The following is a 72,089-nucleotide window of genomic DNA, read 5'->3' on the forward strand; positions in this document are numbered from 1 at the left end:
TATTCAAAAATTGTACAATCATACGAGTCCAAGTGAAGTACGTTTGTGTGGCTATAAGTTAATATTTTTTTCCCTTATGATTTAAGTACGATATTAGAGTTTGATTAATTTAAATTTATATCGTGTACAGTTCATATATTTTAAAGAAACGTTTCTGATTAAAAAAAAGTTCATAGCAAAGGTTTAAAAGCATAATAAAATTAAGAAACAATCAATTTCACCAGCAGTATTTACCAACTTTCTAGGCTTTGACGGAGATCCCAGTTTGAATATATTAATACATGACATGTATGTGGATTGAAAATTCGGAGTACAAATTTAAAAAAAAATGGACTTCACTAGATGTTACAAAGACCAAGGATTAAAAAATCTCCTTCCGTCGCATTTTATTTGTGGTACTTTTTAAATTTCGAAATTCAAACAAATTTATTTTTGATCGTAAGATTTTTCATAGATCATATATACATTTTGAATTAAGTGTCAATTATTGTGACTTATAGTACCTTTTACGTAGTTTATAAATATATAAATTTCATTTTAAAAAATTAACAATTACATGCGCAAATTTTCAGTCAAATTTAAATTATTTTACTTATGAAAATGAAAAAATACCACACAAATGGAGAGGGGGGAGTAATTTTCTTGTTCTCCTTATAACTTATCTCCTCAATTATTCTTTAACCATTTAATTAGGAATTGTGTGCATTCTATAATTATTTCGACAAGACACTTATTCTCTTCACCACCCTTAGGAACATATAAATTGGTTTCAAGAGACTTGACACTTTCATTTATTAAATAAACAATATTATGGGTTCAATTATTATGTTATTAGTTAAATTTGACTACTTGTATATAGTAGCTTTATTCTTCGATCTTTCAAGTTATTATATGAGGCATTTTATAAAGATTTATCTAGTGTACAAAAATTAAAAGAGCGTTCGATACGGATAAAAACTTTTTTGAGAAAATATTTTATAATTTTTTTCTGTTTGATTGGTTAAAAATTTGGAAAATATTTTTCTCGAGAAACAAGTTTCTTAAAAAAAAAAAAACTTCTCTAATTGGAAATACGAAAAACAGGTTACACAAGTGACATTCTACAGTCCTCCACATCTTTTTACTCTCATACTCCATAGCCTCGATCCCTTACCCTCCACCTTCACCTCGCCTAAAGTATTAATTTGTCTAAATATAAGTCAATATTTTTAATTTACATATCAAACACATACACAAAGGAATGCACTTATTTTTTCTGAAAAAATATTTTCTATCGTACCGAACACATTGTAATGAAATATTCTTCTTAAATCCTTGTTTGCTACTCCTATTTGTCTATTAATTTGGTTAAACATGAGTAGAATGATGGATCCTGCATGATTTACTTGGTCACATAACTTGTTGTGGGGGTCTTTATCAAGACACTTAATGGGGTGGCCTTGGCACATGGCTTGGATATATATATAGAAAAGGATCTCTTTGATGTGATTACATTTCTCATAACAAATTTTTAGGGTTGACACTTTTGTAGTCACCCTCTACCTTGCCAAATTTCCACTAATCCAATGCATTGAAAGAGATTATTTTTTCTATTTATATAATATAGTTTGAATAGGCACTGAAATTTAAGAAAGAAAGATTTTTGAAATTTTGGACCTCAAATAAAATATAAATTTATATATAATTAAATAAATATTTTAAAATTAAATTATTACTTAATACTATAAAAAATACATTATTTTACTTTTAACAGACTAAAAAGAAAATTATATCGTATAGATTGAAACCAAAAAAAAAAAATTCATTGACGAGACTTTTTTTAAAAAGAGATGAGGATATTCCTATTTTTTGGATGGCCATAACAAAAACGACTCTTTGAATATATAAATATATTCACTAGTCAAGAATAAATTACTTTAGTCTAACATCAAATTCATTGAATGTATTCTATTTCAACACCAATAAAAAAAAAGAGGATCAATTTGTTATCTCATCATTTTTAGAATCCCATGTTGTGAAACATATTTTATTAGTTGGGTGAGAAAAATGAAAGAAAGATAGGGATCAATTAATAATATTTTTCTGTTGGGAAACAACAATTTTGTAATCTAAACAAGGAAAAAGAATTGAAATTTTAATAAAAATGAATAAATAAATTAGCATTTTTGTAAAATATAAATGTAAATATATACTGTAATTTCTTATAATATATAAATAATATAAGTGTCTAACTTGCCATGTATATCCGACTTTTTTTTTATACCATGCATTTGTCACCATAATCTTTTAAATAATTAGTTTTTTTTTTTAATATAAATTTAGAGTTGAACATTCTTTTATATATTTCCAAGACGTAAACTCATCTTTCACGTCTCACATCATATTTTCTTGTGGTCTAGCACATGCATGCATGTTCACCCTATATATTATAATTCAAAGTCTAATAAAAAAAAAATTCTTAGACTATTTTAATTTCTTCTTATAATTTATTTTTTTTTTAAAAAAAAAGAGAAACACTACAATTCTAACTCCTATAGCTAATCCATCGTTTCTTCTATTGGGAATTCGTTTTATACTGTCCACGCGTCAGATGTTATGTCCTAATTTCATATCGATGAAAATATAATCATTTAATATGGTCTCAGACAATTCTTCCCTCGTAAACTAGTTCGGATTAAGTTAGACCCAAAATTGATCATTTAGCTTTCTGGTGGTATCATAGTCAGGCACAGTCTAGCTAATTTATTATTTCCATTGTTTAGCCCCCATCATCTTATATTGTCCACAATCCAAATATTCAGTCGTGCAGGTTCCATATAGATTGGCATTTTAAGAGAATTTAGTCGTCTGAATATGATCTTCACTAACCATTCCATCATAAACTAACTTTTGAGATTAAATTACGTTCAAAATTTAAATCCATTTCTTTTGTCATAATAATTCAATCCATTTCTTTTGTCATAATAATTCAAAAACTAAGTTTTAGAAAAGTTAGAAGTGTCACTATCTTAGTGCCCTTGAGAGAATGCCAGGAGTCACAGAATCATATTCACAAGACGGGGTTATATATATATATATGCACATAGATTTGATGATTTTCTAGTCTTGCTTTTTGAAAATTGATGCATTTGACTATTGTCTTATTCTGTGTTTTTGGACCACCAAAAATACTGCATAATTTTCTATATTACAAAATAATACATGAAAATGCCGTTACACTGCACAAAATACATGCAATATAATTCAAAGATAAATATACATATATATACATATGAGAACCTTCTCACACCCTATATATATATCATGAAAGGATTTAATTATGATTTGTAAAATATAGTACAAAGTTAACAACATGCCGTAGTCATTTTATTTTTTAGATTATCGTATCAGACTTTGATATACAAAGTAAAAGTAGAAAAATTAAGGGGAAAAGGTCTTAATTATATCTGTACTTTGATCAAAATTGTTGTAATAATTTCAAACTTTGAGAAGAATTTATGTCCCTGCACTATTTAATAGTATATTTTAGAGATATATAAGTTTCTACCTGGACAAGTTATTATTTATAATAATGCAATATTTATGATGTCCACGTAGGCACCTATATATAAAATAGACTATTAAATAGTGTGAGAATAATAAATCATGTCATGTCCAAAGTATGGAATTATCACAATAATTTCAATTAAAATTTGAATCTATTTCAAACTATTTTCCCTAAATTTTATATGATAGACATAATACGAGTGTGGAGTTAAAAGGGTAAAAAAGATTGTCAAAAATTTCAAAAGGGCATATTAATTTTTTTTTAAAACCAAAACGGTAAAATCGCTCACGATGTAGCGACTTGTACCTTTTGAAAAAGCGAAATCGCTGCAATAGCAGCGATTTCTTAAATTTGCATTTTCTTTTTTTTAAAAAAAAGAAAATGCAAATTTAAGAAATCGCTGCTATTGCAGCGATTTCGCTTTTTCAGAAGGTATAAGTCGCTAGCGTTTTTACCGTTTTGATTTTAAAAGAAATTGATATGCCCTTTTGGAATTTTTGACAATTTTTTTTACCCTTTTAACTCCACACTCGACATAATACATTGATATTGAAAAGCTCTTGGCAAAAATGTTGAGAGCAACAAGCACAATAAATGGTGGAGAGTTTTGGATGTGACAAAAGACAATAACTTATTATTATTATTATTATTATTATTAGGCATTATAGTGTTGTTCTCTCTATCCCTTTTTCTGATTTTCTTTCTTTAGGATATTAGATCTCTAGCTCTACAAACACATATTTTCCTCTTAATTATCAAGAAAAAAAATCTTATTTTGGCTTTATCTCATTGAGAACAAATCCAAAGAGTGTGTGTATATATATATATAACTAAGAAAACAATTGTGAATGATTTGTACATCTTGTAGTAGAATCATTCATTGATAGGTATTAAAAAAATATTTAAAAAAAAAAAAAAAGAGATGTGGTCAAAGATAATTTGGTGGAATTCAACTTTATTATATTGAAAATACAAATGCCCATAATAATAATAATTTCTTCAATAATAGGAGCTTCACGTAGAATTTGGATCATAGCACACCCAAAATTGAGGCATTTTCATATGGATAATCATCCACCAATTTTGATGTAGTGATTTGTTCTCTACGGGTGGAATAGTAATATCGAAATAACTCATCTTATGTATATTTTTTTATAGTAACTCATAAGTATCTCTCAAACCTTCTGTTATACGTCACATTTGCATTCATATATATTCACATAATTTTTAATATTATTAGTAATAATATTCACAGCCTCGACTACTCGTTATTTTTATGATAATATATTTTTCTATTAAAAAATTATATTATATAAATATATTTCTTATTTGTCAATATATCATAAATTTAATTTATTTGTGTAAATTTTATATTTATTTCTATTTTGATTTCTCATAAAGAGCTGATTCCACTGCTGAATTACATATTTTTAATTAAATCATCCTCCCAAATCATAAACTCCTCAAATAAAGTTAGGAAGAGTGAAAACATTTTTTTTAGACAAAAATGATAAAAATAAAAAAAGGGTTGTTACACCTTAGGGTAAATCCTATTCTCTATTTTACTCTTTAAATATAGAGTTTTTTATTTTATTTTTTCAGACAATCAACTTCAACTCAATTCTCTATTTACTTTTTAAAATTGAATCTTTTTTCTCTTTTCTCAATATTGTATTATTATTTCTATTTCATTTTTATTTTCTTATTTCATAATATAAATCATTTCTTCTTTTTAAAAATAATCACTCTATAATCTTTATGTAATACAAAATTTTATTTTTTCAATTTTTCGTTTAATACAAAATTATATTTTATTCTAAATAACATAAGTTGCGGCAAATATTATGTATACTGTAATACATATTAACGAACAATTTCAAATAAAAGTGAAATCATTAATGAAATATAATTGCATCATAAATATTGTATTATTATAAAATTTATTTTAAATCTTATATAAATGCTCAACTTTCAAGACTATTACGTTACTCTCATGAATGTTCTATTAATGTATTATGGAATTCAAAATAAGCATTTTTTGTCCTATTTTTTATGTGTAGCTAAAAATTGTATAAATTAACAGTTTCATCTTGTATCCAATTATTTTGTGTACTAATTTACTTCCATATTCCATTATGAACTATTGAATCAAATATTTTCATGCTATTTAAAAAGTGTAGTTTAATAATTTATCACTATAACTTAAAAAGTAGATTGTTTGAATTATCATGTAAATTTTGTGCATACTTCATAATGAAAAATAATTATAATCTAAATTACATATTTAAAACGACCAAAAAAAATTATAAATCAATAATATATTTTTAGATGTTATTTTACTTAGAAAATAATTACAAATATTTGAGACTTAATTAATAACCTTATATAATATATATAATATTAAAATAACTTTAAGTTACATATTTAAAGTGACAATTTTTTAAAAAGATGATTAATTTGGCAAAATGATAACTTGTTAAATGTTATATTGCATTATAATTACAAATGATAAAGATTAAATTAGTAGTAATATAATAGAAATAATATTATAATAATTAAAAAGTAAAATACAGAGAATAATAGTTCTCGAAATTTGGAGAACTGCTATTCACCTCTCTATAATTGAAAAATAGAGTTAAATAGAAAGCAGTTGGAAAGGGCATTCTCTATTTTACTCTCCAAATATAGAGATTTGAGAGTAAAAATAGAGATGAGTTGGAGATGGGCTTACGCTACGCAACTTCTCATCCTCAACTATTGCGCCACGATTTTTTTCCCTATCTAATTTATCATTTTTGAAGTCTATATATTTTAATTATTTCTACTTAGACACATAAATTTATTTCGATTTCAATAAAAGTCATCAAAGAATTGATGTTATTATCAATGATAACTCGTTTGGCTATCAAAATATTTCAATTTATCAATATATATACATATATTATTTGAAAATCGAAAATCAGCATTTGACCATGAATTTATATTTTAGAATTTCGAAAATATCCAAAATTTGTTTTACTTTTATTATATTTTTCTTTTAGTTACAAAAAAATTATTTTACTATAATAACCTTATCCAAATTATATTTCTTTTTTTTTTTACAAAAAGTACAATTATAACACACTATTATTTGCAAGAATTATAACCAAACACAACTAGGCCTTCGACTTCAATCTCAAAAAGTCCAAATAAAGTGAAAGCATTTTTAACAACATGTAGTACAAATAATTTGAGATCTAATCTATGACATTATATAATTATCTATTTGAGATATTACTTTTTAGCACAATTTTTGATTATTTATTTCAGGTAAATTAAACATATTGATTATTTGCTAGTTTTTAGAAATTAGGGGTATATACTATTCCATATTAGAAAAAGTACATATAAATTCTAATTATTTTTTTTTAAAAAAAGTATGATCAATTACAACTTTTAACTTCAATTTATTTCAAATACAACTGAAACGTATTAAACTTTTCATTACGAAGCACCTACGGGAAACTAAGCGCCAATAAAAATCGTGGTAGAGTGCTAAATAGTTTTTTATCCTTAACTACAAGTGTCAGGTTGAAGTTTCGAATTTCCTTAAATATGAAAACTCACTTTTATTTTATAAAAAAAAACACCTAGGATAATGCACAAGTATCCCCTCAACCTATACCCGAAATCTCAGAGACACATTTATACTATACTACGGTCCTATTATCATCCTGAACTTATTTTATTAATAATTTTCAACTCTTTTTCGGCACGTAGCACTATCTTGTGGGTCTGGTTGACTTTTTTTTCAAGCTAATGCCACATAGACCGAAAAGGGGTAGAAAATTAATTATAAAATAAGTTTAAGGGGTAATAGAACATTAGTATAGTATAAGTGTATCTCTGGAATTTCAGGCATAGGTTGAGGGGGTACTGGAGTACTTGTGCATTTTCCCCCTTACACCTCAATGTGCAATTTTTCAACATAAAATTAAATTTAACTGAACTTTTATACAAATATAAATTATCAAAAGACAATAATATTAAGGTGTTTCATTACGCATCTTTTACTTGACTTGCCTTGTTAGGATTATGATTTAGGAGCTTATCCCAATACATTTTATTTTATTTTATTTATATTTAAATTAGTAGGGTCTCAGATATTGTAACTGTTGAAAATGACAACAACAAAAGCAACATCTACAAATATGAGGCTCTTATATAAGTCTCCTAATTTTTGGCATTACTACTTTTGTATATTACTATCTTCAAATTATACTTTATGAACAAATATCTTCTTTTTTAAAAAAAAAAAATCCATCCTATTATAATGGAGTAGTAATATTTGTATAGTTTATAATTAAGAAAAAAAAGGTACAAGAAAATACTATTTAACTAGGTCAATTTTATCATCTATTTATTTAGAAAAGTTTTGCCCTTTGTCCGGAATGTAAAATAAAAGAAAACTTGCCTCATTTGAATAGTTGAAAGGAAAATCTGTTGAGCTATTTCGAATAGTTGAAAATGATTTATTTTTTTGTATGAAATTTTTTGAAAAGGTAATACTACTTACGTCTCAATTTATCTGACTTGTTGTTTTTTTTGTCTGTCTCAGAATGAATGACGCATTCTATATTAAGTAACAATTTAACTATAAAATATTTAATTTATTCTTAATGAAATGATTTACAACTATACAAATTTCATTTCTATCATTCATTTTGCACCACAAGTTTTAAGATTTTTATTTGTTTTTTAGACTCCATATCGAGTCAAACTACCTCTTATAAAATGAAACGAAACGGCGAAAGTAATAGAAAAGTTTGTGTTTAGTGATGTAATGAAGAAATAGAAGGAGGTTGGGTGTAAAATAGCAAAGTCAGATAAGAGTGTTGACAGAGATGGTGAAGTAAGAGACACAGCAAAAGTATAAATAAAAGAACACAACACACAGTAAAAGAGAAACCCTGACTTTGACTCCTACACGATTTCCAACCAAATGCCTTTACAAATCATCAATCAACAATGTTGCCATTTCCATATATTGCTTTAACCGTCTCGACGGCCTTAAAAATATTATTTTGCTCGATTAATTGAACTTAAATATCTTGCGATATGAGTGAAATATATATTTCTCTCAATTAAGAATTTATATTCCTATAAAAATTTGAGACTACTTCATAAGTAATGTGACAGAGCAGAGATGTACCTAAATTTAAGGCTATCAAGAATGAAGCTAATAATTTGTACGAAGTTCAAATATGTTTTCAATATCCCTCTCGAAATCAAAAAGAAAAATAACCTATTATTTCACCTTTCATTTTTTACCCTATGTTTTTATGATAACAAAAGAATTACTACTACCCTAATGACTTGTGTAGACACAAATATATGCTTCAAAGACAAGAGAGAGTTACTCGGATAAAGAAAGTAAAGAGGTCCTAAGAAGAAAGCTGTATTGAAACAGAGAAATTCTTTCCCAAACTAGTGGTACATAAAGGACAAGTCTAAGAAATAGAGTTGAGTGAAGGAACAATTTTGACAAAACCATGCCAACTCCAAAACAGTAAAAAGTGAAGAAAGACAGACAAGTTAGGACCAGCAACAGAGCATCTATCTGCTTTCTCCTCTTTTCATATTAAAACTCTTTCAATGTAATGCCACTTTCTTTCACTCATATCAAAACAAAACAAAAGCACATGACACATTCAGTCAACTTTATTATAAACAAAAAAAAATAACATGATCATACATAACAAGAATTTACTACATTTTTTTATATATATATAGATGTATTTTTTAATAAATATATTCAAACTCCTGATCCTATGAGCTGTACACTTTTGATTATTCAAAGTCCTTTCCTCTCCCCACCACTCCAATCTTTTTTGAATCTCACTGAGAAAGAAGACTTGCTCAGTTTTCTATGCTCAAATAATCACTAAAACTAAAAACACAAAAAGAACTCATTTACCCCCCCAACCCAACCCTATGGGAATATACAGAAGACTTACACTCAACTCAACCAGTGGCTGATCCATAAAATTCAGCCACTAACAAACCCCAACCATGAATGAGGCCAAAAATGTCTTCAGGTCGTGTACCACTGCAGCCAAAATGAATAATTTCTTTGATTATGATCACCGCGTGCTGCTGCTGCTGCTGCTGCCGCTCATTCCAGGCACTGTGCTTTACCAGTTGGGATTTTCCAGATTCAGTGAAGAATCTCTATAATGTAAGATCCTTTTTTGTTTTCTTGCCCTATCACCTGTCTTCAACAAAAATTCTGCCTATGAAATTCCGAAACCTCTTTGAATAGAGCTTTGGATCGACAGCTGAGATTGAGGCGGGGTCAACTTGCAACGATTTGTAAGCATGCTCAAGCTTCTTACTAATATCATAATCCTGCAGAATGTCAATGATACCAAAGTACAGGACTACTTCATAGACTTCCCCACGGGAAGGGGGTACATTACAGAAACCACCGGGGGTGTACTGATCAAAATCACTCCTTCGTGCCACTCGTTCTGCCCGTGCAGGCATGTTAGCTCCCAACTGAATCAAGGGTTTCCTGTAAAGATATAATTCAAGTAACTTCAAAGTCAGAAAAGGTTTTTAGACACGATACAAATTTAAAACACCCAAAAGTACTATGGGAACAAGGATAAATCAATGTTAATCAGCAAGCAATTAACTATGTCAAGAAAAAAACAATTTTGTCTTTGTGGCTGCAAAATCTTATTTTGTGATGTCAAAAGGGGATCTGCAAGAAATTGCTTTCTGAATTAACTTAATAGTGATCAAATAAATATTAGCTTCACTACTAAAATCAGTAGCACGCATCTATTCTGCCAAAAGAAAAAACTAGTAATTTTATTTACAACCGGGAAATAATAGCAGTTGGAAGAGCAATATAATCGGACCGGCTTTAATCATCCACGGTCATTAATAAGACCTTGCTCCAGTTGTTCCCATCACAAATGTTGTTTAATAAACTCCATCAAAAAGTTGCAGCGATAGACCAAGTGAAATCACTGCTTCCAACTACCAACCTCAAATTCATGGAGAATCGATTTACTTCCCAATGGTATACAAGCACAGATCTTAGGGAGCAATGGACTACTATTTTCCTTCAAGGTGTCTTTAAAGTAAGGTCTTATCGCATTACTTGGCACTCTTTTTTAGTTTTACTGTAGTTGTAAACCTCAACCAAAAAGGTGAAAGTCAAAGGATGTAAAAAGAACAGTTCTTACCGGCCAGCAAGAATCCTATCCATGTCTTGTAGCTCAGCTTCAAGGAAACGACAGCCACGCATGAACTTCTCATTTTGGAATGAATCACTCTTTCCTGAAAGCAAGCAAAGCTTCCTTTTATATTTTTCTGGACCCTTCTACATTGTTATCCAGCTAAGAATGAAGTTGTTACAAATGTGTAACCTACCATTACGCAAGAGGAATGGCGATAAACCCATCTTTTCACCCGTATTATCCTCTCGGAAGTGAAGACCAACCAAGAGACTGTAATCCATGATTCGCTCAGCTTCCAGAAATTCACAATCACGATCAATTTGTCTGCAAAGAAGTTAAATCAATTTAGTAATGCAAAAATATATTGTGTGACAACTCTTGATTAGGAAAATAAACTAATGTTACAACAAATGAATTCATATACTTACTTGATCAGTTCTTCATACCAGTTCCGCTGGAGACGGAACACAAAGTTCAGATCAAGGTCCTTGAGGGTAGTAGTTTCATCAATTTCTCCTTCGGGTTTATCTGTTGTGCGGCCATGTGAGGAACCTTTCAGGTCAAACCGTCTGTGAATACGATATTCTGAGCAGAACATGTTGCCCATAACAATGAACCGCGTCTGCATCCAATGAAAGAAAATAATATCAGACATGTTAAGCCTTGCGTCAAATCTAAAATTCTAAGTTTGAAGTCAGACATACCTTGACACCACCAACCGGTTTGACGCAATGGACACCATAGAACTTTGTGACCAGGGTATTTTCATAACGACAAACATGTTGATAGTAACTTGGAAGCATCTTAATAAGCACCTGATTAACAGATTGCAAAAATTCAAACTCATTAGAAAATTAAACATGTCATCACTTTCTAATTGAAGAAAATATCTTATCTACCCAGGTCTGCAGTTAAACCAACAACAGTAAAATAACCATTTTAGGAAATCAATTCAAGTGCAAGTCAAAGGTGAGGCAACTAACCTTGACTTCTGATTTTTTCACAGTTTTGATCATAAACCTATCATCCTGAGTCAAATAGAAAAAGCTTCCACTCTTCCCCGGAGAAGAAAGCTCTCTCAGAGCATCATTTCCACAAATTGCCAACATGTAATCCGCAGGATCAACTTGGAACAATTCTCTCAAATGTCTGGATAACCCAACAAACAACCAAACACTTTTAGAGTCTTTCATGGTGTGTAAAACAAAGATCGAGTTAATCAATATCAAATTAAACACTCAATCTCAACAGACAATTTATCATCTACATGTTATAGGAAATCAATACCTAAACACCACCGGACAATAATCCTTCCAACGGAAATCAGTAGATTGATGAGGGGGTGTAAGCTTAGACCCTTCTGGTGGAAACCTGGTCCAGAACTTCTCGTTAGGATCAAAATCACTGGTTTTAAGATCCCGTAATATCGAAGCATGCTTCCCAACCGAATACCTATAAAAACCATCATTGATTCAGCTATACAAACAATTGTAACTAAAAAAAAAAGTAATATACTCAAACTGAAATAGAACATCCAGTATACTGGCGTAAAACAATTTCATTCTATTATATTACCTAATGCCCAACTGGAGATTGAGCATCAAATCGTAATTTTTATGCCCTTTGGATATAGTATGGCCTGGCTTCTTTTCTTCTTTGCTAAAGCAACAAGGATTTCTCCTGAACTGCTTAAGTCCATCTCGACCAAACCCAAAGCCATCCCTGTAAATCATGGATGCCTCTACATTATCAATAATATCACAAGTAATGTCACCGGCTTCACCATCCGACTCCCAAATGCAAATTCTGGGAAAATTTCTTTCTGTCATACTTCCCCTTGATCCATCCACGGATGACCTCTTCTTCCCCATATTCATCACTAGCAACCCACAATCTTCATCAGCCATTAAAGGTGCAGCTAACTTGTGTCCAAAAAATCCCCCCAAAACATCTTCTTTAGCACTGAAATCAACACTTTCTTTCTTAACAGAGCCATGGCTGTTAGTTCTACTGTTTGCTGGATAAAAAGTACCATTAAGAATTTGGTTTTGATGTTGCTGATTCTTAGCATCTTTACTCCAACACCCAATATAACAACTCCCATCAGGCCAAGTGAAAACTCCATGGCCTTTAGGACCACCAGCTTCCCAATTTCCATCATATCTATTTCCATTTGCCCAAATCAAAACACCTCTACCATGAATATCCCCAGTTTTCCATTCACCAACATACTCGTTTCCATTCTTCCAAACATATCTACCTTGTCCATCTTGTAAATTCCTTTTCCATAGCCCTTCATAGTAATCCCCGTTGCTATAGTGTTTCTGCCCATACCCATGTTTCCGATCCCCGGACCATGAACCTTTGTACATATCCCCATCGGATCCAATAAAGGTACCTGAACCCTCCATACGCCCCGACTTAAATTCACCTTCAAATGTAGCTCCAGATGGCCACGAAAACTTACCCTTACCAGATGCTTTACCTCTTTTCCACTCCCCTTCATACATACACCCATCTTTCCACAAATACTTTCCGGATCCGTGAGGCGAACTACCGGAGAAGCTACCTATGTACAGATCTCCATTCGGAAGGTGCTTTTCCACTACCCCAACGTTTGAGCTAGTACTAGTTGTACCAGACGCTGCACAAATTGTACCATCCGTCGGAATAACTCTCCTTGATGTTGCTTGTGATTTGCTCCGAGGAATGATGATAACTGACCTCGGGGTCGTCGTCGTCGTCGTCGTAGCTGATTCTAGAATCTTCTCTTTCTCCTCCTCATCCACTTCCTTCGTATTCTCCTTCCTTCTAGTCGATATTTCAGGAATCTGACTCGACAACAAAAGGGTTTCCGGCATTTCACTTTTTTCACTCAATGATATCAAAAATGTTCTTCTTTTACAAACAAACTCGTCCTGTTCCTTTGAATTATACCTGAAAATGGCTACACCGGAGCATATTCTCCGGCCAACTCCATTCTGGGTGTTTATGTTTCTCTCTCTAGACTAGAAAAAATGGAAAGAAGATAGAAGAGAGAGAGAAAGAGTCACAATTTGGCTTTGCTGTATTGGAAGAGAGTAAAGAGAAGTATGAATACAAACAAGAGTTTTGAGAGAAACACAAAGGAAGAGAGAGAAACAAAGATGAAAGGCATTTAATTGAAATGGAAAATAAATTAAAGTAAAAAAAATATGAAAAAAAGCTTAAAAGAAAAAGTAGACACAGAGCCCTAAGAAAAATGTGAAACTATAGTATAAGATATAATTAATTAATTAATTTAATTAAGTTTTTCAATGGGAAGGTTTGTTTTTGGTTATAATTTGATTGAATGTCAATTACACTTTCCCACCCTACTTCCTTGTGATCTTAAATGTCATTTCATGTGCTCAACTAATTTTTGATCATATGGTATGAAATTAGTGGCAAATAAATATTGTTGTTTTCATAATAATTTCTTGGCAAAAAGACACAAAATTATATGTATATATATATATACATATTTTTTTCTATCTCAAACTTAATAAAATTGGAAATTTTCTATTTAAAGGTTTTAAGACAAATCAGTATAATAGGAATATTTCCATAAAATTTGGATCGAGTAAGATTTAGGCAGAGTTTACTTTTGTCTTTGTGTAATAGAAAAATTGTTCGTGATAGATCATCGAGTCAAAAGGCAAAGTTATAGCAAAATGATAGATAAATATCAAGATGTACGCAGATTATACATTTTATTTTTTTGTTTTAATTTATTTTTATTTCTATTATTTTAAATCCTAAATTCTTTTTAAAATTTTTATAATTGTGAAAATTTTCTAAAACTTTATTCTTTATTTTATATTATTGATATTTCATCTTCTTCTCATTCTCGATTTTTACTTCATGTGATTTTATACAATTTTTCTTATTATTTATTTTTTTATGTCAAATTTATTTTTTATCATTAGCATAATTTTTGTAAATAATCTATTTTTTTTTTTTAAGTAAAGTAGAATTCATTGTTGAGTGATGTTATAAGACTTACATTTTTCTTTTTTTGAAAAAACATATTTATCAATGTTGTGTTAAAATTTGACATAAAAGTATTATGTTAAATTTTTTGTTTTGAATTTAGAACTTAGTTTAATATTATTGACTTGAGACTTCACACTGCAAGTCATTTATTTTTATGTTTTATAGTATTTTATTAATTTATGATATTTTATTTATAATATTAATTTTTTTGTCAAACATATGTTTCATGATGTTTCATAAAAATCTTGTACTTTTAGTTTTTATGGTTAATTCAATTGAAACATACTATTTTCAAAAAATATAAATCAATAATTTTTCATAATTTTAGTTAATAACATATATTTATTAATAATATATTTTCAAAAATTAGTATATGTCTTAGATATTGAATTTAGTATTATCATATATAAAATTATTTATTTGTTTAATATAAATTTTAATTAATTAACTTTTATCCTAAAATTTAACATAGTCTTATGATTGCAGTTCTGCAACCAAATAATACATGTGTAACTATATTGTGTCAAACAAACTGGTCAGTGTAATTACTACCTTAGTAATTACACCAGTTATAAACAGACCCTATATAAACTTTTTAAAGTTGTGAGTCAGGTTTTACTATTCTAACATCATATTATACTTTTTCATTGAAAAATTTCATTATTTACATTAACGTCTGTGTATATCCTACCTTTTTTACATGTAGGATTATATTGAGTATGTTATAGTTATTCAATTTATATATGATAACTAAAAAAAAAACTTCCCTGTAAAATTTGGTTTTAGGGCCCCAAATCTGATCATGCCTTGTCTGATCACCTCCCTAGTTCTTCTTTGGTCTATCTCTACCTTTTTAAAACTCTTGTTGTAGTCAACCTCTTAAGCCTTCTAATTAGTGTATCTGTGCACCTCCTATTTACACGTCCGGGTTATTTCAGACTCTCTTCCCTCATCTTACCCACTACAGATGTCACAATTACCTTATATAGCTTTGTTCATGATCATGTCTCTTCTAACGTGTCCACACATCTATGTAAGTACTCTCATCTCAACACTACATTCATATGTTGAACGTGGACGTTCTTAATAGCCAAAACTCTGCTCTATATAACAATGTTGATCTAATAATCACTCTATAAAATTTATCATTAAGTCTTGATCATGTTCTTATCGCACATTATCCTGAATGTGAGCCTTCATTTAGTCCACACAATTACAATACAATGTGTGACATCATCATTAATCCCTCAATCTTCTTGAGTTATGCATCCAAGATACTTGAAGATTTCGATAGACAAACATAGTGTTTATAGTTGTTTTATCTGCCTAAAGTTGTTTAAACCAGAAATAAATTAATAAATATGAAGTAAGACATACTCCCTCCCATTCGAGGAATAATTGAAAAGAGTTATTTCTAGTCACCCATTGGCATAAAAAAAAAACCCTGTTTTTTTTTTGTTTGTTTCATGGTATCCGAAGCCCACATTAAAGCTCCGACTAAATCCGGATCGTGCTCTATAGGGCCCATTCGAGGGTAACGCTCCCAACAGGGATTTTCTCCATACCCAGATTTTCTCCCTTGTTTGTTATTTGCGTCAAAGATTGATACAATTAATTTATGAAAAATGACTGCCTCCTACTATTTACGTCACATAATTTGCATGAACATAAAATTCAAGAAAACGTATTTAAAAATTTATAGCCTCATTTATATCATAAGATTTTTGTAATCATAAAAACATGATACTAAGAAATTTAAATCTATGTTATTTTTAAAATGTAAAAAAAAATGCATCTCATATTGCTAACAACTTAGTAAGAAAATCATGTTATGTAAAATGAAATGAAAGGGGAAGAGTAGTAACTATGATAAACAAGTTTGAAATTAGAAATAATGCTATTCCATGTAGTAAACCCTCACTAATCCTGGCCTTGTACTTGTAAATCTACCCTAGAGACCCCATATATATTTTGGAATTGCAAAAAACCAAAAGCAAAAAAGCTTCCATGGTTGGTTGTTAGTATTGCCTCATTCAATGACCTGTATAGTTTTGTATGGTTTAGCCTAGACTATCTAATCATATCATTTTTTTCCTAAATTACAACTTTCTTCCCAAACTTGATATAGGAAGAATCAAATATGCTCAAAATAATAAAACTCAAGGAAATGCCAGGTTTGTTTTCTAATTAAAATATTGTTCTTTATTGTATCATTACTCCTTTATAATTCAAAAAATAATAGAGAAACTTGATCACAGAAAATGGAAAACAACTATTAAAGTATGCTCGTTTGGAAATTACATCAAAATTACTTTCACTTTGTCTTAAATAGTTTGTTGATATTACAAATCTAGTCACGATAGAAGATCCAATTATATATTACTAAATTATATTTGGGATTCTGATTAAAGGAATAGCATGTGCAATAAAGATGCCTATATAAACTAGGCTCTTAATCATAGCCTAACCAATTTAGCTTCTAGAAGGGTCGACAAATACAACTATAAGCACTCTGACTAGCTACTTACGATATACCTTTACTTTTTCACCATATTACCCAGCCCTTGTCACATGGTACATTATATCAAATTTTCTTACTACCAATCACGAATCTCTTTCTCCAAGGTGGAATTTACCTAAGTATTCACATCACGTACACTACTTTCACGTTTCACCCTTGCAACATACAGACAACCCTTATCTCTCAACATTAACACTCTTGAACCCTTGGCCCTTCCAATTTAATTCAACAGCGAGATATATAACATGTTAAATCAACACAGTAAAACAAACATAAATAGGTGGTCATAATCATTTACAATTTCGGGAAAACAACATCAAATATCACTTACTAACAACGCGCAACTTCACCATTACAAGATATACAATTAAGTCAAGTCATTGGTCCTCTCAAGGGACCCAAACCCTAATAGTTAGCATACCGAAACGTCATACCCGATCCAGTGTTTATGCCATAACGTAGCAATTGATTCCATATTTATGTCGAAACGTGGACCAATACCCGATCCATTCAAACAGCCACAATCACAATCGCAAGTATATTCTCAAAATCATATAATCAAGTCATGATTCATGACCTCCATCATTTATCTCTCTCATTTACAAATAGTGTGATCAATAATGCAAATTCGCATAATATTATAATGAAACAAGAACAAATATATATATCACACAATCATGAAATCACAACTATCACCTATGTAGTATTCGTCAACATATATCACTAAGACAGTATCTCGACCATACTTAGCCCTAGTTCATCATCTAAGGATTCTTCATATGATTTAAATAATCTTTTGTTCGGTGTGCAAATGTCTTCACATAAATCCTACCATTGATTTATATTATATTACGCAGTGACTACAAAGTTATAACTACTCAATTAATAAACCTAACCTATTTGGGCGCTAAACAGTTGCACAGAGTTTTGGGCTCGATTCTTGTTTTCGGACTTCGTGACGGTGATCTTGACCGGGAATTTGTAATCCATCGTGCTCCTTACGCCGAAATCTCTTTCTCCTTCATTCCCAAGCTTAGAGCAACTTTTTCTAGGCTTTCTAGGATGTTTTACGTCTAATTTAAGTAATTTAGGAAGAAAAATAGAATAAGATTTCACATTATTAACGTTCTGTTTTGCCTATTTCGCTTTGGCTCCAACTTACCCCGCTGTGGTGCCCGCCATCCTAGTGGCATCTAGCCCGCCTGGACTGGACAGTGACCCAGTAATTTTCTTAAATTTTTGTTTTTCCTAAATAACGACTGTTCAAATCGTTACAGAATATGACTCTAAATAGAAAACATAGAGATTTGAGGATTACGATAGAAAGTTAACATAACTGAGAAAGATTTTTTTTTGCAGGATTGATAATTCTAGCTTGGAGCAACTTATTTGCTCCCACTTTTCCTTTTTAGTATTATTAATCATTTTAGTATCTTATTTTTAAATTTTTATTACTATTTTCGCAGTCAATATTTTTCTATTTTATTATTTCATGAGAGCTTCTTTCACTTATATTTTTTTTTCAAATTTATTTAAAAGATATACATTACAACTTCTATAAATTAATATTCGATAAATTAATAACCTTTCTAAAATAATATTTTCCTCAGGTCCCGCTTGGGACAATGGAAAAAATAATTAATTTCGATAAGATAATAAGATAATATATTTTCAGAAGACCACTATATATATATATATATGGTCCCATTAATATCATAAATTAATAATTCTTTAATGTACAAATATATCTAAGACAATTTAGTGAAATGTGATTATATTGTGTTCTTTTTTTTCTTAAAATTTAAATAAAGTTGAAGGTCATCTGTAACTTTTCTTATTGCATCCAAGAGTTATGGTGTTGTCTTTTTGAAATGCACCATAAAATTGTGAAGAGTTCTAGATGTGATAAGTGTTTCCTTACGCGTATCTGGTTCCAAAGGTACAATATCATCTTCAATTTCATCATCAACGTTGTTTTTTTCGATGGTATTGCAATTTCTTCTAAACTCTAAACCTCTGAACAAGTATCACTTTCACTCAGATAATGCAACAGGTTATTGACATTCATTTTACTATGGAACTGAGATCATTAATCATGACCTCAAGTTCATGAATGACGTTTTCACAAGTAGGATCATTCAGATTCTCTGAGATTTCTTCTCCTGAACGATTTTTACCGTATCGAAAACAATTTGCTATTGTCTCTTGCTGAACATTTGTTGTTCAAACAGGAATTGCATAATTGATAGCATCCAAAACATTAATCTTTGTTGGATCATTTTATCCACTCCATAGCCTTCTAATATCCTACGATAAATTATATTCGATAATACATCTTAAAAGCTCTTATTATCACAATGTTGAAATTAATAAAATACAATGATTTTGATGTATTTGTTGTACTTTATGTATGATATGTTTTTATGTGAAATCGATAAATATGGTACATAAATTAGTAAGATACAATGATTTTGAGATAATTAAAATTAACCTTCATCAAATCTCAAACTATTCTTTAAATTAATAAATATTAATTTATCGATTAAATAATATCTCTATAAAATAATAAAATTTCACGGTCCCACCTATATTATTATATAGAGGTTTTATTGTATGTTTTTTAAATCAAGAGTCTATTATAAATAATCTATCTGTCCACTTTTGATGTCATGGTTTTCTGTTTTAAAGTTAGATGATAAGAATTTTAACTAATATTTTATGATATATTTTTATTATATTATTGTATAAAGAATTACAATTTATTATATTTTTCATATAGTATAAAATATTAATGTAATTTTATTTTATTTTAAAAAATAATTAAATTAATTTTCTAAAAACATAACATGATAATTAAAAATGGATAGACAAAATATATTTTTTTGGAGTTGTGTAGTTTGTAGAATATAGTGATGTTTAAAATGTAGAGTAGGAAAACACTACTAGCAAGTTGCCTTGGGATTTCACCTTTTCTTCTCCTTTTTTATTTCCCCAAGTCCCAAGTGAGAGAAAAATGTACACAAAATTATGAGCTTTTTGTTCAGATAATATAGCTAACCTATAATAGTATAATATAGGCTGAATAATAGGTAACCTATAATTTTAAATTATTTAACATAAAAAATAGTAAACCATTACTGTAATAATGTTGGGAATAACAACAGTAGTGATTTATTTTATATTTGGAAAAATATTCCATAAATTATATGAGTAGAATTACTTGTTTCCAATATTTAATTTGTCTTTGTATATTTTACTTTTTGTTTTATGGAAATTATGTTCCCAATAATTTGTTTTATCAGTTGATAATCACAAGGATTATTCTTTATTGGCCATATAATTCAAAAATTTTAAATTTTTGTTTAACATTATCTTATGTTGCAATTATTGTGTGAATAATTGTACTTGTTGGCATTTAAGAAAAGCAAGAAGGAATTTTGCTACTTTTTTAGTTGTAAATATGCTAATTTTATTATTGGGATTAATTCATTAAAAGACTAAATTTTATTCAAACGATTCGTAATATAAAAAGTTTTTGATGGTATAATATCAAATAAGAATATCAAAAGTATTAAATAATACATGAATTCATAATTAAAAATAATAGAAGTTTCTTTTGATTCTTCAAATTTATATCTCTTTTTTATTTTAATTTTTCTAATATAAATAATAATAAAATTATTATTAATTTCTTCATTATTGTAGGACTTATCTAGGAGGCTGTTTGGTAGGAGGTTGATAAAAACTCCCACATCAATGAAAGGGGGTCCTTGGGTTTCCTTAAGCTAATTTTGAGATTTCAATTAAGTCTAAATTCAATTTAATATTGTATCAGAGTCGAATATGATATAATTTTAGACCCCTCAAAAAAATCTAATAATAGTGGGATGGAAATATCATACAACAAATCGAACAATGTAATTCTCTATAAAAAGGAAGAAAGATTTCTTAGATCTCTTTATANTATATATATATATATATATATATACATATATATATATATGAACTTTGATAGAGTTTTTGGCTAAAAACATCCTTCAAATATACCCCAAACTTAAATTACATCCTTAAAGTATCATTTTTAGCAGAAAACATCCTTTAATTATACTCCAACTTAAACTACATCCTTAAAATATCATTTTTAGCAGAAAACATCTTTCAAGTATTTTAAAGCAAACAATTTTCATCCTTCTACTTGAATTTATCAGAAAACTAATCGATATATCATCCCACAAAAATTAAGTCGCCCATTCCTAATTATTATTCTTAAATATGCCAAGAATATGAACCTGGACTTTTTCGTACTTGAGTTAAGAATTATGCAAAATCTTTTAATTTGACCGTTTTTTTCATTCATTTTTCATGTAATTTTAATTAAAAATATTATTAGTTTAAATATGTTTCTTCTCAATTGATTATGCTAGAAACGACATTTGTTGGAGACTTCCGCTAATAATAATGTAGAATGAAACTCAAATACGAGACATAATCAATATTTTGGTCATTTTGATATTAGATTGACCCAAAAATCTATTCGTTTAATTGGTTAAGAAAAAGGGAAAAATAATTAATCTCCAACTTTTTTTCTTTACGAAAAAGGTAAATCATGTGCACTCACACCTTCCAATCGTTTTTAGTTTCCATGAGCAACAATGTCTAACATTTATTTTTAAAGAACTTCTTGTAGAAAATATTGAAATTTTCCAGAATAACTTTTCTTGATAGTCACGTTAACTATCCATTTTTTCGTAAGATTCCTTAATTTTTTGACAATATCTAACAAAAGAATGAAAGTTGTTCATTTACAAATATTTAAAGGATTTTTCTGCTAAAAATGATACTTTAAGGATGTAGTTTATTTTTGAGATATAATTAAAATATATTTTTGACCCAAAAACTAAACTTTGATACGTACATTATTTATTTTCTTATTTGTAGTATTTTTAATACGTTACATAAAGACGAATATGCCCTCAAACTTTTAGCTAGGGTACTTTTTTTTGTTACCAAAGAGGAGAGGAGAATCTAGTTTATCCTTCTGGTTTATATCGTTACATGACGGCATCACCTAGGGAGTGTAAGGGTCTATTGACTAAAATACCCTCCCTTTTTCATGTTAATTACCACTGATGCTTTTGCCTAATTAATCAACATGTATAGCTAATACTATTTCTATTCAAATAATTATTGTCGTTCTTACTAAAAATATTTTATTCTTAGTATTAGTAATCCTCGAAGATTACAACTTTCTCAATGCATAAATATTTACTTCATTCGTCTTATGTTATTTGTTCATTTTGCTTTTTACTCATAAATATTGAAGGTTATTTTTATTATTTTATTTTTTATTCTCTCTGATTTCATATTAGTTTATCACTTTCATTTTTATGCGCATACTAAGAAATCATAAATAAGAAGATAATTTTTCTCTTACAAAAATTCTTGAAAATTTTATAAATAAATATGAATACTTTAAAAAAATAATTAATTGTAATGGTAATATAATTTTTTAAAATTAAAATAAACAATAGATATAAAAAAATTATTTTTAGTAGGATGATTAACTAATATGAGACGATTATAATGGTGGAGACAGAATTTTTAATAAAGGGGTTCAAAATTCATAGAAATAGAGACACGGAATAATCAAAGGAATTTCAACATCTACTATATATACATAAAATATTATATTAACTATATATAAGTAAAATAATTTTCCATCAAAGTGAATTTGAATGAACCCCCTTTTTTAACACATTTGATTTATGTACCTTATTCATCATTCTGAAGATTAATAATGGAGGAACTTCACGATATTAATATGTTTTAAGAGAATAATAACTTTAGGATGTCATGTTTTTCAAAATTTAATTTCTCAAAGATATGATTTATTATATTCAAAAGATAATATAGTAAACTTATCATTTAATTAATTACTCGCTTCATCCGATAGTAATTGTCCACTATACTATTTTTGGATGTCCAACAATACTTGTCTAGTTGTCTTTTTATGAAATTGATGAATAATTTTTACATTTAATTCCTAATTTACCTTTATTACTATTAATTATAGTCATTTCCTTAATATTGTTCAAGACATTATATTTATTATGTTCAATAAGTGGTATAGTCAAATTATCCTTCTATATATAGTTTCTTAAGAAGTGTACATAGTCAACAAAGGATAACTATTATTGCACGGAGAGAGTACTTCTTAAATGACTTACTAAGTCAAATATAAACAAATATAAGTAGAAAAGATATATTTATTAAGAAACGCATAAATAAAAATACAACAAATATTTCAAGGCGAAAGACTTAACGTCTCAATCTCAAGGAGAAAAAAAAAGAGAACAATGCAAAAATTGTAGCTTTACTCTTTGTTCAAATACACTAAACTTTGATATTATGATATAATCTGGTGTGTTAGTGACTTATTATCTATTTAAATTAATTTATTTTAAGTAATCGCAATAGCTTTAAAAATATTATTTTTTATTGTAATAGTAATTAGTAAAATTAATTAAAAAGTATTCAATTTAAAAAGACAAAAGTAAACCAAAAATCATACATCAATTTTATTTTTTATAACTCAGGCCAAAATCCATAAATTTGAAAATAATACAAATGTTAAATCAGAGATAATGACTGTCAACGATAAATGAACCTAATTAAAATTTTGACACCTAAAATTATGCCATTTGGCAAAGCTCCATTAAGGACACCTAATTATCATTAAAAACCTTGCTTTTATGATAAGTAATAAGGGAAACTTTACGTAAATATGCTATAATAAAAAAATATTTATCATTTATAGTAATAACATTTTTTTTACTTGATTATTTTTAATTTATTTAAGTACAATTTTAATACATATTACAAAGAACAATTTATTATTCACATATAATACAAGTTTTGATGATGGATAATGCATTTATCATACATTTTAATACACTTATAATACAATATGACACTTTTTTACCAAACAAATGTAAGATATTTTAAAAACAATTATAATTCAAATATATTGCATATATAATTTACTTTTAATGCATATTACAGATTTATCACAATATTGCTATAAATGATAATAAACAAAAATTATCGCTAAAATCAGTAATTATTTTTAAATATATTAATTCATGTAATTTTTCCAAACAATATTGTATTTTACTTAAATCTTTATTTATGAGTATATAAATGTTCTGTTTAATTTTATTTTTTTTTAAAAAAGGGATAGAGAAAAGATAAATTTTATACTATTCAATAACTTAAATATGAAAGTAGGATTTTCTCAACAACCAAAATAATAAAAATAATAATAAATAAAAATATGATTTTTATTTCACTAGTTGGTAACGAAATAATATTCTCATCAAATTACTTCCTGGCTATAAAAATCATTTTTCATCTTGTTTTTTTCCCAACAATTTTTTAGTGGCGGAGCTAATTTTGTCAAAGAGATATTAATTAATATTTTTTAATTAATAAATTATATAAATAAATAGTTTCTATTCATATATATTATATATTTTAACTCCATCTTTATACTTATAATTATTAGATTGTTGATCTTTTATACTAATGAATTTTTGTAATAATATCTAAATTAATAAAATGTAACAGCATGTATATAGAATTCACCATTATTTTAAGAGTTTGTTTCACAATAATGGTTTGTACTTTGTAGTTTACAAGTAAAAGTGGAGTAATAAATTATATCATACAATAAGTTTTTAAATTTTTTTATATTGTTGTTTTTTCTCTATTATTATCATTATTATTATTATTATTATTGCTTACAACTCAATCATTATTCAATTACATTTTCGGTGGGTCTCAATACAGGACTACATTATATTGTTTTTTTTTCCTTAAAAATAATAACTAATCAATCTGAAAATTGTATCCAATTGCCATAAATTTATAATCTTCTTGCAAAATATATAGTTAAACAAACATTAATAATCAACAAATAATTGAATAGGATATATATACTTTTTCTAATATATTTGAGTAATAATAATTATCATTATGAAATATAAACATTATAAAATGAATTTGGTGGGTCGCTGGAGCCAAGAAAAACTGTGCCTAATTCTTGCCAATAATTGTCTTTATGTACACCTGTTTTCATTTATTTATTATTTAATTTACCCATATACAAATAAATAAAACCAATATATATTGTGGTGCACTGGTAGAGGTGGCGGAGCTATCATACAATTAGGGGTTCATCAGAATTCACTTCGACGAAAAATTATATGATTTATGCATGGTTAAAACAATTTTTAGATATATATAATAGATGTCGAACCCCTTCGACTATTTCGTGTGTTTATTTTTTTAGATTTTGAACCCCCTCGTTTCTTCGTCCCTGGTGGAGTGATTCACTCTTAACCAGAGGTTTTGGGTTTGAGCTTTAGGGTATGGAGATAATACAATTGGGAGCATCACTCCTCGAATTGATCCTACACACATTTCGAATTTAATTGAGGCTTTAATGTAAATTTCAGATAACGAGTTGAAAAAAAATAAAAGAATATTTTATAATATTGATATGATTCTCTTAGAACGTTGACATATTTTTTTTTGATAATGTATGGCACTTTCTTAATCCAGCCGTTCCTTCATATCATTGGGATTCGATTTCTTAAAATTGTTCATTAATTATTTAATTAAATCTCTAACTCAATCTTACTCAATAAGCTTAACTATTTCATATACCAATAAAAATAAACAAACAATTACAACTTGTTTAAACTTTTTTGACATTATATTATTAGGATAATTAGATGTGTGGGAAGACATTTGGTCAAATATTTCAAAACGTATTTCTTGATAAGAGTTATAAAATAATAAAGTTACAAAAGCATTGTACTATAGTCTAAATTTAGTTATTTTATCAAGTGACTTTCTTGAACTCTTTTAAATTAGGCATATGATTTTTTGAACTTAAAAATGTTAATAAAATTTAAATATGAGAAGACCATATGGGTAATTGCTATTCTCCACGAGTAAATTACATGTTTGATCTGTATGATAAAATAATTATATTCATAGTCATAAATATATATAAAAAATTAAACAGTGTAATATATAAATATTTGAATAGAAGGATATATAACGTAAAAATATGTATTGATATAAATTATAGATTGTTGTCGGCTATTATTTGCATATATATATATATATATATATATATATATATATATAAAAATCTCAATTTTGAAAATTTACTTCCTTCTTTAAAAAAATAATGTTATTTTTTTTATAGTTAGAAATAATTTAATTTTAATTTTTTAATTATTAAATAATTTATAAGCATATAAATGTCTAAGGTTTTCTTTAAACCATAAATTTTATTTTTGTCATAATACATTTTTCAATTGATATCATATCATTCAACTTTAGGTGTGCACAAGTAGACATTTCAATCTGTATAAAATTAAACAAATAGACACACGCGTCCTATGTAACATAATACACGTAGAACGCCACATAAGAGCATAAAATTGTCATCTGAAATGCCGTGTAAGATGAATATGTCTATTTGTTCAAATTTATACACGTTTAATATTCTATTTGTACACACTAAAATTAAAGGACCACACGTCAGCTGAAACCAAATTGGATGACATACTTATACATTATGCCTTCAATTTAAGTCTTACTTAAATTGGGAAGGAGCAGTGAAATAAATAGTGATGAGATAAAAAAAAGTGATGGTATAAAAATTTTGTTTCTTGTTTAGTTGACATGTTTGCCATAACTTGTCCCACATTATATATAATAGTGGTGAAATAAGTTATTTCATATATGTAGTGGTACAAGTTATCACATTATAATTAATCTCAAAATAACTAATCTTACGATAACTTGTTATCAACCAAACGACCCTAAATACTTGTAACACCACTAAAAGCATTGGAAATGGTGGTGCATCATGAATCACATAAAGGCAATCAATGAATGGACCTATCATTTTTGTGGGGAACTTTGTCCTTGTTTCTTTGAGTAGTAAGGACCCATTTTGGGTCCTACTTGAACCCCTTCATACAAGAAGTGGGTTGTCCAATATGGAAAAATAATTGCAATATTAGAACACAAGAAGCTCTAGTCTAACAATTTGTCATTTTCTAATATTTGATCATCATCATCACTTTTAAGTATAATGTCATTATCCTAGACTGTTTTTTTTCATGGAATTGGTTGAGTATAAGGCAGGATACTATGAACCATCCACATTTACATAGCCTTATTGGTAAATTAAGCACTTCACTTTCCTATTTTTAACCCCCCCCCCTCATGTTTTTATTTAAAATCATTTTTATCAACTAATATCATATGCGCAATGAGTCAATGACATGAATCGAATTAAAATCCGTAAGTCCCAAAGGAAAAAGGTTTTTCCATTTGATATACTAAATAACACAATCCAAATCTGATCTAGGTTGCGACATAGTACGTACATGATAAATTACTATTAATAAGGTGAAACCTCTAAGCTGTTATATGAGATATTAACGAAGAATATATATATATATATATATATATATATATAGAGAGAGAGAGAGAGAGAGAGAGAGAGAGAGAGAGAGAGAGAGTATGAGTGCGAAAATGTCTAACATAGAATTAAAATTTGCCCATACAACCGAAAAATGAATAAGTCATGGAGCTATTAAATTAGGATACAAAATACAACACAAAACTCGAAAGAAAGATACTAATTATAAGTTTTTTTAGTGAATCTAATCTAAAAACTTAACAAGATCAATGACAAGTCAATCTTGTCCAGTCCTAAAAATGTCATTAGAAGTAATCGAAAATCATACATCATAAATAAAATAGTGCTAGCATAAAAATAATATACAAAGTAAAGCAATTTATCTAGAGTCAAGAATACAAATAGTACATGTAGACATAACATGCCATTTGCTACAATAACTATGCAATATATATGATCTAAACTAGATACTTCAACCTATCCAACTATGCTTTACCACTTGCACTAATTATATGTTTCAAATACATATAAACCACACATATAACATGCTTTTATGAAAAAATAAGTTAACTAAGAGCTAAAGCCTCACTTGCTTAGAATTTGACAGTGCAAACTTTACTTAAATCGCAAAAACTAATTCAACCAAACTTTGATAATCTTGCTATATATATTAATAACCAATCCAAAATTAGTCTAGGTAACACATGAATCCTATAATTTTAGGATGCATCACGGTCAAAGTCAACTCTTAGTCACCTAAAACTAGCCCCTCCGGTCAACTAATTAAAAACACAAAATTAATTATGTGGACGCATTACCAATAAGATAATGAATTCAATACTATAGACAAAACGCTATTATAATATCAAAATCTAAGCCAAATCGATGATTTTCATTTCTTGGATCGATTTAGTTAGGGAAAATATTTCATACAAGAAATAGTTCATACCCTTTTTCAAAACATGCCAAATGATCTAGTCTAGAAGAAAATAGGTATAATGATCCATAAACCTTCTACCAATTTAAAGTGCAAAACAATATGTCTTGATTTTGTGTAACAATTTTAATTGAATTGATATGTGCCATCTAAGATAATATCTAATTGGCTCTTTCTAATTGGACAGTATAAATAATTGACAACAATAAGTTGATAGCCAAGGAGAAAATGTCATTTTCCTATGTTTGTTAGGTTTGGGTAGAAAATTATGAAATGCAACACTAGGACTAAGTCAATAGTATTTGTGTCTTTAGACAAAGTATGAAATTATTATTTTTGCTTTTATTTTGTCTTCTCATCTTTGACAAATTGAACCTCCAAATAACTAAAAGTTCACTTGCAAGCTGGTTGAATTAATATTTGATTTATATTTAAGTTTCTATGATTCTCCCAGATAGCCACAACAAACATAGAACATCACAATAACTTTGGCAATCTTGACAAAAAAAACAGCAAAATTAGGTTACCTTGTGACTCGTTTGTACCTTTTTTTCCTATCATCTTCCTTGTGCAACATACTTTCTCACTATGTCCAAAATGAATGGGGCCCACAGTGGCGGCATTAGAATTTTCAATAAGGGTTTACAATCTAAAAAAATAGATACATGAAGTAGTCGAAGGGGGTACGACATCTACTATATATATCTAAAAAATTATTTTAATCATGCATAAATCATATAATTCTTCCGTCGAAGAGAGTTCGGATGAACCCCTTCGTTGTAAGGTGGCTCCACCACTGGGCCCCAAGGTCGATGTAGAGTTGATGGTATGATACGTAGCTTCGATACAAAATTTGCATATTTATTTTAATATTTATGAATTATTAATTCTGAACTCAGTAACTCAAAATAAATAGTTCCAATAAATTTATAATGTTGGATTGCCTTTGATTGCACCATCTATATATAAACTATTCAAATGTGATCGATTTGTATTTAATTCTAACTTCTTAGGAATACGATGATTATAATTTTGTAAAAATACGATTTTATTTAGAGTTAATAGGTTCAAAATGAATAGATACACGCGTAGGCACACACATATATAGAGGAAGTGGATAGTGGGCTCAATCAACAATTACATTTAGGTTCTCCTTTGAATAAGTTATACGATAGATTCATATTTTAAAATATATTTTATTAAGTTTGGTAACTTTTATAATAATTTTATACTTCTTACATACGAATTATCTTCTCTTTTTTTTCTTCCAGCTTTTCACCTTTTTCGTTGATTTAAAAAAAACAATAATTCGTTACTAATAAAGAAAGAAAAAGTGATCCATTCTCATAGAAAGTTCATTATTTCAATTTATTCTTTGTCACATGTTTTAGAAAAAGTGATCCATTCTCATAGAAAGTTCATTATTTCAATTTATTCTTTGTCACATGTTTTAGAAAATTGAGTTTTATTTACTATAAAACTCAATTTTTCGATAATTTTAGAGATTCATTTGTCTATTATTCTATTTTAATCGTCTTCGTTTGAATATGGCTACTAAATATATTAACGACCCTTCATATCAAATACACATCTAGTAACGTTAGTAAATTATAAGAGTATGGCTTCTTAACCAAATAAAAAATAAAATAACATTTACATTTAGAGTTTTTATTTTTCTTCTATGCAAAATTTTAATTATTATAGTAAAATAATATAAGATATTTTTGCTGGTGATGTTTCATATGCTATATATGTTAAGAAGTTTCACATTGGTAGAAAGATGAAAAATTAATCTTATTATATGAACTTGGACAAACGATAAATATTATGTATTTTATAAGTTATTTTTATGTATTTTCAAAAGAAAGATATTACTTCATTTCATTTTGTGTGTCATTTTTCCACACAAATTCATTAAATAAAATAGAATGACAATATTTTTACGTTGAATACATTTTATCTTCTTGTTATCCTTAATTAAGACACACTTTTATAATATATATACATCTATTGACAAGTTTAAGCATACATTTTTTTTAAAAAAAAAACATTTTTTCGATTCTTAATTTTGATATTCAATTTGACTATATACCACATAAATTAAAATTAAAAGAGGGTACTTAATAACAAAAAATATACTTTTACGCGTAAACATAGACATATAATGCACTTGATCAAATTCATTATTACAATTAAATATATACAATAAATAATCATAGAATACTACTACACATAGTTACTTTATGTTTTTTCTCTTTTCAATCGGTGTTCAGTATCCATATTAGAATCCGATTAAATTCAAATTCACGCTGTAAAGTCCCACATTGAGAGGTAAAGCGCTTTCTGACAAATGTGACTCCGTACATAACAGACTCTGAGACCTCTTGATTGAGAATCAAAAAGTAGTTACCACTCCCCACAATCCTCGTTGATTAGTTACTTTATGTTTAAGTGGTGTATATGTTAGCTAGTTTAGCAATGACAAAAGCTATATATCGTGTTGTATGGATGACCAAGTTTTGAAGAAACCAGTTGGTAGACCAATATATCCAACAATAAGTGTTTAATTTTGGGTAGACAAGTCCATTTTTCCAATATAAATAGTGGGGAGGAAAAATCATAAATTCTCTAGATGAGCTATGGCCCTAGATACATATACATAATCAATTCTAGTATTGTTAGATCTATATATGATGTCCAATTGGCCATAATGTAAAATAATGAGGCTTTGATTATTTTTCCAACTACCCATTCTTCATCAATATGTACCAAACTTATATTAATTATAATTAGTGTAACTTATATAAATATATGTGCTACATATTATTGGTTACACCATCTGAAAATTTTTACTCTATGACTGAGAACAGAGTCAATTGTCAGTACTAAATCTATGTCCCCATCCATAAACAAAGAACATAGATAAAGATCACTTTATCAAAAATATTTTTTAGCTCTAATTAATTAACGATAATAATTTAATTGTCATTGAATATATATTTTTAGTAGCAATTGATACTTTTTACATACATTTCTAAAGCCTTTATGGCAATTAACTATCTAATGTCGATAGAGACTTTAACAATCTTTCTTAATGTGCATATTCATTATCGCTAAAATTAAAGGTGTTTTTGCTGTAGTAAATTGGGTTGTTTTAAGTACGTATACATGAGTTTAAGTGAAATCCAACTCTTTTTTGGGACAAAATGACACAATTTTACCATTCTAAAGCTATTTAGAAGACATATTACCTTACGAATCGTTTAGTGGATAGTTAGAGTTATATATGTGTTGATAATGTAAGGATGAAATATCAAAAAAATTATGTGTTGTTTAAGTAAGTTTTTGTTATGGTGGGTTAGTCATTTATGTTTTAACTATTTCATCTTCTATTAGTATAAAATTTCCTCATGAATTAGTTGTTATGCAAGTTTCTGATTTACAAATTAAATATAATATTAATTTTATATATGAATAACTTACCTTCTAATTAATTATCAAACATAATATTATAAAATTATTTATACATATATCTGATACATGCATAACTTACCTTCAAGCTAACTGCCAAACCAGATATCTATATGTGACACCAAATCAAATCCAAAGTCAATCAGATCAAGGTATGGGTGAAGTTATATGGCATTATATACGAGTCAAATGATACTTAATGGTTCAATGAACCCATAATTTTTCAATCTTTGTCGTTAAATTTTATTTAAATATATAAATTGTAATAACTTGTTTCGATTAAACGTCTGAATATATGATAAAATATTTTTATTAGACACTTCTAACTCGAATTAAAGGAATCAAAACCTTCCATGTATTAAAATGATACCCAACTCAATAATATCCATTTCATATTCAATTTGATTTAGATGCTAATAAACTCAAGCAAACCAATTCATCTAAGATGATGAGACCATATTTTTCTTGTATCACACGAGATCGTGTGTTAGGTGAACATATATATTTTCCACGGAAAATATTTTTTTAGAAAATATATTTTTTTTTAAAATATATGAGTCTGTTACTTATTTTTTTAATATTTAATAAGTAAATAAGAAAATATATTATCTGAAAAGTATTAATATATTACCTAGCAAAACTTTATGGAAACGGGTAGGGATGAGGACTGGGGCTTCCGCCTCCGGGCCGGGGTGGTATGGTGAAGGGTGAGGATTGCGACTTGAGTAGGTCGGGAGGAGATAATAATTAAACGTATTAATTTATTAAATCAAGACAAAATTAATTATTTATTATTTTATTTTATTTTACTTATTCCTATCATATTTACATTTTTTTTCAAACAAGTGAATACAAGATAAATTAGTAAAATTATTTATCTTTTCATATTTTTCAAGTAAAAATGAACAACTAATATATTACTCGAGGAGTATTTTTCGTCCCAATCATGAAATTCTTTTATATTTCAAGATTTTCAAACTTCTACGTAAAAATAAATAAAATTATATTATAAAAACACATAAATAAAATAAAATTAGAATTTGTGACAGGATTGCTGGCCACCTTTTGACAACGAAAACTTTGACCAACCACCTATATTATGTGAATCATACGTAAAAATACAAAAATAAAATAAAAATTAGCACACATTATTGTCCTTTTCAAACTAATCATACTATTTAAATTATATTAAAATCAAGTTCTTGATTTCCAAAACACAAATACGTGCTTAAGTTTAACATGATTCTTTTAAGAATAAAGTATTTAATTAATAGAATGCGTAGACCAAAGAGTTTAGAATTATTCTCTACATAATATTAAACTCAACACGTGTAATTTCTATCCAAAAATATAAATAAATTAGAATATTACCTTGTGGTGTATAATGTTTTTATTTCCGTTGGTGACGTTTGCCTCAAGTTATTATATTGAGATTTCTTATATATAAAATAAAAAAATAAAAAAATGGATGTCCTATATACCACAAGAATAAATTTAGTTTGTATATTTAATTTAATATAATTATGTATGTTCAATCAAATTGCATCACTGCATTTAAAGAGTAATTAAGAGAAAATAACAATATCGTATACGTAAGCTTTCCCCAATAAACACGCGACAAGTGTTTCGATTTCACTAATAACTTGATTAGTGTTGATGCTATAAGAATTAAGAGGTTAAGGTTATAAGCGGTTCAAATTGACTTACAAGTACTTTTTTTCATCTAATAATTAAAATTTTTATTATTCATTAAAAGTTATAATTAAATTGATGATCGTCTCCAGCTTATTGTTTTTCAATTTATAAACACTAATATGATCAAGATATTTACTATCTTATCCTTAATTTTTGTTTAGCTCTAAAAAACAAAAACACTAACTTCCTCTCCATCCCATCAATCATCCTTCTCCTTGCCAAGCAGGGCCGGACCCATATAGAGTCCGTAGGGTGATCGAGCACCTATTAACTTCGTCTTGAAATATATATATATTTATAGAGATAGATAGATAGATAGATACATATAAATATATAGAGAGAGAAATTAAGAGGTAACATAGTGAACCCAATGAACAGATGATTTGACTCGTCTATTGTCTTTTAAATGAGTTTTTAAGACGATAAAGTGGTTATTGAGCCCATATTCAAATCTCACTGTTAACCGCCATTTTTAAGCACCTATAAACTTAAAATCTAGATCCATCACTATACGCTGTCAAAATATGTTTAAATTTACAAGTCTTATAAAACAAATTAAGGATATTTTATGCATTTTATAAAAAAATAATAATTTATCAAATACATGCAACAATTTATCTATTCAGTTACATAATTAATTATTTAAAAAGTTAAATATTACACTTAAAAATACTCATCAACCCATAATATATCTTTACTATTTACTATCAACTAATTCAAACGAATTCTAAGTTGGTTGAAATAAAGTATGGACTAAATCACATGCCACATTTTCTACCATTAATTGTGGAATCTTATACTAATATTTTGTCATTTCACACCCACATTATGTCATTTCTGCCTATTAATTAGGGTCCAATATCCATCTTAAGCCATCAATAACAATGCTTTCGATTGGATTGCCGTACGATATTTATGGATTTTTTTGCCCAAAGGAAATCAAATCAACTATTTTCATCTATTTTTATTTTTTTGGCACATTGACTATGATTTTTGTTGGTTTGCAATTATCTAACAAGAAATTAAATGAGACAAGATATTGTTAATTGCTTAATAAATAAATTTGAGCTAGAAGTAGCAATTACCTAACTTGGTCATTAATTGATTGCCCTAATTTTAATTGTTTCATCTTTGCTAAATTGATTTCGAGTTAGAGCTTATTTGAATTGATTTTTACTTATAAGTCAAAAGTCATAAATTAAAAATTCTAAACGATTTTTGACTTATTTTTGTCATTTTAGATTAAAAATTAATTATACTTAAAACTACTTCAAATAGGTCAATTCTAATGGGCTTGTAATCATTTAAAATTTATTAAATATAAATTTATAAAATGATCCGGATTATATTGAATTCATAAATATATTAATTCAAATAAATATTGTGGATTGATATAATTGAGTTAAATATTTAAGTCCAACAAATATGGATTTAATTAAAGTCTAATTAATTGATTTAGGCTATATTGGATGAATCCAATTTGTTAAACCCAATCTCATCTCATTTGAGAGCTCATCTTGGCGCCACGTGTGCAGATGATGTGGCATGCCAAGTTAAATAAGAAAACCAATAGAATCATGACATGTGTCAAAGATGACAAGCCCACTCCATAAAGCCCAAATGCCATGTCACTTAAATCTGATTGGCTGAACGGAATCCTATTCTAATCGCAACTCCTCTATTCTAAAACTATAAATAGGGGTCCTCATAATTCAGAAAAGAGACAGAAAATTCTAAACAAGAAGCTAGAGAAACTCCGTGGTACAAACGCTATTTAATTCTCTACAAAGCTACAAGTTTAAGAATTCAAGCATTCAAGTTCAAGAACGATCAAGATCAAGATCACCGAATCCAAGAACAAGCTCGAAGCCCTTGAATTTAAATAAAAGTCAAGATCAAGATAAAGTTCAAGTTCAAGTTTATCATAGATTCAAGAACAAGCTTTAAAGCCCTTGCATTTATATTTGAAAAGGCGAATTCAGAGAAATTATAGAGATTGTAACACTCGCATTTGAAATAATAAAATCGATTGTTGCTATAATTTTTCGTTCTTGATTATTGTTTTCTCGACGCGAATTTTACTGTCTACAGGGCTCTTAAGCCATTTAATATTGAGTGAGTTGTTAATATATTAATGACTATAACTAGATAAATCGCCTATCATACTACATAAAAAATGAGCTTTAGCTGCAATTAATTAGCAAGTACCGCTATATATGTATTTTTAGCGATAATTAACACTCTTTCTATGTGTCTCTGAAGGCTTTAATGACATTGAATCTAATGACACTTAACTAATGCTGGTAAAAACTTTAGCACTCTTTATTAATATGTCTACTTATTGCCGCTAAAAGTTGTTTTTGTTACCGAAAGAATATCTAGATTAAATTTTTTCCTTCTATTTGAACTAAGAGAAGATCTCTAATACAAATTTAATTTTGTTTTGATACTAAATTAAATCAAATCAAATCATAGTTAAATTTCTTTTTCTGATTTGATTCGAATTATCAATTTGATATGATTTATCGATTTTCCTTGTACATCTTGATAAAGACTTATCATTCCCATTTTTCGAAAAGGAAGAATGTATTTATATTTTAGGTAACTTAAAATCTTTTTTCTTGTATGCAACAAGGCATTATCGAATTTTAGATGTAGGTTAATATCAACAAACAAATTTTGAAAATGAAATATAAATAACTGAAAAATTAAGAATTATGTTAAAAATAAAATTGAAAATTAAACTCTAACACAATGATTAAAATGTTATAATCATTAAAAAATAAAATCATGACATCGTGTCACTAAATCTTGGGTCACGGTGTACTATTAATAATTGTTATCATAATATTCCATTATAATTACTATCTCCATTAACTTTTAATTGTCATAATTTTCCTTTTTAGAGTCAACGATAGTATTTTTTATTAATATTTTATGATATAATTTTTTTATCATATTGATATGTAAAAAATTGAAATTTATAGTACTTTACGTATAATTTTTAAATATCTAAAATTTTTATGTTTGATAAATCGAATTAAATTAATCTAATTTACATTGAAAATTAGTTAAATTAACTTTCGAAAAACATAATATGACAATTAAAAATGGACAGAGAATATATATTTTACATCCTATACTTTCTTCAATTTTAGGCACCTCTTGATAATTAAAATTATGACCAACCAACTACATGTATGATGTATACTTGTTCAACAAAAATTTAAAAAAAAAACAAAAAAAAACAGCCTATATACATTGTTTTTGTCGACCAAATGAATACTATTTAAGAACTAACTAACCTAATAAATTATGCTTATAAACTCAAGCACTTGATTTCCAAAACATTATTACGTGCATAGCACATCTTTGTTTCTAATTAATATAAATTCATTTTCAAAATAAAATTAAACACTTGATACATGAAATAATCATTAAAGTATACAAGATGAACTTAATATATATAGTATCAAAATATCCAGAGCGTTATACATATTAGAATTATGAAAATGCATGATAGATAAACAATTAAATGTCTACAATTTTCTATGTTTTAAATTCTATATGTAAGAACAAATGTTTTTAAAAGTCAAAGCAACACAAACTGAAAAATGCATTGGTAAACTTTATTTTCTACTATTTAGAGAACCAATGAAGAGAAAATATGACTATTTGATTTAGGCCAAAGAATGAAAGATATCATGTTCTATGTCCTATTTTATTATTTGGCAAATTATATAATTTTTTTTTTGAATTATTAAGTATATTTGACTTATACTAGTAGAATTGACTAAATAATTTATTGAAGTTTTATACATAATTTTTTAGTTTAAAAACTTCAATAAATTGTAGAACACCATGGTATTGTTCTTTGAATTCCACTTAATAATCATTTAAATTTAAATAGCATTTACTAAAATAGTTCCATTTTTTAGTTGAGAGTATATATGTGTTAATTTGATTGAATCAAATAAAACCTTTAAAACAAACACATAAAACTCTAATTAAGTAGATATTATAAGAACAGAACACAACAAAAAGGAGATATAAATTATATTTGATTAAAAATATGAAACAACCGTCTAGTTTATTTATTTATTTATTGTAGAAATAGTACCCACAAATTATATTATTACATTGTATGAAAAATATCTAGATATAAATAACAAGTGGACTTGGTCATTAGTTGGTGAATATAGTCGGTTAACAATATGTTATATGAAATTCTTGTATTTGTAGTGTGAAGAAGTTGCTTCATTATTAGTATAATTTCAACTAATTATTACTTTCTCCATTTCATTTTATATGTCACGTTTTAAATTTTAAAAGTCAACAAGTTTATTATCAAATATCGTGACTCATACTACTTTTTACACAATTTACAAAAATATAAATTCCAATCAAACTTAAACTGTTTGACTCTCAAAATATAAAACGTGTCATATAAATTAGGACAGAAGGAATATGTCTTTTATTTGTGAGTATACGTAAGTAAACAATAAAATTTTCTATAAAATTGAACTGATTACACATTCATCCTAAAAGGTGTCCTACATGAAAATTTTATTTTCTATGTGAATTGTGGTGTCAAGCGTATATTATCTGTATATATTTATTTAATTTAAAAAAATTTAAACATCTAATTATATACCGTTAAAACTAAAAAAAATGTAAATATTGCTTGAAAAGCAGCAAATTAAAATGATATATTTATGTATTATGTTTTAAATAAATCACTGAATAAAATAAAGTTAGTTAAAATGTGTGTGTTGTTAATGGAATTAAAAATGTATATAATAAATATAATAGGCGGCCAAACAGATTTCATAGTGCTGAGCTGGCGTCTGTGTGGGGTCCATTTTAAGTTTAAAAGCCGGTGGTTTTGGCTGTGTTGGACCCACCTATCAATTTCTCGGCGCCACCTGTCCCTTTTAGCCGTCCAAATGGGTAATTCCACCACGTGGCATGTTCTGTTTGGTTTCTATGTCAATCACGCGACGGTAGTGAACGTGTCATACCACGCGCGTATTACGGTGAATGTGTGACACGCTGACGTCATAATAACTGTTGAAACTGTAGTAACGTCAGTGGTCTTTGTGTGTGCAACAGAAATTGAGAAAATCAAACCTAAACTTAAAATTCAACTAATTGGCGTGTTATTTGGTTTTGATATTTTCAATTATTATAATAATAATATACTTTCGTGAAATTTCACTTCAATATTTTTTTAATAAAGAGATGATAATTTTACTAATCTTTCATCGAAGAGGTTTCGACGTACTTCTTACCCTTATCGAGCTTCTTCTTTGATCTGAGAATGATAATATATGTAAAGTCGCAAATCTTACTTTCAATGGCGTAGTCAGGAATTTCAGGGTGTCCAAAATTTTAATACTAAATTCTTTTTAAAAGAAAACGGCGATTTAAATTACCTAAACAAATAATCAAGTTAAGTAATATTTAATTACATACAAGTATATTTTTAATAGAATTACAAGTGTATAATTCAAAACTAACATAAAAAAATAAACTACTACTAAAAACATAATTAAAATGTATTATTAAAATTGTACTCGACGATGTTATTATATGAGAACGAGAAGAAAAAACAGAGAGAATTATTGAGATTTTATTTCTAATAATATCATGATATAATTTGGATAAATGTGTTTCCTATTTATAGAGAAAGAAAACTTTATTGCATAAGAAAAAAAATATTAAAATTTAAGATAGTTTTATTCCACAAGAAAAATGTATTAAAATTTAAGAAAATAATTTAATTTTAATTAAAAAAAAATCAAGGAAAAAGTATTGCATTTAAGGAAATCTTGATACTATTAACCACCAAGCTACTAAACTTTTACGTTAAAATTAAACATATTTATTTACTTGATTGAGTTCAAGAAGTCAAAATAATTAAAGAAAAAAGAGAACACCCCTATTTAATATATAGCCTATGTGGCTCCGCCCCTGCTTTCTCCAACCTTCCCTCTATAGGTAGGTCGGTTATTTCGAAAAGATAGTCGATAGAGGAGGTTGGTTATTCCGAAAACATAGTCAGTTCAAATGCAATTTGATGTTTTAAATTAAGAAAACTCCACATATGATTTCTTTTGAAAATTTTGATTATATACATTCGTGATCCTACTTTAGTGTAATGTTTAATATGACTGCTTTAAACGACCTTTTTTTCATATTAAATGATCGGCTGTAATGTGATTGCCCGACTACTTGTCAAATATCATGGAAATATTTCAATATTTTTTATAAGGCGGATCTAGGGTTGTCAGGGTGTTCATCTAAAATCTCCCTGACTTGTACATATATTTATGATGTTTTAATGTATAACTATAGAAGATTACAAATCTACTGAACACAGGATTAGCATACTTTAGGAAACTCAATATTCACCTTAAGTATTAAGATTTAACTAAATCTAGTTCCCTTTTTTTTTCATTTATACCTGAACAATCAAACAAACAGACTTTCAGGCACACCTACTATTAAACTCGCATCCAATGTCGATGTCTGTCTTTATGCTGAAAGCAATGAGGAATCTCGAGTCAGTTTCTCTACCTTCGTATATGCAGAAAGGAAAATCGACGAAAAAGAATGAAACCTTTATTACTTTTAAGGTATTCAAAGTACTACTTTACATATGTCATAAACAATTTGCACCCTCTCCACTACTGTACTGTATAATGATGTGTAAAATATTTGTAAAGAAATGGAAGTATAAGCCGGAAATTGATTAGAGTTTCACTCACTCTTTCTTTACATCTGATCACAAGGGATATGACCAAAAATATCAGGACATGCCTCCCACTTGCCCTTCTCCCTTGCTTCCCAGTAACCACCAATGTAGTTGTAACTATCACCCCCTTTCTCTTTTGCAAACCACTGCGGCTTCCAACCCCTTTCTTGCATTTTCCGAGCCTGTATGCAAATAACCAATCAATAACTTCCACCTACTCAACTAGGAAATCTAATGCATTTTAGCTACGTTGCTTCGACTCTCCAAAAATGTTGCTCAGATACTTCAAAAAAACACTATTTTTGGAGGATCCGACATGCACCCGTTGAATATGTACCAACTGTTTTCGCAGAGTAAAGAGGAGGTTTGAGATATAGAATGCAAATCATCTCCTCCTTTTATGTCTACTTCGTTTAAAGTACCTGAGTTGCTTGGAGTTCTACGTGGATTACCATGTTATAAAATAACTGCTAAGTAACTTAATATTAGTGAACTAAAAGGAAACAAGTGGAAAAAATGATAAGAAAGTAATGTAATTGGTACATATGTATAACTTGCCCTTCTTATTGGCCAAGTGATGCATATATACCAATTACATTACTTTCTTATCATTTTTTCCACTTGTTTCCTTTTAGTTCACTAATATTAAGTTACTTAGCAGTTATTTTATAACACGTTATCAGCACGAGTCTCTGCTAGTTCAAGTAAAGACTTTAAAAGCCTCGGAGGTATAAATTTTCCTTCTTTTAGTATATTAATCTTAGTAAGTTCTTTTATAACGCAGGAAACAAACTGCAATACGGTTCTCTTCTCAAAAGTAAATCAACAAACAAGGACAGACGAATCTCCTCTCATTTCCTAGTCGGCTCATGACCTCGACTTTTAACCAAAATAAAAAAAAAGGGCTGTAAAGATTACCTGTCGTTGCCGTTCCTCAAGACGTAGCTTTTCTGAATTAGCCCTGTCATACTCACCATTCTCCAAGCACCTCTGATCAGGTCTAAGTCTAGAATCTGTTGGTGGCAGCTTGTCCTATAAATGAAGTGATATTAAAACCAAGGTCATCCAGGACTACAATGAATGTGTGAAGAATCGATATAAAGTTTTCTACTGAGGGTAAGAGCAAATGATATTTGCAGATACTTCATATAACTACTGCTTTTCATTCGAACATAATAAATCAACACATACCTTCAGTCCAGGTATGAGCTCATTCATTGTAATTGCGAACCGTGTCAGATTATATCTAGTAGGATCTTTTGGAGGTTTGCTCCGCTTCCATAGCAAATGAGCCTCAGAGAGAGAATCAAATCCTTTTCCTGAGGAGAAATCCCCATTCACATAATGCATACTCTCATCCCACTTCCCAAATAGTGTAGCTACTGTCTTCCCACTCCTGTCTTGAACTATTCCCTGAACCTGCAAAAAGGAAATTCAGGAAGCAACATGCTCAGTCTGAAGCAAGACACTACCCCAGATTTTTACAATAATGATTTCTCCAAAAAAAAAGAGGAAAAAATCCTGAATTCCAATCACATAAAAATTGCACTATCACGGAACTGACGAAGACATCGAATACAAGGTGGAGATGCAACTGGGATCCAAGTACTTTCCCTACAGTTCCTTTAAATAACAATGCAAAGCCTCAAAAAGATCATCTCACATAAGTTCTTTTTTCTCTCCTCCCCTCTGTTGGTAAACAACATATTGGTTATTTCCAACTCTAGCTTTGAAAAAATAATTTGTGCATTGTGAACATTGAAATAGTTTCAGCTTTCCCCTACAGGCTAATTTATGAAATCAGCATATACATCATAGCATTTCTGTGCTAGCACATCCTTCTACAAAATGTTAACAATTCAACAACCACAGGGTTTAGTACCCTAAGGGAATTTAACAAGGAATATTTTGCACCAACAAGCACGAAATCTGAATGAAACCACTTTTTATTATCAGATTTGACTCCAAAGACACATGAACTGCACCAAGACAAAATATGCTTGTCATCTCAGCTTTCCTGTGGCATACCCAGTTCACAATAACCTCAAGCTAAATAGAATTGTTCACTCTATACGAACAGCATGCATTCTGCAATAACCGTTCCGTTCTCATATTAGTCTAATGCAGACTTCAACAAGTGGAAGCATTCAAAGATCGGGGTTTCTTGCATTTTCATGAAGGATATTGAGAATAGAGAGAGACCTGATGTGGATTCCGGTCTATTATTGATTGCTCCTTGAATTTCAGCTTACAAGAGTAATTACGATTTCCTTGTATGCGCATTGTACCATAGTGATCGCAATATAGTTTCCCCAAAATCAGATTGTATATCGATGTAGTTACCTTTTATAAGAAAATTCACACGAAAAAAGAAAATATTAACTCATAAGAAATGATCAAAAGAAGGATAAATATTCAAGTGTCCTTACACAAATATACCTTGCTCCACTGAAAGATTTCCCCATCATCAAATTCAAGAGTCAATATACCAACAGGATCCAACTGGATTGAGCGACCCCAAAATTTGCTTTTCAAATTGCTATCTCCCCAGAATTTCCATCCTGTACCCTCACAATGGCATGCTATTATCATGGGATGATGACTTACCTAAACAAGGAGATAGATACATCAGACATCAGCGACATGCTGGCAAGCAGCCTTGAAAACATTTTAAGCTACAGACTCTTGCTTGAGATTAATTGTCACCCAAAAATGGAGTCACTGGGAACGCCCACTTTGACTCCCCTATTCTCCCAAATCTTTCTCTCATGACCTCTCAACTCAAGACTGACAAAAGATACTTCTTAGTGACCACTTACCACAAAGAACTTCCAGTTACACAATGTCATCAAGAAATCACAAGCATGAGAAAGACTGGAAAAATAAAAGGCGTAAATAGAGACACAGTGATTCTGTAGAACAACAGTTCCATGACAAGTTGGAAGCTCGTAATGATCATTCATCTGTATATCCCTGCCATATTCCTCAGAAACTACAGAAGAGTGAAGACTACTCCAAAGAGCAAAAAAGTAATGACACCTTTTCTGAGAAAAACCGAAGGCCTTTATCTGGATACTCAGCCTCATAAGTCTCCCCTAACAACGGATTGAATGGTTTGCAAATCCTTCCTTCAGTAGAAGCATATGCAGATACGGCAAACGCTGCTACGTTGAGAATCCTCATAAGGTTGTCACCCTATCAGTAAGAATTGAAATCAGAACTTCATGGATAGAGAAAAATGGCTAGCATAAAATGCTAATGCGGACAAAGGGAATTACGTCTGAAAAGCACTTGAAATTTTGTTAAAGAAAAGAATAATGATGAAGTATCTTTTCCTTTATTTTTGACAACCACCAATTAGGATGAACATTGAAAACACAAGCTCACATTGCAGACACAAGGATGAGGACAATGACACCTTGAAAACTGGTAAAAAGTTCTATTCTGCCAACTAAGTAGAAAGATGAAGAGAAAAGTGACGATCATTAGTGTTGCCAGATAAAAACAACTGAAACTGAGTCACTTAATTATAAGCATCAATATGGTTCAGATAGCATGATAGCTGTGTGAACACACCATCCAAAGAGCAAACTGCAATTGCTGCAAAGACATCTACTGATAGACCAGAACTGAAGGCACAAGTCTGTAAACTCACTTATGAGTACAGGGAATTTAAGAAAATACCAATTTGTCAAGCCGGAGACCATGCAATGATCATGTTTGCATTTGTAGAAACAAAAAGGTCAGTCAGTTCATCCAATGAAAAAAAAAAAGAGGCAACAGAGGCCCCGTAAAAGAAAAGGAGGAAATGGCATATCGTGAAAATCCTAGTGTCAGATGTGACAAATCACCACCAACTAAGCTTTTCAAAGATATTGCAGGCATCCCCATACTCGTTTCAGAGTCAATTATGTCCATGGAAAAAGATATCTGAAGGTTCGAATAGATTATTCATAAGCTTAGGGAGCCGTGCATACTAATTGTTTCATGTACATGAACAAACATGGTCTTTGCAGATAAAAAAAACATATCAATCAATCAACTATACCTCGATCCAAACAAGGCTGGATTAGTTCACACGAATCTTCTATTACGTTTCTGTTTTGAAAATACTTAAAAAGGAAAAGGGTCAATGCATTCAAACAGAGAAAGAGAAGATCCAGTGATTTGGTTGGGGGGGGGGGGGGAAGAAACGTAGATTACTATGAACCACTTTGAATCGAAAATCAAAACGGATGACAAACGTCTAACAGAATATAAATTAGATAGGTAGGTGGTACCCAGTGGATAAATAGTCTTGAACTAGAGAAATTCTACCATTACACTGTAATTGCAGAGCTTAGTACGATAATAATACCAAAAGGATGTGACCTGAGCACACGCAATGGAACTGTAGACAGTCAAGTGAAAAACAAGAACATATGAAGCTTCACAAAAAGGCATGGCTTCAAATACCCCAAAGATGCAGAGGGCCAAGGGAACATCCCCTACACACCACCCATGATTATTTCATCCTTTTATTCATTGCAGGGTGTTGAAAAGTAAAATTTAAGTGTCTTCAAACTTTAAAGCAAAGCCATAGAACCCAGTAAAGACGGCACAGAGATTTTGCACACAGTTTTATAATATTAGCAGAAGAGATCATGACCAAAACTTGAATAATTTCAATCATTTAGCAAACCAAAATAGATAATATTATATGATATCTGTGCCATTTGGTTTAGTTCAGCCAATTTATGATGAAGCGTCAGAGGTGACTAAGGAACCTATCTTGATTATCCTGCACGTCACAAAAATGCCCCAAATATACGTAACACGGTGAAGAGCACTAGCTTTATTATTGGGCAAATTACTGTAGATAATTCTTACAAATCTATCCAAAAGGTGAAGGGAACTTGTCAGCTTACCCTTCTTCCCCATTCAGAAGCCCGATCAAGAAGGTATGAGTACTCCAAGTCTTCAAATGATTTTTGCAAAGAAGAAAGGGGTTCATTGAAGTAGACAGGGAGGCACACTTTCGTGAGATCCTTCCCAATATTGTCTTTGATCATCGACCATAAACTGACTCCTTTCTCTTTTTCAATGGGATTAGGCAATTTCTTACGACGCTTAACATAAGGAAACTTGGTTCCAGCAGATCTAATAATAGGATCGACACTTTCATCAGATGCATATGCATACAAATCATCATCATCCGAGGAGAAAGATGATGTTCGAAAATCAGAACCACTGCTTTTAAAAGAGCTTGATGAAAGAAAATCTTTAGTGTCAAAGAAAGTATTCTCTTCATCATCAGTATCTTCCTCAGCAGCATCAACTCTTTCATTGTCATCCTCCGATTCACTTGCACTTGCTTCTGAAACAAACATCCAAGAGGATTTAAGGGTAATGATTACAATGGCGAACACAAAATGTATCCATGCCGAATACACCAAAATGATCCTCTTTGAGCTGCAGAAGTTCAATTCTAACAGATCAAAGAAACAAGACCAAATCACATAGGATATGGAACCCATCAAAATTGTTATTACTCCCTCCATTCATTTTGTATGGAAGTGTTTGACCATGCATTAAGTTCAAGAAAGAAAAGACTTTTGACAAATACCTAAAGTACCATAAAATGTGTGATCTTAACATGTCATGCCATTTCTATGGCTATGGTCTATAAGATCATGACATTAAGCATAAAATGGGAAGTTTCAAATATAGGAAGTTGTTTTACAGAATAGACTAAAAGGACAGTGTGTCATATAAATGGGAACAAACAGAGTAGCACTTTTAGAATATTGAAAACAAAGAATTCTTAAGACAACAAATATATGATAATCTTGAGTTATACCACCAACAACAACCACCTACCCAGTGTAATCCCACAGGTAGGGTGGATTGGCGGGGGAGGGGGATTTAAAGTGTACGTAGACCTTACACCTACCTCTTGGAAGTAGAGAGGTTGTTCCCGAAAGACCCCTAGCTAAGTAAACGCATATCAAGGAACATACAGAAGTAAAGAAAATATAACATATAATAGAGGAAGCATTACATAGCATTCAAGGAAAAAGAAACAAACGACAGCAAAATAATGTGATAACCCTCACAAGAAACGAGTTAGTTATACCAATGGCAGAAGTTATTTCCATAGGTATATTTAGTTATATCAATGGCAATACTTTTGAACACTCTGTAACAAAGTAAAATAAAGAAAAAAAAATTAGAGTCATACCACTGTATTTATCTTGCCTTAATTGAGCAGATGGTCCGACCTCTTTACACTGCCTTTGACTCTCATCAACCACAGTATTCTCTAAATCGACCTTTTCTGTCTGCAAAACAAAAATCAAGTACTTTATCACAAAGGGCAAAGAAAAGGAAGATAACAAATCAGATCTGGTCACACAAAATCAAAAGGACATGGAGCCTCTTTTTTTTGGCAAATAGTATTCTGGTATTCTTCCTTTATCTGTCTTATTTTTAGAAAACAAAATTATAACGTGAAGTGGTTACTGACTTACCAGTGCTGGGTTGGTGGTTCTCAGACTTGTTGACGTCATTTTAGTGTTCCAATGTACATAAAACAGTATTTGTTCCTTTTATTTCATTTTTTTGCAGAAAAATCTATCATCTTCAGTATTGGTTGAGAAGAATTTAATGCACCCAGCAAAATCGTGAAAAATAACGGCGGGATCATAACCACAAACATATGTGCCACTAAGTGCAAGTGAACAAACATATGTGCCACTTTTTGACTGATAAAGTAAGATGTTTTATTCACAGAAAGAGCATCAAGTAGATGCACTACTACAAGGAAAAGGCATTAACAACAGAACGAATGAATCCCTTTTCAGTGTCAATCTAAGAAAGGAGAACTAACAAAATCCAACAGCTGATCAGCTAATTACAATAGTCATATTAGTCCAGCAAAAAATATGAAGTAAGCACTTTGTTTGCAGGAGTGATCTGGAGTTGAGATTCAATCAACTATGTGCCACTTATAATTGATCAAATGAAAAATCATGATTGATGCATCCAAAATCCAAGACCCGAAACATAATGAACAAAATAAGTACATCCACAGTACTCCTAAAACGGAGTTCATTGAGAAGATTCCAAGTGGTTTCATATTTTGAATGACATAAGCAACTGAAGAAGAAAATGATGCTTTCTACAAGTCATGTTAGGTACCTCTAACTGTCTCAAGGTGTCCATAAGCATCCGATGCTTTTGCTTGAGTAGCATCAGTTGATTCTGCAAAGATGCAAACTCATTCCTCATTATCAGCTCACTCTCCTGAATAGCAGACTCACTCACACCCTCCTTCAACAGTTGTTGCCTCAACTTATCTGTTGAGACAGCTACATCGTCCACGGGAGCCATTAATTCACTGTTGGACATTCTGGGAAACATATCTTTCACAGCCTGCAATGCTTCCATCCATGCTATTCTGTCCTCTCTAGTCTCAGCCCTCAGGTGCAGCCTCTTTGTTCCAGTGAAAATCGAAAACCTCCTGTCGTCTGATCTACTCTCACGGATGGATGAGACCTAGCAAAGACTACTCAATTGTTAAAAAGCTATGTTACAGCAACAATAAAGTAAGCCGACCAGAGAATCACCACATCCAGAACAATTCAGCGAAGAACCAAACAAAACAATATCACCACAACACTGAGAAAAATGAACAGCACATACAAGAGGTATAAGGGGCAGAATTAAGGAAGAGAATATTTTCCTCTCTTTTTTGTTTTCATAAGCAATGTTACTTTTAACAATCTAGATTTCTACCCTTCAAGCATTCTTGCCTACTCCTCCCCTCCGAGCAAATTCGGAGTCCATATCTAATATAAGTAGGACTACTGAAGCACCTATTTCTTAAACTAAAACATATGAGGAGCAAATGAACCTTGCAACTCCAAAATCCAATATCATCACTGCTTTTGTAATTGATCGAGCAAATATAGCTTCCAACAAATAACATAGATTTTGTTAGTAACTACCTAACTTCAAATCTAGTAAGCACTTGGAAATTGAATTCAACAAATGAAGAATTCAACACGGCAAACAGTAAAGAATAACCTTGAGATGAACTTCACCAACAGGCTTGCGGCGAGCTTGAGAAGTTGCATTCGTCTTGTTCCTGGAGATTCTCCTAAGTGAGACTTCACCAATAACTTTAGATCCTTTCTCAGTCTCCGAATTGACAACAATCCTATCCGGTCCATGGATCTTATAATAGGATAAAACTCCATCCTGCAAGACGAACCACCTCGGTCTCCATCCCTTTCCATAGTTAACCCACTTGTGTAGAATTCCGGATATACCATTCCCAACGATGTCGTTGATCTTGACTTGATCGCCAGCGGATGCAGCACACGTCAACTGAATCACCTCCCTCATGGAAGTTGGCCGTGATAAAGAAGTGAAAATCGCCGGCGTTGACGAGGATGACTCGGTCAAACTGCGATGACGGTGATGATTGGAGTTACTTACAGTCCAATTATGATTGTAACTCCCGCTAGCAGAGCGGTTGAGTGAGTCAGCGGATCTAGTAAATTCCGGCGCCGGCGGCGGAGCCATCGGTAACGGTGAAGATTGGCAATTGTTGTTAATTGTTGGAACACAGCAAAATGGATGCATAGCATATCATACTAGTTTTTCAAAATTACTTTTTATGATATACAACTTCTTCTTCTTAATTTTTTTTTTTTAATCTTTTTATATATAATCTCTCTATATGAAACAATATTCAGTAAATTAATTAATCAAAATATTTTTTCTCCTCTCGATTTAAGTCAATAAAAAAAGTTACTTATTTCAAAAGGATATTAAGATGATATATTTACACAAGATCCATATATAAATATAATATATAATCTCATTAATATTATAAATTAATAATTTTTAAAATTATAAATATATCTAATACGATTTAGTGAAAGAAATTTTATTGTATTTTATTTTTCTATTAAACTTTAAATTTAGTCGAAGTTCAACTTTAACTTTTTCTTATTGCATTTATAAGTTTTGGTGTTCTAAAGGTATTGTATTATCTTTAATTTCATTGTCATCGTTGTTGTTTTTTTGTATCTACAATTTCTTCTTGCTCTAAGCCACTGTATCATTTTCACTTAGATAATTTAATAACCACATTTATATTGTTTCGCTAATCAAAATCATTAATCATGATCTCAAGTTCATAAATAACATTTTCACAAATTGATATGTTCATTCAAATTCTCTAAGATTTCACCTTCAAATATATTTTTCAATGTCGAAAATAATATCATGTTGTCTTTTGTTGAAAATCTGTCACCCAAACTGATATTGCTAAACTCATAACATTCAAAACATTGATTTTTTTGATCGATTTCATGTCCCACTTTATAACCTTCTAATATCCTACGATATAACCTGTTCTGATAATATATTTTGAAAGCTTTTATTATCCAAATATCATAAGATTGAATCTCAAAACACTCTATAAGTTAATTTTATTAATTTATCAATTAGATAAAAAATCTCTACAAACTAATAATATTTTACGGTCCCAATTATATTAATTTAGAAACTTTAATTTCTTAGTTAATATTGAGAAAATTATGATGATTAATGTTTAGTTATAAAGAATAATTTCAAATAATTAAAACTTAAAAGTGAAAAATGAAAAAAATGTTTAATTTATGTATTATTTTTTTCTTAAACGAGGTTTGATATCAAATAATTCAGAAATTTTTTTAAAAATTATTTTCTCTAAGCAGTTCTTAATTTAATATTTAAAATCAATCAAAAGAATAACTACTAAAATTTTTATTTATCTGTCATGATAAAAAGCGTATAATTCAATAATTTAAGAGTTTCCTTTTAAGATCCTTTTTATTTGAAACTTTTCTATAAAAACTGCTATATGATAGTATTATATAAATTAATTATTTTTTTTATAATTATATTTTCTCACGAATATTTTTTATTTTAATTTATATAAAATAATTTAACTTAACGAGTGTTTTAATTTTATTTTTGATTTTTGCTAAAGTTAGAAAAATATAATGGGATGTGGAATTTGAAGGCAAGTGTGAGTTGTAAATCACGCCGGCGGTTGAGTGAATGGTGGGTGATGCAAGAACATGACACGTGGCCAATAGAAAATGACTTCTTTTCTAATTTATCAGTTTAATTTATCAATTATCAATTCGTAGATTTATTAAAAACTATTAAGATATCAAACTTATATATTATCGATTATTGATATAATCGTTAAGATTTGATTTAAAAAATAAATAAATATAAATCACTTTGAAATATGGTGCAAAACTGCAAATGAGTTGATAAATTGTCTTTGCTCAAAAACGGCAGTAACACATTACAGAATAAAAGAAAAATTTGAAATTGTCAGAAATAAAAATATGAGACCGAATTCTAAATCGAAGATTTTATATACTCTATGATATAAATATAAATTATTCGGTTTTGATTAACCCATTAAAAAAAATAAAAAATTGATAACTTGATAATAAAAAAAAATCCAAATAATGAAATTAATACCTTATTACCTAGAAATTAATAATTTCTTTGATTCACGCTATCAATTGCGGTTCAATTTTAACAGTTTATTCCGCATATACCATTAATTTCACGGTTTAAAAGTTAAAACATCGCTTAAAAATAATTCACCAATATATATTTTTGCTCTTATAATAATTTCTTTTTTATTATTATTATTATTATTATTATTATAAATATAAGTCCAAAGAAACCTCAAGATACGTAACGGATTTGCTACTTTAGGTTTGCCTTTTTCGACCTCCTATTTTGGAAATGACTCAATAGGTTACATCATGCTTAAATTATTATTTTGTTATTTTAATTTATGTGGTAATATTTTATCAAATAAATTTTAAAATTTATGATTTAAATATTTTTAATTACAAAAAGGTGATACTTTATTTTAGAATCGAATAAAAAATATAGCCAAAAATTAAAATAATAAAAGAATATAAACTTTTTAAGTTTCATATTTCAATTATTAAGATTTTTATTACGTATCTAAATTATTAGTATAAGTCATATATTTTTAAAACACGTTTTTGAGTTAGTCAAATACTTAGAATGACTTCAATAACAGGTATGTGGGGTTATAAAAACCTATAAAGTGTCGTTTATTAAGGCTAACAATAATTGAATCGAACAAATTTAAAAAAAAAAAAACTTTTGAAATTTTTTTCTTATATTTTTCTTAAAATCTTTGTCGTTTTTTCTGTTTCTTCTACATTTCGTCATCAATATCTTAATGATAAGTAAAGTAATCAATACTCTCAAAATCCATAAATAAATTTTGTATCAATCCTCACACAAAATTAATATAAAAACAGTAAACTTGTCAAATCATTATTAGTTTATAGTTAGTTAAATTATAAATAGATTAAAAATGACTATACAAAAATTAAAATAAGAGAGGTATATGCAATATTTTAAATCATAAGGAGGTGATTGTTATAGACTCGAAATTTAGAGGGGGTTTCTGAAATTATCTCTTATTAAAAAAATGCATTACCTTTGTGTACTATTAATACCTTGTTTAATACTCATTTTCAACTTATGTATAACTAATGCTTGCATTAAATACTCTATCGTGTATCAAAGCATGAATTACTAGTAGTGTAATACCATGAATTTCTACGTATTCGTAATGCAATGATTTTAATGCATGGTTAAAGACTTAATTGCCCTCAATATCTTTTTTTTTTACATCTTTCCCATTATAATTGTATAGAGTATCTACGTAAATATTTTTAAAGTATACTATTTTAATACATCAAATCAAACAATGCATAAAAAATAATTTATGTATAGCTAATATAAGCATAATTGATACAATCTACCAAACGATAATAAAATAAGAACATTGAATTATAAGATACGAAACTTACAAAAATATATGATCGTCTGGATATCTCCCAATACCTGTTCACCCTTTGGAAAACATATATAGTGCTCAAAGCGAAATCATTATTATGAATTTAGAGATTCTAAATTTTATTCTCCTTTCGTATCATTGATTTGTCAATCATTTTTGTTAGGAGTTCACTAAATTAATTTCTTAATTTTCAAGTACAAATATAAAGTCTTCATAAAAATTATTAAATTTAACTGAACCCATGAATTTCCACCTAGCTCCGCCCATGATAGTATTTAAAAATCTTGGATTGGATAGAAAAGCATTTGAAAGCTTATGTCAAAGGGTTTAATGTATGTTGTGGTACATATAAATGTGTGTAAGCATGTCTTAATGGAGTATATCGTGCATATGAATAAATTTTTTTTTCTTTCTAATTTGTGTGTTTGAATGTGTTATTTTGTTGTAGCATTTTTAATGTATGTTTTTTTGGGATAGCAATATGAGCTCATATTACTATTTACTATGGTGCTGTAAAGCTTTACGTTGATGATTAATTAATGAAATTTGATTACCAAAAAAATGTATGTGTTTTGTAGAGTCCGGAGTCTAAAGGGTACAAAATATTAACAAAAATTCTAAAACGATATATAAAATTTTATATTAACCAAAACAATAAAATCGCTGCATCAACAGCTACTTACCCCACCGGAAAAAGCAAAATCGCTGCCTCAACAGCTACTAACCTATATCACGTTAATTAATAAAATTATTTAGAAATATGAATCGGCATTCAAATAAATGATATACCTATCTAAAATAAACAACTTATGTAGATATAAAGTTTAATTTAAAAAAATATGAACCTCTTTCTTTAATATTTTTAATTCTTTAATTTATTCATTTTGTTTAACATGAAGTTTATGCAAGATTTATATAAGATTGATTTTATGGTCATAAATTTAGAACTTTAAGTATAGTTCAAATATGGAAAGATTTGAAGAGTAAATTTATTCGATTTTGAAGTATAAGATTAGGATTTCTTACCTATCACAAATAAATAAAAATTTAATAGCGTTATAGCTTTTAATTACAAAGTTTCAAATATTAAGATAAATTTAATAGCTAGTTCGGTGTACGTAATTGCATGTGTACTTAAACTTAGAAGTTATAAATCTCGGGGGGCATTTGGTAGGTTGTATTAAAAGAAATAATACATGTATTAGATGTGGTATAATTTAATACTGTGTTTGGTAGGAATGTGAGCATATGTATAACTAATCCATGGATTAGTTAATACATCCTACATGGTATTATGTGATGTATTACTAATACCTTCCATTTGGAGGTATTAGCTCTAATACCATGGGACTATTCTAGGTAAAGACAAAAATATCCCTCAAATCCTTTTAATATTTTATTTATTTTTTTGATTTCATATTTTATATTTATACTAATAAAGTTATTTAAATAAATTAGCTTACAAATTTTATTATTTAGATATAATTTTTTGTTTCTAAAATATGCATTACTTAATCTATTTATTATTAATATAAAATATTATAATCCGACTAATATGTTAATGTTGATGTATGAATTAAGAACAATTCATAAGTAAAATATTGTCTCTTAATGAAAGTTCATTAAACATTACTCAAGTAGTCTAAAACAAGAGTGTGTGTGTATATATACACACACAGATCTCGAGTATAAAAATAGTTTAATTTATTTTTCTATATTTATTTTATATTTTTATTTTATGATAAAGAGTTTTTTAAAATTTATTAATACAAAACAAAGTTCAATAAATTTTCTCTATAATCATTATAGTTGTGTGACCTTTTGAGTTATTAACTCTAATTTATTTAGATGACAATTATTTGCTCTCAAATAATTTAAGTGAGAAAATAGTGAACATGACAAGAAAAATTTTATTCTCCGTTAATTATCTACTTTGACTCAATTACATGAAATACAAAATCTCATAATAACTCTAGGGTATAATTGGAAAGTTTTTTTTTTAAACTTTTAAACCACACACAAAATTAGATAAGAAACAATGAACCAAACACTTGATAAAAATAATCTCTGCATTACTAATCCATGCATTGCTAATTTCTGCATTGCTAATCCCTGCATTATTCATTTTTGTACCAAACGACCCCTCAATCTTCTTAAAATAACGGGCGAGATAAACCACGAAATCTGAATTCAAAATTATAATTGATTACTAAAACATTAAAATACACTATCATAAATGATCTTTTTACTTGTAACAATAACATAAAGTATTTGACAATACAATGTCAAATATTTAGGACGAAACAAATTATTTGAGCTATTAAATATATAAAAGAAAAAAATATACGCTAGTTTTTGCCATAGTAATAATAGAAATGATAGATCAATGATAATGCATAAACAAAGTAAATGTTCAATTAATAAAGATTCTATCTCAAGACACAAATAAAGAAAAAATAGTCAAAACCCCCCTTACTAATTAATGTTTTTCTTTTGTAAAAAAGAAACATCAGATAATTTGACCTTTTAAGACTTGAAAATTGTAAAAAGTGAAAACAAAACGTAAATCTTTTTCTTAAAGTTTGGTTGAAATAATGACGTTTTCTTCAGTAAAGAAAATCAATATACTGCAATCTTAGTTCCTATTTTAAAATAAAATGAAATAAATAATCAATACAATTTAGAGAAATGACTTTATGTGCAACAGAATCAGCAAATAAAAAGAGAATACGTGAAGTAAAAGTAAACAGAAAAGAGGATAAACTCATTTGATAAGAAGGCACCTACATGAATCTCTTTTCAGATCATTTTTCTTTTGATAAGTCCTTTGAAGAAGTCAAAACTGCATCCATGGAATAAAAACAAATTGTTAAACAAACATGCTAAAGTTAATTAAAAAAAAAAACAAAAAAAACTAACAGCTTATGAATGCCAAAAATAACCCAGACAATAAGATAGAACGAAAAACAGCACCCCATTGATAGTAGTTATTCGAATCAGAAACAATGAAACCCCAGTAAGTAACGAAACAACAGCTCATCTTTGTTTTTCTTTACGTAAATTTCCTAAAATAAAGCACACAAGGAAAATAGCACCTTTTTGAAATGTATACGCATTCATCTCTCGTTAAGTAGATTAGATAGTTCATTGGTTATCTGTCTTTTTGCCTTCTATAGTTTTTTTTCTCTATGGCAAGTGGGCTAGAGAAATAGGAAATCCTTTTTGCAACTCCAAATTTTTACCCTTATCGACAAATACAACCTAATATATCAGCAACTATTACAGTTATTCTTTGACCTGTGGGTGTGAATCACAGTTGTGGAACTAGCTCTGCCATGATGACTTCTGTACTTTTAGCTTTTTCTTGGGGTATAGAGGGCGTTGATCCTAGTCGAGGTAAATGAATCATACCCGATTCCAGGGAAAAGGCAAGGAACTTTCAACAGGTATGGTATGAGAAGAAACAAACCAGCCTTAGGCCTATTCAGTGACTCTATAGCTAGCAGGTAGATGATATAAATAAGTAATTAGGTATTCACCTCGTGTATTTATAACTAAAAAAGCACTAGTGTTAAAACAGCACTTTTAAGGCAAATGGGTGAACTGTATCATTGTAAAGATTGTCTCTCATCCAATCAGAAGGAAATAAGTAGTTTTCAATTTTATTTCCCGGGATACTACTGTAAACTCTAATTTCTAAGACTTCATTGATTTCGGTTTCAATAAAGGGTCCACTTTTTGTCATTTGTATGTTGTAAAACTATCCCCATCCCAACTTAAAGATCTTACCTTGATTTTGGCATGGGCAATAAGGTGAGAGCTAAAACTTAGAATGTCAGGATAGAAATGAGTCCAAAAGTAGAGAATTAACTTTTTTTTTGGAAATTCTGAACTTCGTAAAACTGAAGTGGACACGATTACATAAGAAGTTAAAATGACAAATTTACATCAGATCTATATCTGTTGACAGTTGATGAAGTACTCAGGCAGATATTTTCCTTGAAGATAACTGGAATGAGCAGTTCAGGATTTGTAAAGATTGGGAGAGAATCAATATTTAGAACTTTAACTACAGTGAGGCTCGCTGAAATTCAAAATAACTTTCTCTGGTTTGACTGGCCTGAGGGATAGTAAATTCTCTAGAAGCTCATTGCTATCAATCTTTACAAAGGGAAGCCTACTAGAGATGATCATAGAAGGCCTCGGAGACAGATTTAACAAACCAGAGCACCTAGCAAAGTAGCACGCTTTGAATGGAATGCCTCACACAATGCATGTATGACTTGAGACAATTTACAGCAGAGAGGATATAAGCTTTGTAGTGAAGAGGCTACAGAGCATGTAAATCATATTCTTTTGCATCCCACTCTTTCCACCATCTCTACTGTTCTACATCTCTTCCAGCCTTTGTTTCTTGCTATCTTCTATGTTGATTATTGTTACTAGTGCTTAGAAGTAAGAAAAGAAGACAAAACAGTAGTTTCGAAACAATAAACAAGATTACAAAAACATTCAGTGTTTGGTTATCAAGATTCAAGATCACAAGCAAATCAGATTGGTATTCGTCAAAGACGCATTAAAAATGGTTCAAATCAACATAATTCTTTTACCAAATATCGGGGAGATACTATTGGCAAAAGAATTGAAAAGATATGACAGGTTATGTTAAAGATGTTTAGCCTCGAGACAAACCTGTTGCCATCTGGGTGTAACTCACACATTTGACCATCATCTGTGATTCCTAATAAATACCCTGAGGATGTCAAACCCTGAAAGTACAATCATTTGTTTATGTAGCTAATTACAGGGATAAAACAGTTTACAAGAGCAAGGACAACTAAGACAAGTATGAAAATTATATGGTACTAATCAAAACAGGAATTAAAATAAACTTCAGAGCGTATTCACTTCATAGGGATTGATGAGGGGTTCAGCTGAGTGATTATAAAAAGAAAAACAATTATCAAATATCACAAGCATAAACTAAAGGGTGGCACATGTCACATCATGGAAGAGAAGAATCAACAATCAAGGATTCAGTAGTAACACAGATCTTCTACAGGTTCCTTACCCTCTTCACAAGAATAAGAAGTGGTAGCTATTCATGACCTCTCTTTTATCTGTTCATAGATCCTTCATTAAACTCATCCTAGATATCACTTCAGTTTCCTATACTTCACTCTAACTCAAGACGTTGAACCCAGTTTAACACATGGATAGCATATTGACAAAATCAAATTGAGAGGTTAAAGGAAAAAAAAAAGATATTTGGTAACTGGTACATCACACTATAACTCCATATTTTCTTAAGAGCACATTATTCCCTAATGTGTATTAGGAGAAAAGTCACCCCTAACAACAACTAGGCCTCTATAGCAAGCAAGTCGGGATTGGCTATGAATCCTCATTGACCATGTCGTTCCATGCTAAGTTGCTTGGGTCCTTAAAAAATACACCGTTTTTGGAGGATCCGACACACACCCATCGACATTTTTGAAGAGTCCGAGCAACATAGGTTCCATGTGAAACTCATCTCAGACAAGCATTGCGGCTTCTGCAACATAAACAATTAAGAGAAATAAAAAAGACTAAAAGTTCTCTATTTTCTATTGCAAGAAAATATATGACAAGATTAAGAAGCTCCTAGAAGACGCACTACCTAAAGTAATTGTATTGATTCTTCTCTCCATCGTAGCAGTAGGGCCGTTATGCTCATTACTAAACTTGTTGAAGAAGTGAAATATAACCAAGGCATATATTTTTTATCAGATGCTGAATTAATCCTTTCCCAAATCCCAACTAACTGATATCAGCTATATCATCTTTCTCTTCCATTGTACTCTATTTTTTTCAACTGATTTGCATGGCTCATAATGGAAGAAAATTGATGTGTTTATTCATTTCTAATTCAAGTCCTTGGAAAAATTTTAAGGAACTCATAGTGTGAATGGTTGTTATAAATCCTTTAACAGTTTCAAGTGCTTATGTGGCCATTAAGGCTTTCAGTCTCCTATTCAGATAATCCTAAGAGAAAGATTGAATGGAACCCATCGACCTAAGTCCTAAACTCAAAAACATCCAAAAGCACCGCCTAAACCACCATCGCATCTTTCTGCAACACCCTTCCAAATTGATGATTTCACAGTACTAATCTGGTGCACTCCTCTTTCCGTGAATCTTAACATTTTATCCTGCAATGTATATTATAAGATATACCTGTTGGAGTTTAAATAATACATCGCAGTCAAGAAGCAGCCTAACAAGAAATTGATCTCGGAGTTCAAAAAGACACCATATTATAACCAAAAATAAAGAATGACGAGCAGTGATACTGAAAATTCAATAAGAATAATACTTTGTTTCTCAGGACTAGTAACCGAGATAGTCAACTCAAACCAACCTGAATGGTGACTACATTTTCAACGAATTGGTCCTGATCATCGCTTCTCTCCTGCACAATAACCCTCTGTCCACTGCATTTACATGAGAGGGCAGAAGAATCACAGTTAATAACTGAAGAGAAAACATCTTGTTAGACTTGAATTCAGCACTCAATAAGAAAATGCAGTACTTCACACCAACTTAACCTGTATAATGGTCGACCAGATTTAACAATAGGTAAGCAGTCTAAAGGAAGAACAAAAAGGTAAATAATTAAAATGAACCATGCGACAACCAGAAGAGTTTACATGTTTCATCATTAGTTGGTTTTATGATAACACATGTAAAATATTTCTACATCTGAATTAGGAATAAACATCATGGACAACCATGACATATCAGATTCAAATCTCAGCGAAGGCAAAAAGAGTTGGTAATTTCTTCCCATCTGTCCAAGCCTTGGTGGACAGAGACAAATAGTTATATGATACCTATACTGGTGAAAGGTAGCAGGTACCTATGGAATTAGTCGAGGTGCACACAAGCTGACCCGGACTCTAGTCCTCTACGGTTAGCAAAATTAAAAAATAGGGAATAAACGACATGGATCATACATTGATTATGTGATGTCAAGTGTAGCAGGTAATCAACTCCCTCCAGTTACATTGGGCTTGCTCAGTGGTTAGCTTTGCACCTTCTTAATTTCTGGGTATGCGTTAGTATACAGTAAAGGATTCGAGCTCCATCCAACTTCCTCTTTACCTTTTTCTTTGGATATCTGAACTTGTTTTACTAGAAAAAAAATGATAACAATTTCACCAGAAGTCCAGAAGAGAGAAAAGAGAGAAAAGAAGAGAGCCGAAGGCCAGTCGAGGAGGGAAAAGAATAACATATGACAAATTCTGGGAATTTGTAAATAAAACAAAAACATCTGGAGAGTACAGAACAATTTTTTCTCTTCATGTCACAGTTTTTGGAGGGAGATTGCACTACCATTCACCTCACAGTCCACACGCTTTTGTCCATTTTATGCAGGATGAAGCTGTGCTAATTTTCTGTCATCTGATGGACAAGGAAGGTGGCATTTCTTGAAACAAGTAGTCCCATGCATCTTCAACTTTGTCATGGCTATCCATCAAACGTAATTCTACCATACAACCTTCCAACCACCAAAGAACCATGAGACCTAGGCGTGGACATCAGTCCAGTACAAGTACGTTGAAATCTTTGTGCATCATTACTGTGTTTGAATGATACAAGTGAACTACCAAGGCCTAGGTCCATTTTAATTTTGTTTAGAAGTCCCTTTTGTGAACAGGACTCAGGAAAATGACACAATCCAGCGATCCACAAGTGTTATATCACACAGAGTTTTTCTTTACTCATCTAGGAGCAGTTTTGTCCTACCATATGACATGGTAAAAGAATTTGAGTTTTACCTACTTTCTCCCATCAAAAGCACATTCAAGCATAAAAAGAAGCACACGTGTGATTAGAAGTGAATAAAGGATCAACTTTACAGGATTTCTATAGCATAAAGTTCTCTGCTTGGTAAAAAGCTTCAAAGTGGAAGAGTAGCAGCATAACAGATATTGGAATCTGCAGTAACATATAACAGTTTCTACCTGTGCAACCAAGTCTGATAGTACAACTCTTCAAGAGCTTGAAATCCTGCATGCAAACAGCAAAATGTATCACTCTTTTCATTACCATACCACGATATGCAGAAGCTCTTCACCAAGAAATCACTCCATGATTTCCAGGCAGAACGGTTCTAAGATAATCACAAACAGCAAAATGAAGTTGATAATAAACCATAAAACTGAACTTTATGAATTCAAACATTGCACAAGAATCTAATACACAATGTCAAAGAATACCACCAACACTACAAAATTTCTGTGGATCTCAAAGCTGCATAAGCACCTAATAACCAGGATGGCAAGCTCAACATTAACAAACCCAATGCAAAATATAAAAAGACTATTCTCACTACTGAACCTCCAACTCATTTGCCGACACTGAAATATCATTATTCTCATTACTGAACCTCCAATTCATTTATTGACACTGAAATATAATCTTAATGGAAAACTAAGACACCGAAACAGGCCAGCTTAGGAAAAGGCACAGGCAAGTGGAAATAGAGTCCAGCATATGATACATTCCGATATCTTTTTTTGAGAGAGGTAACAAAATGATAAGTTTTGATATTAGCATTGAACTATAATGGGAAGAAAGGCTGGTCTTATTTGATAAACCATTTTTTGGACACGTTTCACATACAACTGGTAAATTACAATCTCATCACCATCAACAAAAAACTATGCTTAAAATTTCTGAATCTTCCACCAAGAACCAAGTTAGTTTTGCCACTAAAAATATATAAACGGTTCATTTACAGATACAACAAACAAGGACACCTCACATTCATATTGGAAGTTTGCGAACTTTCATTTCACTTTTTTGACATCATCCACCAAGAAGAAAAAGTAAGGTGAGGGGAGGAGAAAGCATTATCTTCCTAGAAACAATTAATGGATACCACTCAAATTACATGGTATGCAAACAACAATATGATATTTGTTTTATTTTTTTATTTATTTTATCTGAAAAATTTCCTATGAGTTAGCAAGCTAACACCACTTGGCCCATAGGTTTGATACTCAGAATATAGACCTACCCTTCTACTCTGCCCCAGTTAAATGCTAAGTTTCATGTCAGTAGTGGGGCAGACAACAACACCTTATAGAAAAATGACAACTAAAGCACAACAGCAAAACCTAAAGCAAAAAATTGATACTCTGATATTATAACCTTGCTCATATGAACAGGTCTTGCGACACAGTAAGCTTCCGTATGAATAGCTCTCTGTCACTTTAACCCTGCTCATATATTTTTAAGATTACTCAATTCCATTGCTAAATTATATGATTAAAATCTCTAAATGAATTGATAAAAAGGAGTAAGCTGACAAGTTGAAGACCTACTAGTTGGAGTTTTTTAAAACTGGGGTTTAAGGATTTCACAGATATTGAAGATTTTCCAATGTTTAACATGGCTCTCTTTTTGAGTTTAAGAAGTTGAGAGCTAGGTGAGTAGCTATTTAGCAGCATTGAAAGTTCTCTTTATTGTTGTCATGCCCCAAGACTTTTGCTGGGAAATCTAACCCACTATTTCTTTTCTCTCCCTCTCATCCTTCGTTTCTATTTATCATTGGTGGTCATTAGTTGTTGAATTTATTTATCCAGGAGCTAAATCTATTTAATACTATCTTCATTTCTGAAAAGCTAACCACGTGCAACATCGTGTTTTGGTATGTAGAAACTCAGGACCACCTAGACAAACGTAGCTTAGGCTCAACAAAGGCAGAATTAAAGTAGGTAAATCTAAAACCCTAACCAAAGATGAAGTAACACAAAAATATGAAGCTAAATCGGAAGTACTTTGAACTTACACAAGGCTTCAATATTTTATGTTTCTCTCATGTTGATGAGTTAAAAACAAGAGTAAAGGCTATCATGTAAACTACAAAACCAGGAAACAGATAGAAAATGATTGGTTGTTCTTTTGATCTATGAATAACCATATTGACCAACTTGAACTAGCATACTGAGCATTCCAGAACATCCATATTACTGACTAGTCCGTGGAGTTTGTATTTCAATAATTTGAAGTCGGCCAGTATATCCATGATGGTTGAGTTGTTAAAAGGCAACTTACCTTGTTTTAAGAAAACATCATAAAGGTTCTCAAATTTGTTGAAAAAGGCTGCAATGATATCTTCTCTTTTCAACTCACGTGAAAGAGGATTCACTCTCTTCAAAGTAGCATTTAAGCATGTAGTAGGCTTCTCGTTCCCCACATTCAATCCAACTCCTGCGAAGAATTTTTCATCAAAGCACTCCAATATAATTTCTCCAAATCGATATAGAATGAGAGGAGAAAGAAACAAATACAGATGTTCATCAGTCGATTTAAAATGATTTGAAGAGGGTGCCTGAAAGTTAGCTATGTTAATCAAGACTGCACGAGTAAGAAAATTTGTTGACTAACTATATTCATTAAGTTTGAAACATCTGAAACCCCGTCAGCTGGTAATAGCATGCAAAGTCTATAAATTAAAGGAAAAAGTCTGTTCTTTATTTCAAACAGGATGAGAAAATATAATGAACATCAGTGACAGTATTTCCTTCTTTCCTTTTTTCAAGTTAATGAGTGAGACAGTTTACCAGCACTAACATAGAACTTCTTTGACCTATATACCGATGTGCTTAGGATGCCTCCCACTTTAAGGCCACCTAAATATAGATCATTTGGCCACTTTATTCGAACATCGAGATGTGGCATGCCCTGTAACACATAACGCAGACAAGAACAAGAAGGAAAAAAAGGTCAACCTACCAACAGTTATTCTAAATAAAGTATATGATCTGCATGTTACACAAAGCTTCTATGCAGCAGACATCTAGTTTCAACAAATCCTGTCCTATCAATCCTCTTTCTTCCATATCTATCCAGATAGCATTTGAAATTGTTCAGATACATACTACCTACAGTAATTATGGCATAATCAAAGCAATTAGGAGTATTATTTTGCCAAATAGCGATAAGGTTTAGGAAAGAAATACTATATGTTCATCGATACACCACCAACACATGAAGATAGAAATTATTAATTATTTAGGCAAATCTAAACGAAAACAAAGTAATCAATAGAAAAGATTGACAGAGAATCTTGTAAGTCAAGAAGAACCAAAAATCTATAAGTGCTCCATCAAATAAAAAGTTGTATCATCTGAATCTACCTGAAATTTGATATAAGTGCACCCTACAGTTCACTGACTAATTCAATGGGCCCTGTTAATTATCCAAATTTTCCCTGTCACGGTTATCTCTTTCCTGAATACTTCCTAACAAAAATAACATTCTTTAGGAAATAGGACAATCTCTTTAGCAGACGAATAAGCACTGAGCAATAAATGTCGGCAAGTACTGTATACAATTATTCACAGACCATTCATCAGATAACTGCTTCAATTTCCAAGTATACAAACACAATGACAAAACCATAAAGTACATGAGTAAGAACTAATGTTTCAATTGACAAAATCAGATAGAGCATATAAAACTTACAAAGATAAGTGAGAAAACTTTAATTCATTGTTTAAGCAATGTGGACACATAGTCACACTTATCTCCTTCTTACTTTTCCCATACATTGATCAAACATTTACCAATCTAATTTCAATTATACGACACCAGCCATTACACATTGTAATATAAGTACTTACCTTTTCCAAACAGATAGCCTTAATGGCCTCTGTCATAGCAAGACAGACTACATACTGCAAATGTGGCACCACTCTGCCGTCCTCCATTTGTATTGAAAATGAAAACAAAAGGCAACCCTTTGGTGATTGCCACAAATTACTCGAACGTCCTTCAAAGGTAAATAAATATATAATCAAATCAAAGTAAGATATGAATAAATTTGGGCAAATATGATAAGACCAAAAAATCTTCAATACACAAAATACAATAACTGCAGTTTTTAATTCCTAGTGTACAAGTCATGCATTTTATAAATTATTTTTGTGTATTGAACAAATAAATCCATAACGTTAAAGCAATAATGGAGAACGAGACCTTCCCTTCATTGTTAATGGAAAAAGTCACGTGCAACGCAAACAATGTCAACACATATCTATGCTTTTCTATCTGAAAGCCATTTTTACTAATTCATAGTTGGTGGAGGGAACAAAACCTCTCATTTGGTGTCACAATCCACCTCTAGCCTCTTCATTCAAAATTTAATCTTCTTGCATAGCTGCAGAAGTTATTGTTTCTTTATTTCAAAGACAACAAACCAATTACAATTAGTAAGAGAAAGCATAATTGGTTGCACAAATTGTAGCAGATCGGCATGTGCTAATAAGCACTTAATTGAATTGTACCATATAAGTAAAGTGTAGTTCACTAGAACAAAATTAACAGTTCCCGAGCCCCCGATTAGAGAGGGCAGATCATTATGTGAAGTGTGTACAACCTTAAAAGACTTGGGCTTTTAAAGAGCTAACAATGCAATCAAAACAAACATAAATCTTCATACCTCTCCCTTTCAGTTGCACATCAGCAACACACACTGCCCCAACTGGTAAGTCAGAGTTATTTCTGCAATATTCAAGTAATTAAAACGAACAAATTAACTAAAGTTTTTTTTTTCTCACGATATCAACAAAGTAGATACACATACTTAAGCATACTAAGGTATTGCTAACTGAATATAGGGATTGAACAATTACTGTGAAATAACATCATGAGTTGACGACAGTTTGGGAGAATAAATGAGTAGTCTCCCAAAACGCTTAGTCGAAAGGGAGTTAAAGTATTCTCCAATTTGAAATGCATCATCTTCAAATGGCGTTTCGACCTCGGAAGGCAGAATAACCTCAACTTCTTCACCATTTTTATGCAGTTGAAGAGTATTGTTATCCTTTAATACCTTTGCCACATCGTTCTCCTCATTTGATTTTCCGGCGAGTAGAAGAAGAGTCCGGTCAGGTGCTTCCGATTCCATTTTTCCTCCGACTACTTGTGATGCTGAGAAAGCTTTGAGGTGTGGAAGAGGGAAAATTGATGGAAAATTGGGAAATTTTCGAAGAGAAGCGGTGAAGAAGATGTGTTTGAATTGAGAAATCATCAGACGGAGAAATTTATGCTGAGAATTTAGCTGAGCAACAACCCAAATTTTCAAATATTGTTATTTGGCGAGTATTTTTGAGAAATAATTTAAATTTTTAAATATTATAAAAAAATTATCTTAAATTTTATATTTTGTAAAAATGTTCATGGTTTATAGTTTTGGATTGAATTTCAAACCTAATTTATTGTATAATGATTATATACATATTGTATATAGTTAGTATCTGAACTTATTTTACGAATTCACTTTCAATTGCAAATAGCAATTATAGTTTTTTTTCCTACACAAATCAATTGTATTCTTTTAAAAAATTCGTATTAGTTCTGTTTGTTGTTTTTATCTTTTTTTAATGTTTATAATGATAGTAATAGTTTTTAGAATCTATTGATATAAATTATATATTTTTTTATAGAGTCATTTATTTCAACAAAATTTATGATCAAACGCATGATAAAAATTCACTAAAGAATGACTTGCCAATAATATTTAAAAATCTATGACCAAATACTAACTAAATTTACACATTTTGAAAATATATGACTATACATTATAAAGCCTTAGGTCCCATACCACCCTCTTTATTGCATTAGGTTTTTAATAAGTCTTGATAGGCGTACTATAAGGTTTATAAGTTTAGGGGTAAAAGTAAGGGTATGCCGTGAGTGTCATCCAAGTTGGTAGTAGTTATTTTTGAAATTTCCTTTAGGAGATAGAATGATTAGGTATGATAAAGAAACAAGGGAAAAGGGTCTGATATACCCCTCAACTTTGTCATTTAGAACTGATATATCCCTCGTTATAAAAGTGGCTCATACATACCCCTACTTGTAAACAAATGGCTCACATATACCCTTTTCCTCTAACGGAAATGAAAAAAATAATAATTATAATCTAAATTTTTATTATTTTTTTCTAAAAAATATAATTCCATATGAGTAAATTTAATCCTCGTCAAACATTTTTTTTTGACTTTTTTTTATTTCAATGACTAATTTATAATTATTATTTTGATAATCAAATTTATTTATGTTTCACTAATATTCTTGAAAAACTTATTGTAGATGACCAAATTTTTTCTTCGAATACGAAATTAAATTACAATACACACAAAAAATTAGTTTAAGTTTTTTTTCTTTAAACTAAGGAATGAAATAAAAAAACAAAATAAGAATAAGAAACTCAAATAATTATAATAAAAGAAGTCAAAAAGTAATTTATGTATGAAAAAAATTAAAATATACCTTGAACTTTGATAGAAGAATCATATATACCCCTAAATAATTTTTTTAAAAAAATTACAAATATAAATTTAAAACTAATTTTTTTAACTTCCGTTAAATGAAGGATATATGTGAGCCATTTTGTAACGGCAGGGGTACATGTGAGCCGTTTGTATAACGGTAAGGGCATATATGAGCCACTTTTATAACGAGGGGTATATCAGCTCTAAATGACAAAGTTGAGGGGTATATCAGACCCTTTTCCCAAGAAACAAATAAGGGGTTAGAGTCAAATATGCCAGCATGATATTAATATCTGAAATGGTAAGGGCATGAAAAATATAAAGGTGGAGGAGCGATCAATCTTATTGTGTGTTTCTTGCTAGTCGATTTCTTATATTATGTTGTGGGTATCGGGTTGACCAATGATGCCTATCAGTACGTGTGGTTGTACTCAGGGACGGAGCTATATTCATACAAGGGGGTTCATCCGAACTCTCTTTGGCTGAAAATTATATTAGTTATACTTGGTTATAATAAGTTTATATGTATATATAGTAGATGTCGAACCCTCTTTCGGCTATCTATTTCTACAGATTTTGAACCCCCTTATTGAAAATCCTAGCTCCGCCTCTGGTTATAGTGATACTACTCTTGCTACGCCTTTTTGGGCATAGTCTGATTACATGATCATTAATGTTTCATAGGTGAAGACGAATGCAATTTTCAACAGCTTCTACTTTTCCTTCCGCATGGTGGGAACTGTATCATTTATAATTTTGTTATACCTTTGTAATGACTCAAAATGTCATTTTTAGAAATTTGGATTATTCATTTAACTTGAGTTAATTAATTGATGGGTAATTATAGATAATTGACTCAATTGATAGTTAGTGGGTTAAAATGGTCATATATTAAAACCCTATGCCATTAGGCCATGTATTAGAAATAAGTTAGTGAATTTTTTCAGTTTCAATAAACAATTAATTTGGAAAAGAACTAGAAAGGAAAAGAAGGAACTGACGGTGGCGGCAACAAATTAAGAACTTCAGATAATGCATTCTGGAAAAGAACTAGAAAGGAAAAGAAGGAACTGACGGTGGCGGCAACAAATTAAGAACTTCAGATAATGCATTCTCTGCATATATGTTTCGTTAATTTCTACATTCATGTATATGTATAAAACAAGTAGGATAGTGTAGGAATAATAATGGATTGTCTTTCCAATTTGTTGACCAGATGAGTGCCTTTTATATATATATATATATATATATATATATATATATATTTTATTATAATTCCTTACAAACAATTGATGGTTATCAATGGGAGAATGATTTGGCAATGGGTGCCTTTTTAGGAGTAATCATTAAAAATTTTTTTTGTATGAATTGGTTCTAAGAAGAAAATATAGTATTATATAGTAAGTATTGTATTGTGAATTGATTGTTATCGTAACTGCGGCTTCTACTATTTTACTTGATTTTAAATAAAAAAAAAAGTAATATGACTATTTAATTTAAGGGCATTTATAAAAACTATAATTTTATAATAATGAAGCTAATGGTGATTGGATAGTGTTTGAAGCATGGATGTTTGTTTTGGATAGCGAATCTAAGTTACCGATTTGCTCTCTTCTTTAGGGTTCTTCTTTTATTTTGTTATGGTAATCTCATAAATCATGTTTTTATATTAATATTGGTAATTAAATATTGAGTGCATTATGTAATATGAAAACTATTAAGGTTGTAGTTATTAGAGAAATTATGACTTAACCCTAGACTTAAAATTTGAGGAGATATAAAGAGTTGGCATGTTAATTGGTATCAAGAATTACAAACTTGATTATAAATTTGGGCTGAATTTTTAGGTCAAGGTTAAACACATAAAAGTGTGAGTGTTGTTAGCTCTGAAACCTTATTGTGAATATATACTTGAATAGATTCCATTGGTTCGGAAGCTCAACGGAAAGGGAAGGCTCAAGTCTAAGAGTAATTATTCTTACTGGATTCAGGCAAGTGGATTTCTAAACTCTTGTTAAGCGTATGAAATTCGTGTATTTCCTTGTGTGATGTTGAGAATGATTTGGAGACTTGTTGCTTATTTGTTGGTGTTGTATTCCTTGTTGCAAATTGTACTTTGTTATCAAAATGGCTATCTCCTCATTTTTATTCTAGTATGTAATTCACATTGCATTTGAAACATGGTTGTGATAAGAGTTATGTGATAAGAGGATGTACCATTTCGAGGGTCGTATCGCGCGCCGCGATGGATATTATATTTCGAGGGACGTATCGCGCGCTGCGATGATAACTATTATTGAGGGTCGTGTCGTGCGCCGCGACAGATGCATGGACAGATATGTCCCGCATGGGTCCCAGACTGAGAGACAGTGGGTGTGTATCGTTAGGGAAGATATGCATCACTATCCTTGACATTGCATCTCATGGCATTACACATTTTATTATTGATGAACTTGAATATGTGGTTTGCTGATCTTGTTAGTGTTTCTCTGTGAAAATTGTGACTGTTGAATATTGAGCTGTTATTGAGAATATGTAAACTAATAGAGTGTGGTTATTGAGTTGTGTGTTTGGTAAATTGTGAGCTATTTGTAGTGTGGAGGTTCAAATAGGGTGTAAGGAGTACCCGTATTTTGTTCCCTTAACTTTTGTTTAGAAGTTTGCTTGTTGGGTACCGTGTGGTTTGGTACTCACCCCTTGCTTCTACAAATTTTTGTAGGTTACGAGCCCGGATTTTTGTGATACCTTCCATTCTCTTCGTTCCCGAGGCATCTTGTGGAGGATTGTGAGGTAGCTGCTTGTCATCTTAGGGAACTTTCCTTCTCCAGTTTATGACTTTGTTTTTACTTGAAAGACAACTTCATGTTAGACTCGTATTTTTATTTCAATTCTAGTATTTACATTAGAGGCTTGTGCACGTGACTACCAGGTCTTGAAAATTGAATTAAGTTGAATTGTTTCCGTATTAGAAATCGTTATCAGACTTTGGTTTTATTTCTGTATTTTATCGAAATTATTGGGTTAGGCTGACTTGTCTTGGTGGGATAAGACGAGTGCCATCACGCCTAGTTTTGGGTTGTGACAACCTTGTACTCTTAGTAGCTCTTGTACCTGTATAGACCAGATCCCTGAGATGTTAACTTCACAAGTCTTAACTCAAGTTGTTGTTTTAAACTCTCATTTTATAAAAGAATCTTATGAATGTTAATCGTTCTTTTTTTCTTAGTCTTCCGCATGTCTTAAAATGGTTTGGGAATTGAGGATATCCCTACTTAGGCGTTAGATTAGGTGCCCGCACAGCCCGATAGATTGGATTGTGATTCTATTTCTCAAAGTTGAAGAAATAAAATTAGATAGTATAAATAGTTTTCACTCAATTCAAATCATCATCGCGCACACGCACACACGCGCACACATACACACACATATATATAAAACAGAATCCTAAATCCGCCTACATGGTGCCACCACAAATCAAGACTCGCTTTAAATTTATTTATCACAAAATAGTCTTCCTCTTTCATGAAAATTTGTGACATTTATGAAGAGTTGCGACTTTTAAGTAAGGTTGTGATCATTTTGAAAGATTGTAACTTTTTCAAAAAGTTGTGACCTTTACGATAAGGCACCATAAGTATTTATTCACACTACTCTTTGTTGTCTATTAATAAAAGGATTCCTCTCAATTTAAAATGATGAAAATTCTGAACTTCTTCCTCTTCTTCTTCTTCTTCTGTACAATTAAATATTCGTGTACTTTGCTCCTGTTGAATGACTCACTGACACCATTATTTTTGTATCAATACACTGGATAATAAAATCGTTCCAGATCATGAGAGGATCTATTCCTTTAAACCTCAAGTACTAAAGGGGAATAATATCCTTAAGAAGACACGGGACATTCAGTGGACTAAGTTTTTTTCCTTTCTGTTTCATTCTATAGTTACTGATCCTTGTATGATTTTTTACAGTCATTAATTTATGTTTATGATATTAATTGTTCATGCAAATTTTCTCTACTGAAATTGTTGAAGGCACAATATATTATACTACCATTTATTAAAGACAAAATTCAAATTTGGTATGTCATTGTAAGGACATAAAGACCTTAAAAACATTATCACACCTTGATGTGTGAAGGGAACTAGGGAAAGAGGTCGGAATAAATTTTTTACATGGGTTCGAGGATGTGTCAGATGACCTATAGAGAAATATGACTAGACTAGAGCCTCTTTTATTACCAAAGACATGAATAACTACACAATAAATTAATTGCTCATATTCAATATGAAGTATAGATAGATTGTCAAGTTTAGTGCATGTAGTAAATACTTTTCGTGAAATAATAAATGTGTTTCTCGCCACTGCAATTGAAATAAAAGTGTAGTTTCAAACTGAATTCTATCACTTTGGTATTGATTTTTAAGAAATACCAAACGATAAATTAATAGATTGGAGCCTCTTTTAATCTCAAATACAGAGATAACTACACGATAAATTAATTGCTCATATTCATAATCAATATGAAGTGTGGACAGATTGTCAAGTTTAGTGCATGTAACTAATACTTTTCTTGAAGTAATAAATGTGTTTTTCGACATTGCGATTAGAATAAAAGTGTAGTTTCAAGTTGAACTACATCCCTCTAATATATTGATTTTTAAAAACACCCAAACAAACTGAATAGTTTTGTGTAATATTTTTCCCTTTCAAGTATATATTATAAGTTGAATTGTTGTCCAATATGATACATTCTCCCTTTAATTTTCAGTCTTAATAATTACTTATGATACATTTAAATAGAAAACTTTAAAATGATATATGTAAAGCAAAAGGTAGTGCTGAACTTTCTACATATTAGAATTAGAATATTTGTTCATTTTTTCAACCTTTTAAAATTTGTTTATCCCTTCACCAAAGATTATTTATTTATTAAAAAATTTAATATCTCAGGTTGATGTTCATTTGATTCACAAAAATATCAAATAGTAAAACTTCCTAGAAGCAAAAGGATAAATTATAAAATCAAATTAAAGTTAATTAATTGAGGATAAATAATAAAATAATATAGTAATCATTTTCGTGTACATTATTAATATCCATTACTACATAATCTTGTATGTATGGCTAGCAGTGGTACCGGAACCGGGAGAACCGGACCGGTAATTACCGAAAC

The 72,089-nt window shown here is 29.9% G+C and overlaps 3 protein-coding genes across 6 annotated transcripts; all 3 read right to left on the reverse strand.

Moving 5' to 3' along the window:
* Positions 1 to 9,278: 9,278 nt before the first annotated feature.
* LOC107004623 (phosphatidylinositol 4-phosphate 5-kinase 2) lies at positions 9,279 to 13,931 on the reverse strand. The gene is made up of 8 exons (XM_015202901.2): positions 12,352 to 13,931; positions 12,064 to 12,228; positions 11,760 to 11,925; positions 11,481 to 11,591; positions 11,205 to 11,398; positions 10,970 to 11,100; positions 10,783 to 10,876; positions 9,279 to 10,100 (listed from the first exon to the last, which is right to left on the reverse strand). Exons 1-8 carry the CDS (start codon positions 13,635 to 13,637, stop codon positions 9,794 to 9,796), a joined length of 2,454 nt encoding a protein of 817 aa, XP_015058387.1. The 5' UTR covers positions 13,638 to 13,931; the 3' UTR covers positions 9,279 to 9,793.
* Positions 13,932 to 40,523: 26,592 nt separating this feature from the next.
* On the reverse strand, positions 40,524 to 49,364 carry LOC107004797 (oxysterol-binding protein-related protein 1C-like). 3 transcript variants are annotated; one of them, XM_015203149.2, is made up of 10 exons: positions 48,746 to 49,364; positions 47,858 to 48,214; positions 46,899 to 46,998; positions 45,586 to 46,031; positions 43,718 to 43,873; positions 43,118 to 43,285; positions 42,881 to 43,021; positions 41,870 to 42,097; positions 41,597 to 41,710; positions 40,524 to 40,860 (listed from the first exon to the last, which is right to left on the reverse strand). In XM_015203149.2, the coding sequence occupies exons 1-10, from the start codon at positions 49,304 to 49,306 to the stop codon at positions 40,699 to 40,701; spliced, it is 2,433 nt and encodes an 810-aa protein (XP_015058635.1). In that variant the 5' UTR covers positions 49,307 to 49,364; the 3' UTR covers positions 40,524 to 40,698. The 3 variants fall into 3 exon arrangements, with proteins under 3 accessions (XP_015058635.1, XP_015058634.1, XP_027768721.1); XM_015203148.2 differs by having other exon boundaries at positions 45,586 to 46,034; XM_027912920.1 differs by having other exon boundaries at positions 45,586 to 46,034; positions 47,858 to 48,224; positions 48,746 to 49,354.
* A 5,115-nt stretch (positions 49,365 to 54,479) lies between these two features.
* LOC107003210 (biotin--protein ligase 2) lies at positions 54,480 to 65,726 on the reverse strand. 2 transcript variants are annotated; one of them, XM_015201503.2, is made up of 10 exons: positions 65,270 to 65,726; positions 65,077 to 65,138; positions 64,259 to 64,407; positions 63,197 to 63,317; positions 62,688 to 62,843; positions 60,590 to 60,635; positions 58,984 to 59,056; positions 57,276 to 57,352; positions 55,371 to 55,425; positions 54,480 to 54,767 (listed from the first exon to the last, which is right to left on the reverse strand). In XM_015201503.2, exons 1-9 carry the CDS (start codon positions 65,665 to 65,667, stop codon positions 55,383 to 55,385), a joined length of 1,125 nt encoding a protein of 374 aa, XP_015056989.1. In that variant the 5' UTR covers positions 65,668 to 65,726; the 3' UTR covers positions 54,480 to 54,767; positions 55,371 to 55,382. The 2 variants fall into 2 exon arrangements, with proteins under 2 accessions (XP_015056989.1, XP_027768448.1); XM_027912647.1 differs by having other exon boundaries at positions 65,221 to 65,326.
* Positions 65,727 to 72,089: the final 6,363 nt, after the last annotated feature.

Source organism: Solanum pennellii, chromosome 11 (genome assembly GCF_001406875.1).
Source record: "Solanum pennellii chromosome 11, SPENNV200".
In the NCBI taxonomy this organism is placed as follows: Eukaryota; Viridiplantae; Streptophyta; class Magnoliopsida; order Solanales; family Solanaceae; genus Solanum; species Solanum pennellii.

What these genes read in the sequence shown, in the direction of transcription:
- LOC107004797 (XM_015203148.2), bottom strand. Translation starts at nt 49,306, where the DNA reads ATGCATCCATTTTGCTGTGTTCCAACAATTAACAACAATTGCCAATCT. An exon ending in TTGGTGAAGTTCATCTCAAG is followed by an intron (nt 48,215 to 48,745) that starts GTTATTCTTTAC and finishes AGTCTTTGCTAG; the next exon opens with GTCTCATCCATCCGTGAGAG. An exon ending in AGCTCATACCTGGACTGAAG is followed by an intron (nt 41,711 to 41,869) that starts GTATGTGTTGAT and finishes CTTCATTTATAG; the next exon opens with GACAAGCTGCCACCAACAGA.
- LOC107003210 (XM_015201503.2), bottom strand. Translation starts at nt 65,667, where the DNA reads ATGATTTCTCAATTCAAACACATCTTCTTCACCGCTTCTCTTCGAAAA. An exon ending in ACTCATGATGTTATTTCACA is followed by an intron (nt 65,139 to 65,269) that starts GTAATTGTTCAA and finishes TGAATATTGCAG; the next exon opens with AAATAACTCTGACTTACCAG. An exon ending in AAAATGTAGTCACCATTCAG is followed by an intron (nt 57,353 to 58,983) that starts GTTGGTTTGAGT and finishes TTGTACTTTCAG; the next exon opens with GGTTTGACATCCTCAGGGTA.
- LOC107004623 (XM_015202901.2), bottom strand. Translation starts at nt 13,637, where the DNA reads ATGCCGGAAACCCTTTTGTTGTCGAGTCAGATTCCTGAAATATCGACT. An exon ending in TATTGTCCGGTGGTGTTTAG is followed by an intron (nt 11,926 to 12,063) that starts GTATTGATTTCC and finishes TGGGTTATCCAG; the next exon opens with ACATTTGAGAGAATTGTTCC. An exon ending in GATAGGATTCTTGCTGGCCG is followed by an intron (nt 10,101 to 10,782) that starts GTAAGAACTGTT and finishes ATATCTTTACAG; the next exon opens with GAAACCCTTGATTCAGTTGG.